Genomic DNA, 60,948 nt, shown 5'->3' on the forward strand with positions numbered 1-60,948 from the left:
TAAGGGATACTACTGAACTATATAGCAGATATTTTCCCTTCTATTTTACAATTAAGGATTAAACAGTGCACAACAAACAAATGTAGGGGTGCACTAACAGTTAGGTTACCATCAGTAAATATAGAAGAAATAGAAAAAAAACAGTGCTCACAACGAACCATATAGTACTAATATAGTGTTGAAACAGTGCACTATATTTAAACAGTCCCTATAATAGAACTCACTGTTTATGATTGTTGATGTTATACTATCCTTGATGTTATAGTGCTAAGAAATATAGTGCTTATCCTAATACAGCACTCGGACTAGCTATTTCGCTCATCTCATAGTCTAAACAGTACTACTGACCCTTAATATCATTGAGCATAAAGTTAGGGTAGTAGAAAAAAAAACAGTGCTACACAGTAGAGAATAGAAGGAAAAAGAAGAAGACCACGATGACGACGAAGAAAAAGAAGAAGAAGACGACAACACAGTAGAGAATAGAAGAAGAAGACGACGAAGAAGACGACAAAGAAGAAGACACACAGTAGAGAATAGAAGAAAAAGAAGAAGAAGACGACGACGAAGAAGAAAAAGAAAAAGAAGAAGAAGACACAGTAGAGAATAGAAGAAGAAGAAGAAGACAAAGAAAAAGAAAAGATTAGGGTTACCTGTCTTTAGAGAGATATGCTGCAAGGTCCGGCGTCGGCATCGATCGACATCGATGTCGTGGAGTGCGAGAAGTTGTGTAGTAGCGGCAATGGAATGAGGAAGATGAAGCAACGCTAAAACAAAAGGAATTAAGAAACCTAAAATAACACTTGGTAATTAATATAATGAATAAGGATAAAATTGGAATAAAAGTTTTTTTAATCCCTCTTACCCTTCCTTACACCCCAAATTGGGGTGTAAGCAAATCTTCTATTTCATAGGTAAGGAAGGTTAACGTTTACCCTTCCTTACCTTTCCTCCCCTTCCCTCACCCCCTCCCAAACAAGGTTAAAAAATTTTCTACCCTTTATTTACCCTTCCCTCCCCTTCCCTCACCTGCTCCCAAACAGGGCGTAAAAAACCTAGGAACCATATAAATATTGTTGGTGCAACCTTAGGTCAAGGTTGACCTGGTTGACCCGACTCGAGTTGTATTTTGATGTTTGACGAGAATAGAAAAGTTGTATCTTGATGTTTGATAAGAATACAAACTTGGGAGATTGTGGGTGCAACCTTCGGTCAAGGTTGACCTGGTTGACCCGACTTGAGTTGACTTGATTCGGTAAAGTCCAAGTATGGAGACTTGGCACGGAAAAGTCCAAGCAGGGAGCTTGGCACGGGGGAAAAGTCCAAGTATGGAGACTTGGCACGGAAAAGTCCAAGCAGGGAGCTTGGCACGGGAAAAGTCCAAGTATGGAGACTTGGCACGGAAAAGTCCAAGCAGGGAGCTTGGCACGGGAGAAGTCCAAGTATGGAAGCTTGGCATGGGAAGTCAGAGAGGGCTCGGCAGCTCGTTCTCCGGACTAAGTCAGAGAGGGCTCGGCAGCTCGTTCTCCGGACTAGGTCAGAGAGGGCTCGGGAGCTCGTTCTCTGGACTAGACGAAGTCGGAGAGGGCTCGGCAGCTCGTTCTCCGGACTAGGTCAGAGAGGGCTCGGGAGCTCGTTCTCTGGACCAGACAGAGTTGGAGAGGGTTCGGTAGCTCGTTCTCCGGACTAGGTCAGAGAGGGCTCGGGAGCTCGTTCTCTGGACCGGATGAAATCGGAGAGGGCTCGGTAGCTCGTTCTCCGGACTAGGTCAGAGAGGGCTCGGGAGCTCGTTCTCTGGACCAGACGAAGTCGGAGAGGGCTCGGTAGCTCGTTCTCCGGACTAGGTCAGAGAGGGCTCGGTAGCTCGTTCTCTGGAGCAGATGAAGTCGGAGAGGGCTCGGTAGCTCGTTCTCTGGACCGGACGTGGAAGTCGGAGAGGGCTCGGTAGCTCGTTCTCCGGACTAGGTCAGAGAGGGCTCGGTAGCTCGTTCTCTGGACCGGACATGGAAGTCGGAGAGGGCTCGGTAGCTCGTTTCTCCAGATTAGGTCAGAGAGGGCTCGGTAGCTCGTTCTCTAGACCGGGAAGGCTTTAGGATTTAGAGCTGGGAAGCTCTAAGGCATTGGATCGGTCTGGTGACCGATCCAGTGATACTCTGGTTATCTGATCGGTCCATAGACCGATCAGAAAACGATCAGGAAGCTACTGATTGTTGCCTGATCGGTCCACAGACCGATCAGGCTTTAAAGCCAACCCTCACAGAGATGGCTGACAGGTCTGGGGACCGATCAGCCTAGGGCCTGATCGGTCCACAGACCGATCAGATGGGTCCCAGACCGATCAGGGTGGAGCCTGATCAGTCCAGGCCTAGCCGTTGCGACACAACGGCTAGATTTCTGTGTTGCTCTTTGTCTTATTCACAGGTGCAGCAGGTGCAGGATATATATCGAGGTCGAGGGCCTCTACAGGAACAGTGCTTGCTCTTCCTCCTTACTACGATTTGAGCTTTGCTGAGCTCCTCTTTGCTGAAGCTTCGTGTGAGCTTCCCTCGACTGGTTGATCAGCTGCTATTGGCATCATCCGTGAAGTTGCTGCTTCATCAACGGACTCCAGTCGACGAGAAGAAGGCAAGCAAACTTGGTAGAGTGTATTTACATTCATATTATCCATTGTTTCTTGCTTTATTTCTTGTACTCCTTTATTGCTGTTGCAAAAGAGATTGTGGCGAGGTTTCTCCACCCAGAAGGAGTTCATATTAGCCGGTTATCCGGGGTCTCATCCACCGACGGATTGATAGGCTTCGTCCACCTTACGGACACGCCGAGGAGTAGGAGTATCATCTCCGAACCTCATTACATCATCGTGTTTGAGGTTTGATCTTCTCCACTTTCATTTCTACATTGTATTTCCGCTGCGCTAACCTAAATTGTAGGAAGAAATGATAATTTGAGGTCGTCTATTCACACACCCCCTCTCTAGCCGCTATCCGAAGGTCCTAACAAATATAATAACAAAAAACATCATCAAATTTATTTATTTCTATTATTTTTTATATATAATGAAAATTATACATATAAAGCAACTGACCAAATTTATAAAACTCCATCAAGGTTGGCTCACTTAGTAAGTGCATGTGATAATAACTGTAGTAATCAGGGGTTGAAACTTGACAAAGGATTTTATGATCTTTGCAGGCCCCTTTTTTTTATTTCGCTACCTCCTAATATTTTCTAAGACTCCATGATAAACTATATAAGGGAGATTTTTCCTTGATATAAAATACTTGAGTGAACCTATAGATTGAATAATAATTAGTCCAAATTAATTATTTTATATATCAAATTGTTAGATTATATATATTTATTTGTTTATAGTTTATAGGATAATTTAGTCTTTTTTTCCTTTTTATATTTAGAGTTTAGAGTTTTTTAACTAAACTATATAAAGACCTTATACTTTGTATTTTCAATCATCAATTTTGGATTCAATAATATGTTTAGTTTTTTATTTTGCTTAATTTCTACATGATATCAGAGCAAAGTTCTCTTTCTCTGACCTAATTTTTTCTGCCGCTCCTATTATTGCTTACTGTTGTCGCTGTCGTTTCCTCCTGCTGCTACCGATTTCGACGCTGACGCCCTATCCTACCGATTTTGATGCTAACGACCTGCCCTGCCGATTTCAGCGTTGACGCTCTTTTCTACCAATTTCGGCCCTGACGTTATTTTCTGCCATTTCAGCGCCGACATCCTATGCTATTGATTTCGGCGCCGACACTCTTTTCTGTCAATTTCGGTGCTGACGCCCTATGTTACCGATTTTGGTATTGACAACTTTTTCTACTGATTTCGACACTAACTCCCTGTGCTGCCAATTTCTATGTTTGACATCATTTTCTACCTCAAATTCTCTGTGAAATTATGGGTCATCCTGACACTAGTTTTTATGGATCGTACAGATGTGTATTCTTATAGTTTGATTATTCTGAGCATTATTTATTCTGTCATCGTGCCTGGTTGTGCAGATGCTTCATGGAAATCTGATCCGTATATGTTAGAGCAGTTTCAACAGTTCCCTATTTCACAGCCCTCTGCCATGTCAGCTTCCTCTCATATATGTTTGTCATCGTCTAGTATTTCAGATATATCTTCATCCTTAAGGATTTTGGACTCTGGTGTCTCTCACATATGTCATCTAATTTATCATCTTTTATTTCTTTTCCTCCTCATTCATCTATATCTATTGTGACTGCTGATGGTACTCTTATGTCATTACTAGATGTCGGTTCAATTGTTACATCTTATTTATCTCTTACTGATGTTTATTATATTCTGAGTCTTACTTTAAATCTTGTCTCTGTTAGTCAATTATGTCAGTCTGGATACCTAGTCTCTTTTTCTTCATTCAATTGTTATGTTCAGGACCCACAATCTCAGAGACTGATTGGGACAGGTCGTAGGCATGAAGGACTCTATGTTTTAGATCAACTCAAAGTACCAGAAGTTGTAGCTTCGAGTGTGGATTTATCATCTTTTCATCTAAATCGTTCATCTTCTGATTTTTATTTGTGGCACTCTCATTTAGGTCATATTTCAGCATCTCGTTTGTAGTTTTCAGCTTCTACAGGAGTATTAGGACCTTTAAAAAATTCTGATATTTCTGATTGTAGTGGTTGTAAACTGGCCAAATTTTCTACGTTACCATTTTCTAAAAGTCTTTCTTTTTCTTCTGCTCTATTTGATCTTATTCATTCTGATATGTGGGGACTCTCTCCTATTCCTACAAAAAGGGGGTCAAGGTATTATGTTTCGTTTATTGATGATTGTGTTAGAGTGTATACTAAAAGTCTAGATTTTTGTATAAACATTTAAGAATCATATTGGTCAAATGCCTATATTTATATGCTAAGTGTAGTTGTTCGATTAATTTATATTGTAGATAACATGGTGTGTGGTGTCACACACAGAAGATCATGTTATCAATTCCTTATAAATTATAAACAGTAGCTCACGACTGAAATGGAAAGGAACAAACCATTGGAATAGTCGTAGTGTAATTAAATATTAGTTTATCTTGACTGATAAATTACACTAGTACACTCTATGAGCAGGACATTTAAGGTAAGTTCTTTTTATACTGACTTAATAAAAGAACAAGACCTTAGTTATTATGGAAGTGTGTGCTTTTAATCCTAATATAATAACAAGCACATATATTTAATAATTATTTCTTTGACTTATCAAAGGGTGAGATTTAGCTCGATAAATCAATAGGCCCGATAAGTTGGGAAATGATATTACTTATAGTGTGTGTTGTTGATTATAGAAGGAAATTGTGTCCTAGTAATCTAGGTTGATAATGTCCCCAAGGGAAGCTCATAAAGATTGTCATGTTAAACTTTGCAGGTGGGCTTAGTCCTACATGACAATAAGGTTGAGTGGTACTACTCTTAGATTGAGATATTAATTAAGTGAGTTGTCAGTGACTCATTTAATTAGTGGGCATTCGACATCTTAAACACAGGGAGACTAACACACTCATAATAAGAAGGAGCTCAATATGTAATTTGGGATTGGTGCAGTAGTTCAATAATAATTCTTTAGTGGAATGAATTATTATTGATGAAATTAAATTGGGTGTTCGGGGCAAACACGGGAAGCTTAATTTCATCGGGAGACCAAAACCAATTCCTTCTCTCGGTCCCTATCGTAGCCTCTTGTATATAGAGAATTATACCCACCACATATCCACTTCTCACCCACCTTATACCCATCCTAATGGGGTCGGTCAAGCAAGCTTGGGTCGGCCAAAGCAATTAGGATGAGTAAGATGGTGTGGGCAACCCTAGCTTGAACCCAAGCTTGGTGTGGCCGACCACATCATATTAAAAGGATTTTTTATTTATTTTAAATCTTTCCATATGTGGAAGCAATGATTTAAAAGAAGAGTTTAAAAAATTAAATATTTCCTTTTATAGTTTTCTACAAAAGATTAAGAGAAAGATTAGATATCTTTCCTTATTTGTAGATTCAAAGGAGATTTTAATTTTAGAGAAAACTTTCCTTTTTGGAAATCATTCACATGTTTTAATAAGAGAAATTTTAATTTATAAAATTTCCTTTTATAACCAACCATGAAGGGAAAAATTGTTTGAGAAATTTTTATTAAAATTTTCGGAAATAAATTAGGAAGTTTTAATTCTTGTGTTGTTAAAACTTTCCTTGTTTGGAACTCTAAGGTGACCGGCCATATGATTTAAGAAAAGGAATTTGATTTTAATTAATTAAAATTTTCTTTTCATGGCAAAGAAATTAAGGAAGGTTTTATTTAAATTTTCCTTATTTGCTAAGACCAAGGATTATAAAAGAGATGGTAGGGGTGCCTTCATGGCTAACAACTCTATTCTATTCTCCTCCTCTCTTCCTTGGTGGTGTGGTCGGCCCTTCTAGTTCTCCCTTCTCCTTTTTCTTTCTTCTCCTTGGTCGAAACTCTTCATCCTTTGGAGCTTAGAAGGTGGCCGGATATTGCTTGGAGAAGAAGGAGAGAAAGGAGGCTTTATTTCTTGCATCCCTTGGAACTTGGTGGTGGTGGTCGAACCTCTACATCCTTGGAGGAGTTTTGGTGGCCGAAACTTGGTGAGGAAGAAGAAGGGCTTGGGTGGTTCTCATCTCGGTAGATCCTTGCCCACACAACGTCCGAGATAAGAAGAGGAATACGGTAGAAGATCAAGAGGTCGTTGCATACAAAGAAAGGTATAACTAGTAATTATTTTCTGCATCATACTAGTTTTTCTTTGTATGAATTCCAAACACAAGAGGTATATGATTCTAGATTTTCGGATTAGATATTCGAAGTTGTGTTTCTTTTATTTTATTTTTTCGATCTTGTGATTCGATTGTTCTTTTTGGTTAAACCTAATGTTATTTTAGGAAATTAAATATTGAATTTCGTTAAGAGGCTTTATCGAGGCAGTGGTGGATGTTCCCATACCCAAGAAGGTCATGTGTCTCGCCATGTTTGACCTGGGAGCCAATTTCCAAAATTGATATTTAATTGAATTTATAACATGGATGGATTTGGATCAATAATGTTAAGTTCCGTTTGCGATCCAAGTCTAAATCATTAAGAACAGATAAGTTAAATTTGGAATCAATAATGTTAAGTTCCATTTGCGATTCCGAATTTAATTTCTAAAGAATACAATAGGTTGTTAGGAAAGGTTCGACACTTGTACAAAATTTTTGTACAGTGAAACCGGTACGATCTTTCTAGGACCAACCAACAGATTGTACTCGTTATACTTGGATCTATCTTATGAAACACAGGTCTGATTATCTTACCATTTTCAACAACTTCAAAACTCTTGTAAAAACTCAACATTCTAATGTCATAAAGTGTTTTCGTTGTGATTTGGGGGGTGAATACACTTCGAATCATTTTTCACAATTACTTGCTTCTGATGGTACTATTCATCAAACCTCTTATACAGATACTCCTGAACAGAATGGTGTGGCTGAATGAAAACATAAGCATCTTGTTGAAACAACCTATTCATTTTTATTATCTGCCAGTGTTCCTAGTACCTCTTTGGGGGAAGCAATCCTTACCGCTTCTCACGTGATTAATAGAATTCCAACCTCACATAATTTAGGCTTGTCACCTTTTGAAAAATTGTATGAGCATGCTCCTCTCTATTCCTCTTTGCGTGTTTTTAGTTGTACTTACTTTGTCCTTCGTCCACATGTCGAGCGTAATAAATTAGCCCCTCAATCTACTCTTTGTGTCTTTTGGGGTTATGGTGTTACTCAAAAAGGATATCGTTGCTTTGATCCCATTAATCAAAAATTATATGTCGCTCGTCATGTTGTGTTTCTTGAGCATATTCCATTCTTTTCTATTCCAGCTAGTTCGCATAATATGACAAAGTCAGATCTACTTTGTATTAATCCTTTCAATACCGACACTGAGAAAGTTTCACCCACAGCTCAGTAGCTCAACTGAATCTGGTACTTTGGTTCCTGAGATATCCATTCCATATACTCCTCCTTCTGCCACTACCCAATCATCTTCTGAGGTTGCAGATGATCCTTTTCTCCACCTTAGTCAATCCACTTGTGTTCGTAAGTTTACTAAACTGTCAGATTTTGCTTACTCTTGTTATTCTCATTCTTTTGCTTCATTTGTTGCATCTATGCATTGTCCTTCTAAGTATGTATCTTATAGAGAAGCTATTTGTAACTCACTTTGGCAAAATGCTATGGCTAAGGAACTAACTGCTTTGCATCAGACTCATACATGGGATTTAATTCCGTTGCCACCAGGAAAACACACTATTGATTCTCGTAGGATATATAAGCTCAAAACTAAATATGATGGATCTATCGAGCGATACAAAGCTCGTCTTGTTGCTAAAGGTTATTCGCAGGAGTATGACATGGATTATGAGAAAACATTTACTCCTGTTGTAAAAATGACGACTGTTCGTACTCTGATTGTTGTTGCGTTTGTTCATCGATGGAGAATATCTCAGATGGATGTCAAGAATGCATTTCTAAATGGTGATTTTCATGAAGAAGTTTATTGACACCTCCTACTAGTATTTCACACCAACCTGGTGAAGTTTATAGGCTTCGTAAAGCGCTTTATAGTCTCAAACAAGCACCTCGTGCTTGGTTTGAGAAATTCTCTACAGTGATTACTTCGCTTGGTTTTCATCTTAGTAATCATGATTCAGCATTGTTTGTTAGATGTACAAGTGCAGGCCGTATTCTTTTATCAGTATATGTTGATAACATAATTATTGCTAGTGATGGTTCTGATAAAATTGTTTCCCTGAAGTCTGAGTTGGCTCATCCTTTTGCTATAAAAGACTTGGATATACTACGTTACTTTCTGGGCATTGAAGTTGCTTACTCTCTGAAAGGTTATCTTTTATCCCAGTCAAAGTATATATCTGATTTGTTTGAACGTGCTCGTCTTATTGATAATATAGTCGTTGATACTCCTATTGAGACTAATGCTCGATATTCTCCATCTGATGGCTCACCTTTGTTGGATCCTAGTTTGTACAGAATTATTGTTGGAAGCTTAGTTTATCTCACTCGTCCAAATATTGCGTATGTTGTTCATATGGTTAGTCAATTTGTAGCTGCACCAACTACAGTTCATTGGATTGCTGTTCTTCGTATTCTTAAGTATCTTCCGGACACTTAATTTCAAAACATTTTATTTTCTTCTACTTCATCTCTTGAACTACGTGCATACTCTGATGTAGATTGGGCTGGTGATCCTACGGATCGTAAATCTACCATTGGCTTTTACGTTTTTCTTGGTGATTCCCTCATTTCTTGGAAGAGTAAGAAGCATGATGTTATTTCTAGATCTTCCAAAGAAGCTGAGTATCATGTCATAGCCTCAACTACTTGTGAGATAGTTTAGCTGCATTGGTTGCTTGTGGATATGGGTATTTCTCTTCATCAAACCTACTCCGTTATATTGTGATAATCATAGTGCTATTCAAATTACACGTAATTTAGTTTTTCATGAGCGGACGAAACATATTGAAATTGATTGTCACGTTACTCGTCACCATCTTCAGATTGACACCATCACATTGCCTTTTATTCCTTCAAAGTTACAGATAGTTGATATGTTTACCAAGTCACATTTTGCTTCATGCTTTCATTTCTTATCTGACACTCTCAATGCTTCTAGCTGTAACATCGTGAGTTTGAGGGGGGATGTTAGATTATATTTATTTATTTATTTATACCTTATAGGGCAATTTGTTCTTTTTTCCTTTTATATTTAGAGTTTAGGGTTTCTTAACTAAACTATATAAAGACCTTATACTCTGTATTTTCAATCATCAATTTTGGATTCAATAATATGACTAATACCCTTCCAGGCGCCCCGACCATGACTATAAATACAGCCTTGGCCCCAGAAGCTAAGAACAATAAGCATTCTTGCAACAACACTTGTACACATCTCAGTTTTTGTTTAGCTTCTTATTTTCTATGCTTTCACTGCTGTAAAGAGGTTTCTCCGCCTAAAAGTGAAACTAGTGCTACTCTATTCCTTGGATTAACAACCTCCCCGATTGTAACCAAGTAAAATCTCTGAGTCTCTGCTTTTCAGTTTATTTATTATTTAATGCAAGTGTTCTTTAATTAAGTTATTTATTCGAGAAAGGTTCTTTTATTTTAATTTGTGCAGGGGTTGTGCAGGGGCTATTCAATCCCCCTTCTAGCCGGCCGCCAACGGTCCTACATGAACGACCTATAATCCACTCATAACAAAATACATTGTATGTATGCACCTATACATACATAGATAGAGTGAACGACCCACAATCTACCTAAAAGATTTGTATCATATATAGGGTTGAAGACCCGCAATCCACCCAATATGAAATACAGTGTGTGTGTACATGCAATACACCCATCAAGGATGTGTCATATAAGTAGAGGTGAACGATATGCAATTCACCTAATACAAACACATCATGTATAAATGTAAAAAATAAAAGTGAGCGATTCGCAACCCACCCAAGAGGGATGCATTGTATATGAGAGTGAACAACCTATAATCCACTCATAATAAAATACATTATATGCATGCACCTATACATACATATAGAGTGAACGACCCGCAATCTACTTGAAAGATTTGTATCATATATAGGGTTGAAGACCCGCAATCCACCCAATATGAAATACATTGTGTGTGTGATTGATCTAACCAAAAAGTGTTTTACATAAAAATAGAGTGAAAACAATCCACCTAGTGAGGTGTCTCACATAGACACATAAAAATAGAGTGAACGACCCACCGCAATTCACCAATTTGGATGGAGCCTATAAACGACAGAAAGACTCTGAAGCCTCTTTTTAAATCGCAGAGAAAATACTCTATATTATAGAGAGTTATTTTATTACTAATCTGACATAAATAATCTTATAACTTTAGAATCAAAGTTCTATTGCACAGGGTTTACACTCGTTTCTTTATAAATTTAATTGAGAAATTGCATACTTCCTTACGAGAGACTAGCCAAAGTTTTCTCTCGTATTAATTAGTTTTCGGGGACTATTTCGGTAAAATCATTTACACTATTTACTCACTTAAAATTCTCATGAGGGTTTAAGTTCTCTTTAAGGGAATCTCCTAAGCTTCCCCATGTTATTTCTAAAATTTAAGATATTATTTGAAATCTCATTCATAAGTTTTAATAGAGCACAATAATTAGAACATGAAAAGGGCAAGCAAAAATAAATGACAAGATCAAGCAAATAGAGCTAAACAGAAGCATGCAATCTATTATTATTGTTATTTTTCTAACAAGACATAATGAAAATTTAAAGAATTTAACTCTAATATTCCCTAATAGAGGCCTAACTTAACACTCAATGAAATTATTATTTGTTTTCTATCATCAAACACCAGACAAATTTATAGAAACAATTAAGCATATAAAATATAACTTTAATCTACTTCATAATTAAGCAGTCTAAATCATTTTCCTTTTTCTTTTCGGTATATTTAACCGTGCACAAGAAAAATAAGTAGGAAGAAACTCCGCCTAGGTCAATAGGGGAGCCTGATCGGCTCGTTGTGGAGTGGCGGCGGCATGACGGCGGGAGCAAGAGCGGCAGTCAAGGAGCAGAGGTGGCCATAGTGACAGCAAGGACAGCGGCGACGTGGGAAAGGACGACGGCGTGAGGGAAGTTTTAAGGTGCGTTTGGTTTTAAATTATCATGAAACATATCATCTTAATTATTTGATTATCAAATAATCATATAATCAAAGTTAGAAAATAAAACATAACAAAATATTGTTTGGTTTAATTTAGATAATATAAAAAAATTTATTTGTTTGAAGATTTTAATAAATAATCTAATTTAATATTTTATTATATTATCCTAGTTATAAAATCAATTATATTTAACCCTACGTTTTTTTATTTTTTCTTTTTTTTTCTTTATTTATATATATATATTATTTTTTTTATTTTGTTTGTTTTTTTGATGTTTTTTATTTTTTTAAGTTTTTTTTACTTTTTTTATTTTTAATTTTTTTTACGTTTTTTTGTTTTTTACATTTTTTTATTTTTTTAAGGTTTTTTATTTTTTTCATATTTTTTTATGTTTTTTTAACATTTTTTTATTATTTTTTACTTTTAAATTTTTAAAAAAATTACGTTTTTTATGTTTTTTTTATTTTTTTCTCATTTTTTCTATTTTTTTTAATGGTTTTCTATTTTTAAGTTTTTTACTATTTTTTATGGTTTTTTATTTTTAAATTTTTTTTATTTTAAATTTTATTTTTTATATTTTCTTATTTTTCTTTATGCTTTTCTTTTTTGTCACATTTTTCTTTTATCCGAAGGTATTTTGGGTAAAAAAAAATTATTAATCCCGGAATCAAGAAAAACCTCATTTTTTCGAAGTTTTTCGATTTCGGGTTGTATGTCCCTTTTGCTGATATATCAAGCATGAAACATTATTTGGGAATCATCAATTACCTAAATCAAATAGGGTTTTGTTGATAATTTTAAATGGATAACTAAAATTATCCAGAATAATCCCAATCAAATGCATCCTTAGGATTACTTTTTTAATTAAAACGAAGGTTAGTTTTGGAGGGAAAAAGAAAGATAGCAAAAAGAGATGTCACGGGGGACAAACAGAGCACGGATCCTTGGTCCACAAATTGCGGACCAGAGGATGGTCCACTTTTTTACACCGTTGATTTGGATGGACCCTACCTATTTAAAAGTGGGATTCATCCAAATCAAGAGTTCCCATGCAGTGGATCATCCCCTGGTCCGTAATTTACGGATCAGAAGATCCCAACTGGGACAAACAAATGTATGTTTTAATCTCACTTTTTCGAAAAAAGTATATAAAGTTTCAACAATTACAACTACATCCCATTTTTAGATTTTTTTTTCCTTTTGTAGATATAACACACCATTCTCAAAATGCTTAATTGTGAATCCATTTAGATGGATGATTGTTGCTAAGGTTTTTTTTGGTTTGAGGTGCGCGCACCAAGGAAAAGGGAGTTTATAATGAACATTTGAGTGGATGAATTGGCCGACCATATATATATATATATATATACGAAAATATTATCCTGCGATACACATTCGTATGGATCGGTGCGGTGGATCGATCCACTGATCGATTCATCCTCGCTGGATCGATCAGTGGATTGATCTAGCAGGCGCGAGAAAACAAAGCAGATCAGAATCACCGTCGATTCTGGTCGTGATCCGGTCGGAATATGATCGCGGCCGGATTCCAGCTGAATCACGACTAGAATTGGCAGCGCTGCATCTGCTAGCGTCGCGACCGATTTTGGCCACGAAACGGCCGGATTCCAGCCGCCATCTGGCCGGAATCCGATCGGAATCCGGTCGCGATCGGATTCCGGCCGGATCGCGGCTAGAATCGACAACGATTCTAGCCCGGTTCATCTTCTCGCGCCTGTTGGATCGATCCACTAATCGATCCAGCGGGGGATGAATCGATCAGTGAATCGATTTAGCCCCGCTAGATCGATCAATAGATCGATCCAGTACTAATTTTGATGAGCGTCACACCAAATCACACGGAGCGTGCCACAAAATAACAGGCAAGTTAGCATCAAAGAAACAATATCTAACAATCCCTAATAGACCTTAGGTGAGGGTGTAGTTAAGGCGTCAAACAACCGCGGAATTAGTCAATGTGTCCCGATAATAAAATGTGGGCTTATTGTAATGTGTTACCCATATTAAATGAGAGGATCGATAATAAAATAACAAACTTCTTTTACTAACGTATCGATCCTCTCTATGAGTGGTTGATTTCAAATCTTGTATCATACATACAACAGGTGATGTTGTAGAAGAAGAGGGTCGGTCAGGTAGTATTTACAAGCACAATGCAATGCAAAAACAATGACAAAGAAGTTGGTGCATCGCCTAGAATCTCCTTCTAATTGTTATGGATTTGCTAGTCTTCGTTTGTAGAAATAACATTTTATTATTTTGTCAACCCAATAGATAGACAAGGACTTCACTCATGGTCCTCTTGTTATCATATTTCTTTAGTTGGTTAGTTAGTTAGTTAGGCTAAAATTAATATTTATGCATGAATTCAATTAAAAATTTCTTTTAAAAATAGTTTGCAATGAAATTTGAATATATAAATAGTTGATACAGATTGATTTATTTATAAATATTCATTAATATACTATTAATAACTATATATACGAATTGGATAAGGGAGTGAGGTGGTTGACGCCAAGCGTCCGTCGCCTATTTGGGTCCTTTCGCGATAAGAAGATTACGCTTCGCTGTCCGTCCGCTTCGACGCCATGAGCGAAACCTAGCGCGTGGTGTCGCAGTGAAGCATCAGTTCGAAGAATGGCGGCAGTTTCCTTCCTCTCCGCCCCGACTTTGCTCCGCTTCCGTCCTCGCTCTCTTCCAGTATGCTTGCGACTCTCTTGCTTTGCATTCTCTTTCCGCTTTGATGTGCATTTGTGTGGATTGCACTAAGTTAATTTGTTGTTTTTTTGCCCTATTACCTGATAGAAGCAAAGAGGGGTTTGCTGCTATCTCAAAGCCGATGACTTTGCCCTTGCCGACGCAGGCGAAAGATGCCTGCCGACTAGAAGGGATGTTCTTAAATGCTTGGGTGCTGCAGTTGGCATGGTATGTCTATCACTTTCAGCTGCATTTGGATCCCATCTGCTTGTTATTCATGTATCTCATCTGCTTGGAGCATAATAAAAGATTGTTTAGGTAGTGTCTATGTAGCTATATGTTCCTTCAATGTCCAAGAATAGGGGCGGAGCTAGGATCTGAGTTCAGTGTTGCAAACAATATAATATATATAGTTAATAAGGGCGGCCAGGTGCAAGAAGCCCCGCCAATACGGGGTCATAGGAAAGAGTCTATTGTACACTATCTTTCCCTGCTTTGCAAGAGGTTGTTTTCGAGACTTGAATCTGCGACCTCTAGGTCACATGACAACAACTTTATCATTGCGCCAGGCGGCTCGAGAGGCTACCACATCGCTGCCTTGCATTTTTTTAGTTGAATAAAAAAAAAAAGTATAGAATTACCTTAGAGCAGAATTCCTTGCTTGCTACAAGAGGGAAGGTGATGAACGAGAAGTTTAGGTTTAATGTAAAAAATTAAATCATAAGATTAATATGTTTAATTAATTAATATTTAAATATAATGACATTAATAAAAAAACTTATTTGTGAAACATAAAAAATGATACAGAAAATGTTAATGTCGTGTTTAAATTTACAAATAACCAACATAAGAAAGGGATGGAGGAACTAGTGGTTCTCGCTCGAGGGTGGTGTCCTCACTCCCAGATCCGACCTGGGTCCCTTTGGACTGAGGCTTCTGCCTCATCAGTAGCGTTGTCGCCATCGCCGCCGCCGCTTCTGGGGGGTGTTGGAAGGCCCAAAACCCGGTTCGCATCGTTCGTCTTATGGTGAGCAAAAGATGTTTGATCGATGACAATGGATCTCAGATTTCGCTACAAAATTTTTCACATAATAGCAGTAAGCTTTTCTTCCATATATTATTTTTCATCGTTCAATTTATTTTGATCTTAATGTTTTTATCGTTTGAATTTGATCTCAAAGCGGTTTTTGACCACATGAATTTTTGTTGATTAAATTGATAATCAATGATCTAACAATTTAAGTTCGTTATTGTGCTCAATCGACTTGACTTAATTGGTGTGTTTCTCAAAAGCCACCAATTTAGTTATTTATTATCAATTGAATTGGTGGTTTTTTTACCATAGCTTATGGCGTCAACTGATTAAATATCAAAAATTAAACACATGGAAATGTTAAGATGATGTCTAGAGAAATTGTAATTTTCTAAGTGGTGGGCATAAAATTGATGAGAAAATAGGTTTTGGGGCACATGGGCGGAGCTTTATCTGGGCCCATGCTAGCTCCACCCATGTTCGAGAATGTAAGAGAATCTAGGCGTGTAAACAAGAATAATCTTTATCCCTTGTGAATTCCCCTGACCTTCCTCTTTGTTGAAGAAAATGAAGAAATGATGTTTTTTTATTATATTCCATTCCAGAAACTTGTTTCTACATTGTAAACAAGAATAACCTCTATTCCTTGCAAATTCCACGCAATGTACTTGCTATTAGTAGAAGATTGAATATTGCAAAAAGAAATAATAATATTTTTTATTCATGTCCCACATTCTGATTTAATATTGCTAGAGCTGGTTCTTCCCTTGTGAAATCAGACACATTCTTGGGCTATGATTATGCTTTTGCATTACTTGTTCCTGTTATGCAAAAACCTGTTGATGCATTGAAAGAAAGATCAATGACCCTATGCTAATTGTGCCAAATAGGAATTGGTTGCAACCTCAGGGCCATTCGCCGAAGTTTCCTATGCTGCTGATTTGATTCAACGTCGGCAGCGTTCTGAGTTCCAATGTAAGCTTCACTTTTTGAAGTAAGCACATTTTCTCAGGATTAAGTTTCCTTTTATTTTGGTTGCAGCAAGTATCAAAGATACTCTCTCTAAGGCTATAAAGGTAGCTGTAACATAAGCTTTGTCAAGCCTCATATCAATGATGGGCTAAATTTTGTATCTGGTATATCCTGAGATGTTTACTTTTTTTTGCATCATTTAAAGGAACATTCAGATCTTATTCCATCCATACTTATTCTCGCACTGAATGATGCCATGACATATGACAAGGTAACACCTCTATTACTCATCCAAGATAGGAGGATACTTTTCCTTTCATTTCATGTAATACAGTTAAGCTGTGCAGTCAGCTGAGTTTGAAAGTAAATTTCTAGGCTACAAAATCTGGAGGCCCCAATGGATCAATTCGCTTAAGGTATGTGTCTGATTACACACAAAAAAGTCTCATTTCTATAGATTTTCTGTATCTTCTACTCTCAGATTTGGTTGCATAACCAGATTCTTCCATTAATCCTTTTTCCTTCTCATTAGCCCTGAAATAGGGAGACCTGAAAATAGCGGGCTTTCTGCTTCATTGGATCTCCTAGTTGATGCCAAGAAAGAGATAGACTCATATTCCAAAGGTGGTCCAATTTCATTTGCAGACCTTATCCAGTATGCTGGTGAGCTAATTGTTAGTGTAGAAGCAATATATTGAAAAGATACTAATTCTTACATAGAATGTCCAAGATCTTCTGCTTCGAAGACAGTATATTAAAGTTTATCATCTTAATCTACAATGTGCAGTTTTTATGATATATCCTTTATGTAAAATAGCAGGCTTTAGGAGTTAGGACTACTTTTTTCATTTCTTAACTACAATGCTTCCATATTAAGGATTGATAACTTAGAACCTGTGTTGATAATATTTAGAGCGAAGTGATATGGTCATAGTTTAGTGACCTCAGTCACTTGTATGTTTGTATTATAATTTCCATTGAATTTGCAGCATTTATAATGGACTTTTATTTGACTTTAATGAACTCTATAAACACAGCCCAATCAGCTATAAAGAAAACCTTTATTGATTCTGCAATCAAGAAATGTGGAGGGAAGGAAGACAAAGGAATATTTCTTTATTCGGTATATGGCTCTAATGGTCAGGTTGGTTCCTTAAATGAGAAATTTATTTATTTTTCCAAAAAGAGTTAATACTATTTTCTTATCCTCCCCTAGAAATGCTAATAAGTTCTTCATGATCAAATGACAACACCTCAAGAAACTTACTTGATTTAGAACATGGGTTGATTCATTTGTAACCAATATCTCAAGTAACCTACTTGACTAAGAGCGTGGGTTGATTCATCTAGTGTAAACATCTTTTTTCTTTGGTATCTAAAGACATTTTTGAATTTTATATCATTTCATTTATTTTATTTTGTTATTGTAATAATGGATAGAATAATCAATTGCTGAGGTCCCCATGATTCTCATAAGTTGATGTCTTTTTACGATGTCATGCCTTTTGATTTTGGGTGCAAAACCTCCACCTATAGATTGGAAGGCGATGTGAGAATTATGAATTGAAATATTCTTGAAATCTCTCGTCTTCTTTCTGTAATATTCTTTTTTTGGTTCTCTATTCTCCTCTTCTTTGCTCTTTTCTTCTTCCTCCGTTTTCCTCTATTTTTTCACCCCCTTCTATCTTCCTGTATCAAATTCATTCTCTCCTATTCTCCTCATTATCGCATATCCTTTTCTAATAAAATAGCATGCACCTATGAACTGATACATGATAAAGAAAGAGGGCAGTGAATTGTTTATCAGTAAAATTTATCATTGTTTATGAAATATATGGATGACAAGTAACAACTTCCATCCAATTTTTAAGAATGATTCAAGAAAAAACTGTGTTACAGTGCACCAGTTGAGCACGCATTAGCAAAATCAGTGAAGATATCCATCAATTTGTTTTAAATAGCAGCTGGATCTGCCAGATATTAGATATTATTATGATTCTTATGACTGGATAATGCCCCAATTCATGATTGGTATGTTTATCCTTTCTATTATGATCCACTATGTCTTCTGTGGGCAAAATCCTCTAGACTTTTAGTCTCGTGTATTGGTATTAACAACTGTTGGTAAGAACCCCCTTCAGTTCACTATTGAATTTCAACCTCAAGTGCTAAGCACCATTGTGCTGGAGGAACAAATGCTAAGTTGCAATCTATCTCCTTAATTCCATTTACTCCAATATAGAGGATGCTAATTTTGTTGTAGTTTTTAACGTCACGCTGGTGTCAAATCATTACACAATCTTTTTTATTTTTTAAAGAGATGCAGCATCTTTTTATGTGGGAGTCATTGTTAAATATACTGTGTCCCTACTGCCGGTAAATCTTACAGATATTTCATCAGCAAGCTGATCATGCTGCAGAGTTTTTAATTTTTAATTCAATTTTCAGTTTACCTTTCCATGGGAATTGACTGATGCCTCCACAGTTTCTGAAAGAAAATTGAGGTCATCTTTGGTACATTCAATAAGAATTGAATCATTTAATACAGAGAAAGTAGAGATGTGAGTGGAGAACCTGTATTAGATGAACTGTGTTGAAATTCTCTATTTGATGAGCTGTGTTAAAACATTCTGAAGATGAAATGATGCACCTTTCCCATTTGTTCAGTGGGGCTTGTTTGACAGACAATTTGGGCGAAAAGATGCTGAGGCTCCTGATCCAGAAGGAAGAATCCCTCAATGGAACAAGGCTTCCGTTCAGGAAATGAAAGAAAAGTTCATTGCCATTGGCTTTGGTCCTCGCCAGGTACTTTCCTTACAAAATTTAGCCGCCATTTGCAACTTATTTAGATGTTCAAAATTTCAATTCCAGACCAACATCTGATAAAAAAACTGATATCATTTAATAAGATTTGTCAGGACATCTAGTTTCTATTTATGCCCTGCTAACTCTTCGACAAAAGTCCCTATCGTATCAATGTGGCAAAAGGCGATTCACTCACCCCAGCGCCCCCACCAACCTATCCTTGGGCCATCCCTGAGCCAAGGCATGGGGGAAGACATGCTCGGACGCGCCGAGTTTCGACCCCATGACCTAATGTAGCAACACCCCATACCTTAACCACCGCACCGTCCCAAGGGGACAACTCCTGCCATATCAAGACCCAACAAGAACTGCTCATCTAGGATTTTCAACATGCAAATCATTCTCCTAATATGATTCTGTGAGATAAGAACATCCTTTTTAGTATAAATGATAGCACATTTGCAAAATTCTTTTGAGCGTCCAACATACTTTCTTTCCTCTAGAATCTAGGATTAACTCTAGTAATCGACATCTGAATTCTTTGGATCTCTCCATCAGTATATATATCCCTCAATTTATTTTTATACTTTTTGATAATATATTTCTTAAGAATTAGTTCACAATTTTGCAGCTTGCAGTGATGTCTGCATTTCTCGGTCCTGACCAGCTGGCAACAGAGAGCTTTTTGTCAACTGATCCTGATGTCCGACCATGGGTTGAGAAGTATCAACGAAGCCGAGAAACTGTATCTCAAACCGATTATGAGGTGATTATAATTACGAATACTAAACTTCAGCAATACTTGTTTTTATTAGCCTTCGTCATTTTACTGTTCCTACTACAACTGGCTATTCTTAGTCTTAGGGTTATTTTCTTTTTGTTTATTGTAGAAATTTCATGTCGAACAAAAAATTGATTGTGTTCTTCAAATGAAACCCAGTTCAATGTGATTGATCTATATCACCTACCCAGCCTATTGGTTCCAGATGTGACAGACCCATCGAACCCAACAGTCATCCCCCTACACAAACTGATCTGCTTAACTCGCTTGGCATGCCCCTCCCAACTGCTTTCGATCAGCTTGCATCTGCAATCCAAGCAACTTGACTAGTTTGTTAGTTTGGCTCATTTAGCTTAACTAGTCCGTCTTGGATCCTTCATCTATCATGGCTCAACAGGATTGCCTGACCATCTCTGCTTGATTGGTTCGTTCAGCTCAACTAACCCAATCACTTTGCTCTGCTTGAGCGATGCACTCTGCCTGAGTGGTGTGCTCGATTATTTGTCTGGCCCAACTGATGAGTCTGCTTGTTCCACGTTCATAATATATATTTTGGAGGGTTGACTTGGGTAAGAAAAGCATATTTGAAAAAACAAAGAAGAAGAAGCAAACTTTTATGTCACATAGATCCTCCTACGTCATTAAATTTGATCCCTTCTTTACCAACACTGATAGGTTTCTTTAGTAGGTGCACATATTTTCAAAAATTCATTACCACTGTTGTGATCTAATGGTGGTTGTTCATTTCAGGTTGATCTTATAACAACACTCACAAAACTGAGCACTCTAGGCCAGCAAATAGATTATGAAGCATACACATACCCTCCGAAGAAGATCGAGTTGAGCAAATTAAAATTGTGAAGAAACTCTTCGGTGCTTGCCTCTGTGATTAGTGGGTATTTACGCATAAAGCTTGGAGCACTCCTATAGGCAGCGCAATTCTTGGCAATGGAAGTTTTGTTGTTCTCAAATTGTAAAGCCTAGTTATTATATAAATATAGTCCCTTGTTCTAGGGAAAACATTAGTGATGGCAATTTCTCTACAAACCAACAATGATATTAAGTTTGTTCTGTTTCAGACTTGTTTAGATGTGTTTTTTTAACTCGAGTACGAGTTTTTACCTTTTGGTCTCATGAGATCTTCACAATCGTGCATGGTTTGGTAAGTCTCATTTGGTACCTCAAACCGGACGAATATTGTAGAAATCAACTTTTAATGTGCATAAATTATACTCAAAATCTACTTGGTAAATGATTTCGAGGAAAAATTATCTACCTAAATTATAAAAAGAAACAAAAATGTGCATAATTTGGATCATTAAACATTTCTAAACCCATTATGATATGAAAAGTAATATGTTGCAACATAACATTTCAGTTTAGTTCTATACATTAATACAAAAAAATGACGCTGAATGAACTGTTAGTAGCTTAGATTTAAGCATTTAAGATTAACAAGTACTTCTAACTTGTAATAGATCATGCAACAATGTAAAAAAAATACAAACAAAAGATTGTGAGATAAACCAGAATCGTTGAGAATTCACATGTGGGATTTTGTCTCGTTTGTAAACATGCGCCCACCATTGTCTTTTAACCTATGCTCCCTAAAAATTCCATGGGAGAAATTCGAGTAATACAAGTCACCCAGATGGGAAAATTCCCAACAGGATGGAACACAAATATTACAACTGCACGAATAATGTACAAAAATGTTTGAACACGTAAAAAAAAAATAGATATTTATTGTTTTTGCAGGGTGACATGGAGGAAGCCTTCTGTCTGCTTCTGCCGAAAATCGCACAAAATGCATTGCTAGGATTCTAACTTCATTTGGCTTATAGAAGAAACACGCATTCTCGGTTCCTTTTCTAAGGTCTACTGTTGGCCTAGTCGTTCCTGCATGAGCAAAGTTGGAACAGTGATCAGACAGAATCAGGATCGGTGTTGTTAAAACTGGGGTAGGTGAACAAGTGGCACTTTCAGTTCCAGTTTTTCCAGTTAGCTAGGCATAATCTGGTTCAACCAGGATATGGTTTTGCTTCAGGTTCAAGATTAAAAAATTGAACCAGCCAGTCTGATCAAATTTTGAAAACAGGAAATAGAACAGAATAGGACAACCATTAGCAGTTCTAGGTTTGAAGACCGTTCAAATTGTAGAAATGGGAATATATTGAACAATTAATGAAAGGTGGAGCATTCATAAGTATGTAACCATGACAGCTGCATCTTAACTAAGAAAATGAAGCTTTTAACTGTTTTGTAATAAAATACTTGAGCAAAGAAGACAAGATCATCTCATAGTTTACTAGTAAAAGAAAATGAATTGAGATAAAGTTGGACATGGATGAAACCTGAAGCATTTGCATTAACTTTGGATGCTGCTCCAAAAGCTGGCAAAGCTTGTCCCGGTCACTCAGCAAGGACTAGCAAACCAAAAAAAACTCAGATGCAGGAGCAAAAAATACAAGACCATGGAAAATTTAACTTAGTATCAGACAGACACCTGGATGGCTTCGGGAGAAGAAAAATATTGCTGCAAAGTCATCCCTGAATCTTTTTGTTGAAACTGGGAATTATCAGCTTGGAGATTTTGAGCCGGTTGTTGAACTTGCTCAAGCATTGACTGCGTGGGTTGCAAGAGAGATTCCTGCTGTTGTGTTTGATAATAAAGTTGTACTCGTGGAACCTGAATTTGCTGGGGAACCTGCAATTGATTAACCTGAACTTGAACAGGATTTTGCTGAAGCTGTATGGCTTGATCAGATTGGGTTTGCAATAGTTGATTGGGCAGTGCAAGTTGTTGAGCAGGGCGTGGCATTTGTGGTTGAGGTGGTGGTGGCCGGGGTAGTACAGACTGCAAAGCAAACTGAGAGCCAGTAAAATGTTGTGAAAGGCTTGATGTGTTTTGGATATTCTGCATAGACGATGAACTGAAAAATGTCCCAGATACAGAAGCAGGCCGGTTTATAAATAAAGGAGGTGAAAACATAGGTAACGAATAAGATGTGAAGCTATTTCCAGATACGGACAAAGCTCCATAATTTGTGCTATTCAGGTTATTGGAAGCTATATGAGTCTGGGCTCCGGAATTGGTTATTGGATTGCTAACTTGAGCCTGGGAACCAGAAAATATTTTAGATGAATGATTAACTGAAGCAGAGAATGGTGGTGGCACAGGAGGGAGAGGCGGCACTGATTGTACTGAGGTAGTAGAAGTAAAGCTGTCAGAACGAAATCTACTGCTAGAGGTCATATTCCAATGTAACTTGGAATCAACACCAGGCTGAGCATTTGCAAATGAACTACTGCTAGTTGATGGTGCATTATCTGATTGAGGCTGCAAAACAAAAATAGAAAGCTCATTTTCCCAAATAATCAAAAAGGTAACCTCTGAGTTATAAAAAGTTCATCATTATTACAGATGTGGTCATATTATAAAATTTGCTGATACCTACATCAAAAAATCGTGGAGGGTATCCTGAAGGGATTGGAGGTTGCATATCCCTTCCACTGTTTGAGAAAGGCAATGTGTGGCTTCCAGCAGGCTCTAAAATGTGAGTTGATGCAGCAGCAGGAGGGGGCATTGGGGGCAAAGGAGGCTGGTTCATTAGAAGTCTTGATTTGTCATGTGATACAGAAGATATGGAACCGTCAGTACCTCTCTGTGGGCTGTTACTATGATGAAGTGTTGAGGATGACAAAGGTGCAGCAGGGGATAGATTCTGTGTGTGGTGTGAAAATCCCATAGTCTTTGACAGATGGTGAATAGAAATTCTTGACCCATCATTAGGAGACACATATTTTGATTCCTCAGATTGCTCACAAGAAGAATTTTCACCAGCCATGCCAGTAAAGTTCTCTGAAGAAGCATGCACTTCTTGAGACGCTGGAACTTCAGACATTGAAGCTAATTTCCCTAAAGGATTACCAGCACGTAAGCTTCCATCTCTACTTGATGAAGGTGGTTCTACAGAAAGCCGAGTTGTCTCGTCTGCATCACCTTCAATATCTGCAGCAACCAAACTTGGCGAACTTTCTCCAATGACAACAGGGGGACACAAACTTTCGTCTGGTTGAGGGAATGGTAATTGTTCGTCAGATTCTGATTCCTCATCAAACACAATATTGATCCCTTGAAGATCATCGTCTAGATCTGTCTTCATTGGCTGTGGTTTATCTGGCTTACCAGAATAGCTGGAATTGGCATGCATCAAGTGCTTGAACTGTGAGCTATCACCGACTGCTGTGTTCATAGGGTTTTGGCGCTCCTTTTGTCTTGCCATAAATTCATCCACATGTATCGACGGAGGTCTTCCACTAATGGAAATCCCACGAACAGAACTTCCTGCATTTGGTCCATTACTTGCACCGTCAATGTTTCTCTCCCTAGCAACATAATCATCAACATGCATGGAAGGCGGTCTACTGGTGTTAGGCTTCCTATGGCGAAATGTGTCTCGCCGCGTAGGTGCTGAAGAAGCACTAGCAATACTCATTCCTCGAGACAATGCACTAGATCCAACCGCTTCAGGCCCAAGGCTCTCACGTGCACGTTTGTTTGGTCCATCTGCCAAAGCCAATTTTCTTCTAGAAGAGAGGGCCGGTGTCAACTGTCTATCAAGAGAAGAATCAACACAGTCCCACATGAATTTCTCTGCAAATTCTCCGGTAGAAAATTCATTACTAATTTCTTTAACATCTTGGTTCAACATCCAAATGTTTGACAATGGTAATTCATCAGACCTTGACATTTCTGTCAAATATGGCATCATAAGTGATGGAATAAGTAAAGATTGAACAATAACACAAGGGTTATAAGAATCTTCACCTGAAACAGAGCCAAAAGAACTGGAAGGGCCTTGCAATAACGATAACATCGACTTTAAGGAATCCTTGACCTGCAAGTTAAAGTGTGCAAATAATAGACAAAAAGCCATTATACCCTACTATTGGGGTTGCCTACATAAATATAATCCCTCGTTGTAACTTATGCTATATGTACTAAATTTTAATTGTATAACCTAATATTTCAGGGGAAAAAAATAGAAATTATACTAATCATACCTGACAGAGTGTTGCCTTTCCTACCAATAGAGCTATATCCTCATCATCAATAATTTTCTGCTCCAAATTTTCAATTGTATCACACACATTTTTCAACTTCTCATCTTCAGTATGATTGACATCAGATGAAAGCCCAAAAAGGCATTTTAAAATCGAGATTCCGTCCAACCTAAGGCAATATAACCAAAATGACACACCATAACATCATACATACCTTACATGGAAATTTGGATGCCATAAGGAAGAATAAACAATATGGAAATACAAATGAAGACACTTAAAGGCTAAAGGGAACCAATAATGGATAAGTTGAGTGTTAAACATCTCAGACAATTATATTATAGATGTATAACTTAAGGTGCTTATGATTTTAACTTTATTCTATTATTGTGACTAATGCTTATGCTAGAAATTCACAAAGATTTCCAAGGGCCATGATTGAAGGAACATCTGATGGAACTCTTTTGTATATAATGTTTAATGATTTTTGTACTCTTCTATTGTGTTTAATATTTGAATTTCTTAATTATCTAGAATTTGATAAGGTATCACCAGTCATGTTTAAAATTGTTATAGATTTTTGTATGGATTGAGCAATAATATAACAATGAAACTATGAAATTTTAGTCTGTAATCTTGGATTTGATCAAGAATGTTCTATTAAACCCTTCAAATTCTGGTATCCGCTATTTTTTCACAGAAATTTACTGTGATAAGCTTTTGTTAATGTTTTCCACTGTTGTTCTTAATGCTGTTTGAATATTTTAAATTTTCTGCTATGGTGTTTTAGTTAGAAAAACTCCGCCTCCGCCTATGACCAACCAGTCATGGCCGGTCCCAAGTCCGAATAAAGGAATGGTTGCGCTAGGTTGTCAGGTAGCATTAAAACTATGGTTGTTTAATGAATGTATCAATTAAACTGTTTGCTAATACTATGCTGTTCTCCGGAAGAAACGCATTGCAGGATCCGACTTTAACGTCTCGACAAGGACCGCTATATCTCCCAAACTAGAGGGTAGCGCTAAATATACAAGAGTTTGCATTGCAGGGTCCGACTGTAATGTATCAGCAAGGACCACTACATCTCCATGAGAACTTGGGTGTAATGTTAAATAGGCAAGAGTTCTCACACCATAGGTTGAATAAGAACAAATATGATAGGAAAACTAATAATATAAGATTTGGAACATAGAAAACCTGACTGGTAAATCAATGGAGGTAGTAGATACGATGATTAAGAAAAGAATTAGTATTTTATGTGTACAAGAGACAAAATGAGTAGGCGAGAAGACAAAGATGATAGAGAACTCGAGTTTTAAGTTATGGTACACTGGAAAGAGAAAAGCAAGAAATGAAGTGGGTATTGTTATAGATAGTTCGCAAAAGGATGAAGTTGTAGAAATAATTAGAAAAGGGGATCGAATTATAGCCCTTAAGATAATAATGGCGAAATAAACTATGAACATAATTAGCATATATGCACTGCAAGCAAGTAGGATTCTGTGAAGCTATCAAATCAAAATTTTGGGACGACTTATATGAAGTATTACAAAACATTCCATCAAATGAAATAATTTTAATAGGAGGGGATCTAAATGGGCATGTCAGAATGAAAAATGAGGAATATAAGAGGGTACATGGGAGTTATAGGTTTGAAACGAGAAATGAAGAGAAAACTATATTAGATTTTGTGATATAATATAACCTTATATATTAGCTAATGCATTTTTGAAGAAAAGGGAAGAACACTTAATTACATTCAAAAATGAGAATAATAAATCACAAATTAACTTCCCAACATAGGTCAGTAATATTGAATATACGCCTCAAGCATAATATCAATAGAAAGAAAATATATACGACTCCTAGAATTAAGTGGTGGAAGTTAAAGGATGGGAAATAAAATATATTTAAGGAAAAGGCATGAGTACAAGTATTAGGTGAAATATATGGTGACTCTAATATGACATGGGATAAGATGGTATCAAAATTAAAAATAGTAGCTAAAAGTGTACTTGATGAGTCAAAGAGACATGCACCACTAAATAAAGAATCTTGTGGTAAAATGAGAAAGTATAAGATAAAGTGAAGGAAAAAACAAACAACTTATAAAAAATTATTTATTCGTAACAACGAGGAAAATTTTAAAAATATATACAATAGCTAAAAAACAAATACTAAGAAAGTAGTGAATGAGCAAAGAATAAAACTTTTGAACGATTATATCAAAAATTAAATACAAAAGAAGGGGAAAGAGACATTTATATAATAGCTAAAGTAAGAGAAAGGAAGACAAGAGATCTTATCTAAATAAAATATATTAAAGATGAATGTAATAGGATAATAGTAAGCGATGGAGAAATAAAAGGACGATGGAAGAGATATTTTATCAATTTTTTAATAAAGATTTAGCTGACCAATTTAACTTAGGTATTTTAAATAGGTAAAATAAGTATAGAAATTTAAATTTTTATCGTAGAATTCAAATTTCAGAAGTAGAACAAGCTATAAATGGGATGCACAATGGAAAAGTCGTTTGATCAAATGATATTCCGATAGAGGTATGGCAGTACTTAGGGAAACAAGGTATTAAATGACTTACAAAATTATTTAATATGATATTGAATTAGAGGGTAAGTACTCTAGTTCCTTTATATAAAAATAAGGGAGACATATAAAATTATACAAATTATAGAAATATTAAACTAATGAGTAATACCATAAAACTTTGAGAAAAAATAATAAAAAAATTAAGGAGACCACGATGACTGAAAATCAATTTGGGTTCATGGCTGGAAGGTCGACAATAAAACATATACATCTTCTTAGATAACTAATTGAAAAATATCGAGAGCAAAAACAAAATCTACATATGGTATTCATTGACTTAGAAAAACTTATGATAGAGACCCAAGAGAAATTATACGCAGAATGTTAGAAAAGAGAGATGTTAGCGTAACATATATTGAACTAATTAAGGATATGCACGAGAATATAACGACCAGAGTAAAAACTTCATGCAAAATAACTGAAGCATTTCCAATAAAGATAAAGTTACATCAAGGATCAGCCTTAGTCCCTATCTTTTTATCCTAATTATGGACGGACTCACTACACACATTCAAGACACGGTAACGTGATACATGTTGTTTGCAAATGATATTGTTTTGGTATATAAACAAATGAAAGAGTAAATGCTAAACTAAAATTTGGACGGAAAACACTAGAAGGGAAAGGTTTTAGACTTAGTAGAATAAAGACCGAATATATGAAATTTAAGTTTAGCAATATTAAATGTAACGAGACAATTGTTAAGATAGGAGATAATGAGTTATCCAGAAATGAGAGTTTTAAATATTTAGTATCATTTTTGCAAAACGATGGAGGGATTGAGAAAGATGCCTTACATAGAATACAAGCAGGATAATTGAAATGGAGGAAAGCATCGAGTATTTTATGTAACCGTAAAATACCTCTAAAACTTAAAGGAAAGTTCTATAAAATCATAGTTAGACATACTATGTTATATGGAGCTGAATGTTGGGTTATAACTAGAACACATGAGCAGAAGATGAGAATCGCAGAGATGAGAATGCTAAAGTGGATGTGTGGACATACGAGGATGAGTAGAATAAAAAATGAGAACATTAGAGAGAAAGTTACATCTGTTGAGGGAAAACGAGAGGCACGTTTAAGATGGTGCAGGCATATACTTAGACAATCAATAAATGCTCCTCCAGTTAAGCGATGTGAAACAATAACAAACACGCATATCAAACGAGGAAAAAGTACAAAAAAGACTTGGTTAGTAACAAAAAAAAATAAGATAAAATTTATTTAAGTATAAATGATGATATAGTAGGAGATAAAGTTCAATGGCATAAAACGATCCATATAGTCAACCCCATCTAGTGGGATAAGGTTTGGCTATTAATAGTTGTGTTTTAGTTACAAACAATCTAAACAAATGGCATAAGTGCAACCGTTAGAATTGAATCGACATCTGTTGGGGGAATGGTGGAAGGGATTGAGTTATTGATGTGAGATGGATCCAGAAAAAAAGGGTGCCAGAATTTAGGACAAAGTGGTTGAAAGATATGAAATAAATTGCTTGCAGCTTAGTTTACTTCTAGTGACTGAATTTGTGCTTGTTATGTGCAAATTCAAGTATTTAATTCTTGTCCATGGGATCTTGGTGCTAGCATCGGTTAATAATGCAGTAAATTGTTATGCCAAGTGTCTTCATCACTTTGAGCCGGGACATTTGAATGTCTACTAAGAAACCTCAGAAGCTCAAAGCATAGTTACCATATTTTCTTTAACATGGACGATAGTTGATGGTAAATATGAGGCCTAACAAGTGCAAAATTAATTTGAAACAACTCAAAGCAACAGATAGGATGGCAACATACTAAAAAAATTTATTATCACAAACTGCATTCATTTCCTTGTCATCAAAACAGCAAGTTATTAAAGGACAACTGAAGATCATAGATGTTACAGCACCTCCTTTCAAATGACACTTCTACCTTCTATCTTCTTTTTATTTTTTTTAATTTTACTTTTTAAATTAATTTTATTTATTATTTATTTCATCAATACTTATATATTTTTAAATTTTATTTAATTTTTATTTAGTTTTATTTTTTTAACTAATTTTATTTATTATTTTTTCCATAGTTATATTTTTTTCAATTTTATTTAATTTTTATTTAATTTTATTTTTTTAATCAATTTTGTTTATTATTATTTTCATCCATATTTTATTTTTCAATTTTATTTAATTTTTATTTAATTTTATTTTTTTAATCAATTTTATTTATTATTTTTTTCATCAATCAATACTGGTATTTTTTTCAATTTTATTAATTTTTATTTAATTTTATTTATTATTTTTTATCAATTTTATTTATTTTTTTATTTTATTTAATTTTTAACATATGTCATAATCTCTCCCTTCTTTTAAATTACCTTCCTAATTCGACACTTAAACTATCTTCATCCAACTCTTGACACACATCAGCACCTTCTCTCCCTTTAAATCATCCCTTCCTTCAACTCTTGATACATTTAAATTACCTATCCTCGAACCATTGACACATGTCAAAACACCCTCCTCCCTTTAAATTATCCCTCTTCAACGCTTGACATATGTCAGAACCTCCCCTCCCTTTAAATTACTCACCCTCTAATCCTTGACACATGTCAGAACCTCTCATCCCATTAAATTACCCCCCTTCCAACCCTTGACACATATCAAAATCTCTCATCCCTTTAAATTACCCCCTTCCAACCCTTGACACATGCCAGAACTTCTCTCTCTTTAAATTACCCGCCCTTCAATCCTTGACATATGTCAAAACACCCCTCTCCCTTTAAATTATCCCTCCAACCCTTAACACATGTCAGAGCCCCCCCTCCCCTTAAATTACCCATCCTTCAATTCTTGACACATGTCAGAACCTCCCCTCCCCTTAAATTACCCATCCTTCAACTCTTGACACATGTCAGAACCTCCCCCTTTAAATCCTCCTCTCACACTTCATTTTTAGTCACTCTTCAGTCACACCTCCCTCCACTGCTATCTCCCTCTCAACCTCTCCTTCTCTTTTCTTGAAACATAGTTATCTTCTTAGCCATTACTTTTCGTAATTCATAGAAGAAAATTATGGATGACTATTTGAGTTTATTTTCAGATAGTTGGTCAATTAAAAATAATGTTCCTAGTGGAAAGAGTATCTCTAACAATAGTCGCGATTATACAGTCGAATTTACCATAGATCAGGTTAGTTATTATCGTTGTTTTATGCATATTCGTTATTTATTTTATAAGTAGAGAAATTATGTTAAAATTGGATAATGTCATACTTATACATCTTTGTTATAATTTTTTATATAGATATTTAAAAGTAGAGAAGATATGATAAATTGGGAAAAAGAAAGTTGGCCTGAAGAATGGTATTGTAGTGGTTATTAAAAATTCTGCTAATTTAAAAGTGGCAAACTGCCAAAATGTCATCTTATGTGTGAAAGAGGTGGAAAATACAAACCGCCATGATATCTAGTTGATGAGCAATCGTTAAAAAAAATACTAAGACTAAAAAATGTGAATGTCCATTTGAGCCAGGAGGTATACTAATACCTCCTGATGATGTGATGTGGAGTTTAAGGGCTGTCTATGGTTTTCATAATCATAAATTAGCAGAATATATTAATGGTCATAAATACCCGTGTAAGTTAAAACCAATAGAGAAAGAATTTATGCTCAACATGGCTAACAGCACACCTCATGAAATTCTTAGTATTTTGAAGGAAAGAGACTCATCAAACACTACGGGGATCAAAAACATTTACAATACCATTTTCACAAATAAATCCGCTAAACAAGGCGGCCTAAATTCTATTCAGTATGTCTTGGAGCAATTAATCAAGAAAGAATACCTCCATAATTACCGTACAAATCCAAACACCAACGAAATCACAAATATTCTTTGGGTTCATCCAAAAAGTCTAGAGTTGTCTGTCAAGTTTTCGTCTGTGTTGATCATTGATGCCACATACAAGACCAATGAGTATCAAATACCATCATTGAAGGTTGTGGGCATCGCATCCACAATGCAAACTTATCACTTATGTTCGCATATCTTACTAATGAGTTGATATATGTATGCACCTCGGAAGCAATTCAAATCAAAAGTATAGTCACTTTATAGCTTTATTATTTCAATTTTGTTCATTATAGTACTTTTCAATTCTTTTCAGTATTAAAACACAATGCATTTTTTTCTTACAGGACAGAGTCTGCACATGCGAGACTGAAGTTATATTTGGGAGATACTATGTCATCCTTACAAACATCTTTTGAAAAAATACATAAGATGTTGAGAATTCAGTTCAGAGATATTAAGAAGTCGTTCGAGAGATCTCTCAACATTTCACGCCATCAACATTTACATGATGACATTTTCAGTCAAATAAGGTGTCGGATTTCATTAGAGACAATGGAGTTAATTTCTGATCAGCTAAAATGTGTTGAGAAAGCATCTCACCAGCTAGCCGAGATGCAACTGTTCTATCAAAATTGTATACGGATTGTCATGCGAGCACGATCTTGCACATTACCGTTACTTTTTCATTCCAATTCCGCTACAGAGTATAAACGCGATTGTTTATGCACGTACATCAGGACATCTCACGTTGTTGAGATATTAGATGGGATGGATCCACATATGCGAAAGCATATGATAGACAATTTTTTCGATATGATAGATTCATCTCAAAGTACAGCTCAAGTCCCTTCGTACAACACAGAACATAGAGATCGACCTACGGATTGAGATGAGCAAAGTGGGCGTCGCATACCTTCTTTTGCAAATGCATCCACTTCAGAATCTAGGATCTAGGGTCTCTCAAACTTAGGGAGAGGAAGACGTGGAAGGGGGTCAAAGGTTCACAATACTCAAACGACCCATGATCACTCTCCAGTTCTACCCATCCATGATACTTATATTGAGAAATTACCTATACCTCTACAGCATTATATTTCTTACACTGTTGATGTTAAACCTGATGGTCATTGTGGATTTAGGGCAATAGCTGCACTAATTGGGTATGGTGAAGAAGATTGATTTCAAGTACGATTTGAACTTCTAGAAGAGATTCAACAAAATAAGGATCTATATGATCAATTTTATTCAGATCGAAATTTGGTAGTCAATCTATTATTCTCATTGAATTGGTTCAAGCCATCGGCACTAGAAATGTATTGGATGGACTCTATGTCATTGTATCAAGGTGCTATCTTGTACTACATACATTTGGTGAGAATGTTGGGAGTTTTTTTACTCACTTTCCATTAAGAACTCCAGTTCCAAACTAAGAGCGTCGAGAAATAGCTATTGCCCATGTTGGCAATCACTTCGTGCAAGTTTTCTTACACCCTCATTACCCTGTACCACCCATTCCAACGTGATGATGGTGACATTCATCGAACGAATCTAACTGATGAGTCACTCGTTATAGGACACGTGTTCATTTATGGTACGAAGTAATAGGTACACCACCACCAAACGCGTCAGGAGCAGAATTTAGAGGCAATATTGATTACAATTTCTATTTTTATATATTTTTGTTTTTTTTTATTATTACATGTACTCTTTATTTGAAAAAAATGTTTGTTCCTAAGTTATGATATTAATTGTTAGTATTTTTTTGTTAGTTTCAAATATATAATTTTTATTTTGATCCATATTGTTATACTTTTTTTAATCTTTACAAATAATAACTGTTAAAATCTACAACTAAAAAATAAATAAAAGATTATAAACATATAATTAAAAAAAATATTCAAAAAAAATAAAACTGTTAAAAAAATAAAATTAATAAAAAAAATAATCTAGTTAAAAACAAAACAAAACCAATAATAAAAAAAAACAAAACTAAAAAAAATCCCATAGAAGCCTTTAAAAAAAAGCACTCTCATATAGAAAGGGTATAAGCGTAAAAGGCTAGAAACAAAGAGCAACTTTAGGGTGGAGCGGGGGAGGAGAATGTGTCAGGGGAGGTGCGAAAAGCACCTCTCGATGTTTACCCACTTCAGTCAGTGCATAAAGAAAACCTATTTGAGTTTTTTCTTGTTCCTTTTCAAGAAAAATTGGCTGAAAATTGGTAATCTGCACAATACATGTGAGCACATGACGATTTTGACAAAGGTTGAGCCACAGCTACCAAATCAAGGCAGTGATCCCAACGATATATTTGAGTTACTAAACCATTAAATTATTAAGAAGCAATGGCCATCGGTCATTTTAGATAATAACAAAAGTAGAGAAGTATAAAATTAGGGACGTGCCACTTGATTAGATCCAACCAACACCTCTGCCACTATGAAATTGCAGTACAACAGCAATAAAAAATTTCACAGAAAAAAGTCCATCTTAAATTCTGATATTTATATGTGATAGCCACTGCCATCACAGTGCCAGGCAACTTTATTGTGCACCTAGTCAGATCAATCCATAGAATCATTGGTTCAACTAGTCACGCCAAATTACTAGGTTAGACCAATTGATCTGAATCAAGACAACAGTGTTGAAAAGAGATAATGGGAAATAAAGGATTAAAATAATAGAGATGATAAGGATTACATAAAATGAGGAATAAAATCATAAACTTTCAAATTAAGTACAATGTAATTATTTGGCTTAATTTAGGGTTTTTTTTTCCTAAGGTAGAGATCATAGAGTTGTATATATATTTGTATCATCTTTCAATGAGAAATACATAGATTTCTTCATAATTCTTTTATACTTCCATTGATTTCATGGTATCAGAGCAAGGTCCCAATCACATCAAGAATTCGACCATAGATTCGTCAAATTCTCTTGGAACCATCGTCGCAACTTTGGGTGTGAATCATTTTCTACATATTGGTCAAATTTCAAAGAATGGTTTCAAGCCGTGCTTTTGGTGATTCGAGGAAAAAGAAAAATGGGTTATATAACTCGTGAAACACCAATCCCATCTAGTGATGCAACGTACAATGCATGGAAAATCGAAAATTCCATTGTTATGACTTGGTTAATCAATTCAATGGAGCCTCAAATTGGAAGAACTTATCTATTCTATAATAATGCTCAAGAAATATGGAAGGTAGTCCAAGAGATGTACTCAGATCTTCAAAACACATCCTAATATTTTGAAATCTGATCAAATATGCATAACATGCAGCAAGGATCAATGTCAATGACTAAGTATTACAACCGTCTGATTGATCTATCACAAAAAAATGGATCTTTTTTACACAATTCCATGGAAGTGTGTTGAAGATGGAGTGTAGTATAACAAATCCCTTGAAAAATATCAGATATTCGACTTTTTTCAAGGCCTCAACAAAGACTTGGATGAACGCATTCTAGGAGTCAAACCTCTTCCTTCACTCCATGAAATATTTTCTCAAATTCGACGAGAAGAAAGCAAGAAGAAAGTTATGATGAAGCCTTCCACTCTTAACGTCGTAGAAGAGCAACCACAAGGATCCGCCCTTGGCAGCCACTCAACCACAATTTCATAAACAGAGAGAAAATAAACTATGATGTGAGCATTGTGGGAAGTCAAATCACACCAAAGGAACTTGTTGGCATAAAAAAATCCCCAGGTCAAGGGATAGGAAAACCATCAGCTCACAAAAAAGACGGTAAAGTCCCTATTACTCATGAAGACTCCTCTCGCACCTTTTACTCATGAACAAATGGAGATTTTGAAGTCCCTACTCCACAAAAACCAAAATCCTGAAATTTTGGACTCCACTTCTAAGGCTTCAACCACCCAACAAGGTAATATCTCATCAACCTTATTATCACAAGGGAATGATAAAGATAAATGGATTGTTGACAATGGTGCATCTGATCACATGACATGGCAATGTATAGTTTTTTCAAATTACAAAACATGCACCAATGAAGTAAAAGTTTTAGTAGCAAATGGAAATACAATTACAGTGGCAGGAATTGGAGATGTTCTTGTTCCAGGACTTCAATTGAAATATGTCTTGCATGTTCCAAATTCAAAATGCAGTTTCTTATCTATTAGCAAAATAATTAAGGAACAAAACAGTAAAGTAACATTTCTTTATAATCATTGTGTATTTAAATATTCGTCTTCGGGGAAGATGATTGACAATGTTGAAGAACTTAGATTGAGAATTACATCAATTAGATGTTTTAAATGCATTTCTAAATGGGACTCTAAATGAAGAAGTCTATATGAAGATACCCCTGGGTTCGAGAACAAGGAAACATAAGGAGTTTGCAAGTTGAAGAAGTCCCTATACGTATTAAAGCAATATCCTAGGGTGTGATTCACTCGATTCAGCACTGTCATGAAAAGCTTGGGTATACACAGAGTCAAGCAGATCAGTCTCTATTCATTAGACAGTCAAGGGATGGAAAGAAATCTATTTTGATTGTGTATGTTGATGATATGGTGATCACGGGTGATGACAATGATGAGGTTGCAAACCTGAAAGGGCTGCTACAATCTGAATTCAAGGTAAAAGACCTTGGAAGACTTCAATATTTCCTTGGAATGGAAATAGTTAGAAACAAAACTGGGACTTTCATTTTACAAAGGAAATATACCATCATCTACTAAAGGAAATAGGAAAACATAGCTGTCGTCCAGCAAGTACTCTAATGGAAAAAAATTGAAGGCAACAAAATACAAAAGATGATGCTCCACTTAATAAAGAGAGGTATCAACGTCTTGTCGGAAAACTAATCTATTTATCACTTACTAAGCCTGATATTGCCTATAGTGTTAGCATAGTTAGTCAATTTATGCACGCCCCCACTGTGAGACATCAAATTGCAGTGGACTAGATTCTTTGATATTTAAAAGGGACTCCAGGGGAAGGTATACTTCTCAAGAAAAGTGATAATGGAATAGTTGAAGGATTTCCCGATGCTGATTAGGCTAGTTCACTTGAAGATAATATTGGACTAAAGTTTGGGAGAATGTTGTTACATGGCGGAGCAAGAAACAAACAGTTGTTTCAAGTAGTGTAGAAGCAGAATATTGACTCATCGCACAAGGGATGTGTGAATTAATTTGGATTGAACGACTATAGTCAAACCAATATGTTCAATTTGAAGACCACATGAAGTTGTATAGTGATGGTAAATCAATTAATGCAGTGGTTCACAATCCTATTCAACATGATCGGACTAAGCATGTTCATATCGACAGAAACTTTATAAAATATGAGATTGAACATGGGAAGATCCATCTTTACTATGTACCTTCAAAATCATAAGATGTTGACCTTCTTACTAAACCATTACTAAAGAAAATGTCGGAAGAAAATGTGTCGAAGTTGTGAATGATCAATATCGATTCACCAATTTGAGGAGTGTTGGAAAGAGATCATGGAAAATAAGGAATCAAAATAATATCAGAAAAAAATGATAAGGATTACGTAAAATAAGGAATAAAATCATAATCTTTCAAATTAGGTATGATATAATTATTTGGCTTAATTATAGGGATTTTTTCCTAAGGTAGAAATCATAGAGTTGTATATATATTTGTATCATCTTTCAATGAGAAATATACAGATTTCTTCATAATTATTTTCTACTTCCATTGATTTCAAACAGAAGCATGGATTAACCCAACATATAAAGGTCGAAACCCAATTGCGGCGCACCGGGATTTTCTTCCAATGGGATGACAACACTAAGAATGTGGCCGCTTGGATAGGCATCTGCGAGCGCTTCCCAATTTACCTTGGTAGCCGATGGAAAACTTTCTGATAACCTCCAGGATTAGTCAGTTCGAAGAGCGAGATACCTAGATTCAAAAAAAAATACAGCTCATCCCCATCCTCAAAGTCTTCTTACTTCTTTCCTCTTATTTAGAGCCATCAGCATGACACGAAGGCTATATTGTTTCTACAGCAGATATTTTAAACCTTGTATAGAATTGCTTAGTATTGCAACAGAAGGCCTAGTCCTAATTGGCAGAATTGGTCAACACCGATATGGATAGTTTGATTTGAGTATCAGGCTAATGGCAATGGTCAATCTGATTTTTTTCTCAGGAATGACGTCTCACAAAGAAAAGAAAGATTTAGAAGTTTAAGAAAAAACTAGAGATACAAAGAGAATAACTATAAAGTATAAATTACTTAAATTACATTATAAATTCAAGGATATCTAATAAAATTTGCTCAAATTGAGAGTGAAAATGAATGAAATTGAGTAAAAAATTGTTAAATTAGCGGTCACTTTAAACCAATGGCATACATGGATAGGAAAAAAAACATCATAAAACAAAGAAATTCACACTGTGGCAAGAACAAACTTACTTGTCATCTTGTGCGGTTAGATGTAATGCAGACAGAGACAATGAACAAAGTATATCAACCACAACAGCCTCAGAACCCTCCTTGGCATCTAATGACTGGGCAAGTTTTATCAAGCAAGAAAGGAAAGGAGAAGATCTCCAATCGTTCGCAACATACATATTTCCATCACTAGTCCCCTCATCACGTTTTTGTTTATCAAAAACTACAGACGCAAGAGCACTTCTTCCCTGACAGCATGAAACTATTGCCATAAAAGTGAGAAGACATGATAGCAACTCCCTTCCTACAGGTAAAACCTGGTAATGCAAAAGGTTAGATGGTCATTGTTCTTAAAGAAATTAAAACATTTCCATTGAAATCCAATAAAACTATAAAAGGATACAAGTTGAGCTACAAAAAACTTGATAATGGCAATCTGATATGGCAAACACATCATTAGTTATATTATTTAGATGAGTTACTAGAATCTGTTGAAAAATATTTTACCTATGTTTGGTGCACATTAAGGAAAACAGTTTCCCTTCACAAGGTCAAAACAATCAAGAAGTTTGCCCAAGCAGGCCTGCTCAATCAAATTGACCAGAATGCATCGGCTTGTGTACAAGTAGTTTCAGTTTTGTATTAACTATTACAGTTGCCTCTAATTATTTCTATAATTATTTCAATCGCATGTCTTGTTTCACTCGAGTGAAACCATACAACCCATGATCATAGCGCTTTGACAGGCTACCTCTTGCAATTCTAGAAACAAATACAGGATGTTAGAAGATGCTTTGGTAGGCACTTAGAGTAAGGTTAAGCTTTAAAACTATAACTTGGAGTCAGCTTGCTCATAAAGATGATCTTCAAGAGTAATTAATCCTGCATCAGATTTTGTTAACTAATTTGGTAAAAAGTTACACATAGAAAGAGATTTGGTCCAGCAGGCAGACTGCAAGACAGCTATAACAGCACCCCCATCAGAAATTAACACCTAGCTTAAAACTCTCATATTTACTCAAACCAAGCATAAAACTGCAAGGTCCTTAGCTTACTTTTCATGATCTTAGAAAGTTAGGAATCAAATCTCATAGTTTAACTTTCATATTTAAATACTTTATGAATAGTTGATAGTTGTTCAAGAGTACCAACTAGTCCACAAATAATTGAGAATAATTGAAGTTGCTTGTATCAAGTTTTAAACTTGGTGGGCGACACAGTTGCAGTGATCCATCAAAATGAAACTATTTTGGTATCGTTCATTCGTTCTAAAGTGCCAACATATGGTGCATGTGGGAAATTGAAGGTGAAGAGAGAAAGAGATGAAGAAGAAGAGAAGTTACCTAAGCACTAATCCTCAAGTGGATAGTACGATTTCAACACCATAGCACCATGTTGTTCTAACACTCTGCACACTTCAGATATGCTGAAGCATAACAAGACTATTGAAATTATAAAAAGGCAGCCCGGTGCACGAAGCTCCCGCAGTGCGGGATCCTGGGGAAGGATCCATTGTACGCGGTCTTACCCTACTTTTTGCAAAAGACTGTTTCCAGGATTCGAACGCGTGACCTTTTAGTCACATGGCAACAACTTTACCGTTGCGCCAAGGCTCCCCTTCAAATGGATTAGATTTAATTTTGTTAAAGCTTACTACGACATATTCAAATGGATTTACTCCAATAAATTCTTCACTTAAATTTTCTAGTATTAATAAGAGTATATGATATATCAATTAGTAATTGAATCAAAATTGACTTTACTCATTTTACTTCAAGGCATTGAGATGAATTTATACAAAGTTTACTCTAATCTTCCACTTGTTACTTGTAAAATGAAGCTACAACAATTAGATAATCAACTGTGTTAAGCTTAAAAAAATAGCAAATATTCTTTATATCCATCTTGATGCATACCAAGGCATATATAATGCTAGCATACATGATATCAATACAAGTGGTAATTTTGCTAATTTATTGGAAGAGTACATTTTGACTGACTCCCGATACAATACAAGATTCGAACCACGGTTTGTATGATGGTCAATGCAATAGCAATCTTACATAAGAAAATGGCATAAATGAATGCAGGGTAAGTGTGGAATGAGTCAAGTGATCTTGCAAAATAAAAATTGATGAGGTTAACACTACCATAAAAAACACTCCCAACAGTTTGTAACAAAATTAAGAACAAAATTTCAAACTTACCTGTAATAGTACAAGGATTTGATGTACAATAAAGAAACTTTCTTCATTGATGATGCTATCTACTTCCCTATAAATTCAAAGAATACTATTATATATACTCACAAGATGAATATATGACATGATATCAGAATAGGAAAAAAGGGAGAAACCAAATATAATAATTTACTGACCTCTCTAGTGATGGACTTTGTTTTACAGGGGATTGTGAAGTGAACACCAATGACAGAGACTTTAATACAGGAAAGCTCCAAGTAAGCATAGAAATGTTTTTAGAGGGAACTCTACTATCAAGAGATAGCTTTCCCTCCGTTTTAAATATATTACAGCATCTTAGAAGAACTTTTCCCATTATTCTTAATGCCTGCATCTTAAGTAATAACAACTGGAAAAGACAAACTAACTGAATCAGTACTTTCTGGTTGAAAAAAAAAAGCACAGTGAAATATAACCTAAGTCACCTTGGCGTGGGGATGTTCCAACAAACTAGAAATGAAATGCAGTAACTGATACACCTGAAAAATAAATAAAATTATGATGATATGTTTAAGTTCTCTTTAGAAAGTAAATTATAATGATATTGTTACATAACCTTAAAAGTATCCATTTCTGATGAGGAGGTTTCATCAATATGAGAATCCAGCCAAGAAAATATTGGGCGCAGCAGGACAACTGCACATTCTTCTTTTTGGCAAGCAATGCGAATAATGAAAACCCGGAGCATATCTTGTATAACAAGTAGAGCCTACAGAAAGCAGCAATTAAGCTATGTGATGTGAACCAATTTAAAGTATAAGAGAAATTCAAAAATCTGCAGCATCTGAAGTCAATACATACAGAAAATGCAAAATGCAACACAATTTGGCCAACTCTGTCAAGTTGGGGTGTCAACCGAATGAGTAAAACTGATGTGTGTTCCGGATGCAAATGCCAGTTGATGTCTTTTTCTGCTTGAGGGCCTAATAATGTCCCAATACTCAAGGTTCGAAGTGCGCTTAGCGGAGGCATTTCATTTTTCCACAACCAGATGTCTTCATCTGGAAATAGATCACCCTTCACATGGAAATGAAACACAAATGGTAATATCAAGACATTAAAATCTTTTGAACGTTAAATGAAGAATTATAAGTCATTAAAAGATGCAAACCAGAAGGCAAAAGATACTGCAAGCATCTTTTGGACCCAAAGCAAGTGATGAAGTTGCCTGAACACTCTCGAGAATGCAGTGAAAAAGGCCAGGTGTCCAACCAAAGACTGGCCAGCATGCAAGTGACGATGTAAGCAGATGACAAACAGCACTAAAACCAACAGTGGAGCTTGGATAGGGGAATGACAAATCTGCGGCACATGCTGCTAATTTCAGACTGCAAAATAAAAGTTCATCTTTAGATGTGCAGAGCAAGTGATCATTCTAAGGAAAAAAGAATACTTTACCTTACTTCTCGGTGTAACTGCAAAAGGGCATTCATTAATTTTTTGTTGCGATATTGGTCTTTAGCGTCCTAAAATGAGAAATGTCATGTAAGAAAAGATAATTTTCTATAAAAAATTTTGAAAGTATGCAGCCAAGGGAAATGCTGTAAATTCTCATCGACAGAAGGATTCTTATTGAATATGTTTAATTTAAACCGACACAGAAACCAGTCATACATCATATTGTGGCATAGAAACATGAATCATAAATCAGCAAAAAATAGCAATATCATCTTGTTAGTATTATCATAACATAAATAGCTTGATGATAACTATGATAACAATGAATAAAAGTCAAGACTTGTAAAGAGACAAGAAATAGTTCTTATGAGGATATGCCCACTAAAAACTAGCTGCTTAGCAGATAAAATAAATAAACCAGTAAATAAAAAGTATGCAAAGAAAATATTATGAGAACCACCTAAGTCATAACAAATTTATGTAGACACGCCTTCAATTAAGTGTGCATAATCAACAAGCAAAAAGATGAACAAAATCAAACAAGCACCTACATCATAAAGTGGTTTGAGATGTAAAAAAAAGTAGTGGGCAAAGGAATGTGTGTAGGTATAACAAGCATCTACATTAAGGATGCAAAATCAACAAGAAGAATTAGTTTGAGATGAACAAAAACAATCCAAAAAGAATACCATGAAATAAAAGTGGTTTCCCGAGGAATTAATTTTTTTTCTAAGAATAAGAATTGTCTGTTGCTGCATGTTGAGGGTAATCAAAGTACTTACTTGTAATTTCTTAAGAAGATTTATCAGCAAGAGAAGCGAAGGAATCATCAGATCAATGAGACTCTGATCATGACTTCTATCCAGGAGTATATCAGTGGTTGTATTGTATTCTGCGCCATCATCGACAAGATAATCTGAAGTTGGAGTAGATCACAAAACTTAGACAAACATTGAATATACTGAAGTTGGCAGTATCTGAAGAAAGCAATTAGATACATTTTCAAATCAAATGGTTCAAACAATAAACTATATATTGATCATCATGAAAAAATTTTTGTTAAACTACCTAGTGAACCTTGTTTCACTTTCTTGCAAAGTTTATGCCCAGTACTAATTTCAAAATGTTCTGCTGTTGAGTTTACCAGGTCAAATAGGAAGCTATGATTCATTTAATAGTTCCTAATAAATCCAAAAACATCCAGTTTTGTATAGAACCAAAACAAAGCTGAGAATCTTTTAGAACCTCATGGCTCCATACCCTATTTGTAACTCAACAGAAAATATAAAAGCTTCCTGGAAGAGGTTCTTCAATGTATATCTTGTTTAATCGACAATATGAAATGAATGAAACATATATATTAATCAACGATTTACATCAAGATACCATCAGTTTAAATCATTGACTGGACAAATATAGTCTAGGGTCAAACAATGGCAAACCATGGTACAGATCTACAATGCTGATCATTTCACTGCTGGAGAAAATATCTCAACCAACATCACCAAAGCTTAAGCGTCTGTTGCTCCATTGCTGGAGGAAGAAGAAAACCACCTCAAATCAAAAGAAGACTCATGTCATTGTCACAAGAGGAAGAAGCTGCCCGCCTTGATTCTTTGGCACTTCATCATTGGAGGAAGTTCACTTCATCAATGGGAGAAGGCCACTTCAGTGTGTTCTAGACAAGCAGAATCATGCAAAGACTATAATGCAAAATTCCAATGACTCAATCACTTCTGTGTTCTGGTTGATCAATGGCACAAATGTTCCACCCATATTGACCAACACAGTGGTTTTTTAAACCGTGCTCTTTGCTAAGCAAACAAATCACTAGCATGATGACCTATTAATAACAAAATGAATCTCATGCACTATAGGTGGCCTTTATGCCAAAGCAACTTAGTTAAATGTTATCCATTTGCAATAGACAAGCCCATTATGCTTAACCAAAGCACCACTTGCTTAAGCAAAAATTGGGTTGTCAAGAGCAAAAAAGACGCACCAAAAGATAAACTATTCATTCAAAGAATTGGTGGACCTTTCCTTTGGATAATTAGAATGGAGGAAACTGCGCTAACAACAAAGGAGTCCAATATTATAAAAACATTAAAGACCTCACCATAACTATTTGACAATCGTTCAACCATTGATTTGCAATTGACTAGCACCACATATACAAGAGTCACTGCTCCTTCTTCAAAAAGAGAAGCTGCTACAACCTTCAGAAAAGAAAATAATCAGATGAAATAAAAAATCATATCCGGAAAAGAGGATATGGTAATGCTGGGGAAAGAACATACTGGATCATCTGATATAAATGCCAGTATTCGAAAAGTTGTTGTCAGTTGAACTATAGAACTATTACACAGGGTAACTCCATCAAAGTACTTATCCGAGACAAGTTTCCCAAGAAGATTATCAACAATCTGAGCATCTGAGTTGTTTGTCAAGTCACCAATAACATTTTCGACATCAATTGTGTCAGATACTAGTATACTAGACGAACTAAGATGAGCATCTCCACCAGAAGCCAAAACAGCAGCATATCGTAGAAGGCCAATAGCCCCATTTTTATGATAAACAACACCAGCATCTATCCACTCTAGCAACCTTGTGGGTGCATCTTTTCTGTTGGTCCCATGAGAAGAAAAGTGTAAAGCCTTATGAAGTTCCACAGCATGTCCAATCCAAGAACTGAGGGATGATGCAGAAGAGTCTGTCACGATGATTTCAAATATTTCTGCAGCTGAATGGAAGATGGCTAGACTCAAAGGGGAAGTTTCTGAATTCAGTAAAATAATAGATTTAGTAAAACCAGAAAGTTTCTAGGCAGGCAATTAGAAGAAATCAACATAAAAGTACTATCAATACCATTTCTTTTAACAGTTGGCTCTAATTCTGTGTATGATCGCAGTGTGTCCAACAAAACTGATACCACCTGCAACATCAAACTGATTACCATCAGAAGGTAAAAGATCATTTTGAGAACAACATGATCATAAAATACCTCAGGAAAGTGACACAGAACTAACAACGCTTGCCGACCAGAGTCAGACCTGTATTTTAACTCTGATTCAAAAAAGATATAAAGTTTATACACAAAGCACTAGTCTATGATGTAGAACCTGGAAATGGCACAAAGCTCCCATAGAATCCACAGAAGTTCATCAGAATGTGGATCTGTTGCAAGCAACAGATCAATAGCAATTCCCTAAAAAAATAAAAATAACAGCCAATGAGAGCAGAGGAAAAACAGTAGGATCCCCAACAGTAATCATCGCTAATCCCCAGTAGAAGATCCATTTTGAGAAAAGTAGAAACAAGGGGGGAAAACAGACTTGGAGCAAAAAAAAATTGGTCAAGTTCCGATTACATAAAATAAAGTTCATTCATGGATAATGTCCAGTAGCTCATATGAAAAAGCATTGTAATCATAAATAACGTTTCAAAGTGTTATTTTAAAAATTATACCTTAGTACAATAAAAAGATGATTCCGTTACCACCTAAGAAATAAAATTTTGAGTTAAAAATAAAGACCAATTTACACAAGAATTAACCATTGTAAACCAACTTTGATGGGAACCCACTATGACATGATTGACCCTTGATATGACTATCAAAGAAGAAAAACATAGGATTACATTAAGGAACCAGGACTCTGTATCCTGATCACTCAGGAAAAATTCATAAAAGTCTGTTTCTCTCAAGCCTATTAGACTGTTGACTTTTCTTGAGATATTGCATCTGAAATATTTTTGATGGGGCATGCATGTACCAAACTAGAGATTGTGTCAATAAAATCAGTTTAGTTAACCATACTAACCACTTTGAGATGAAGCTCAGTGATCATGGCAACTTCCTGTGGATGACAAATGAATCCCTTTGATAGAAAAACTGCTGCCTGTCTAAGAGTCATGCACTCTTTTTTTGTTGTCTCTTCAACATCTTGAAGAGAAAGAACCAAAAGTTCAGTTGCTTCACGATGAGCAAGTAAGAAGCAAAGACCTGAAAACCAATTAAGTTAAATTAACGACATTAGGGTCAATGCCATATTAAAATAAGCCCCATAAACACCTATTGGGGGTCGGCTAATAATGACCATTGCTGTGACAAATGAAACCAAAATGAAAAAGGAATAAGAAGAGAGAACCTGAACGATGAAAGAGAAAATTAAGAAGAGCATATTCAACTGAAGTTGTAATCTCCATAAAAACATCTGCTTGCTTGTCATTTGATGAGCGCAAAACAGGAGATGATAAGAGGGCTGCTGAGAGTGGGAAGAAACCCCTTTCCTATTGCCGTAATGTAAAAGCAATCATAAGCCTCAGTAAATATTTGTTAATAATCTGCTTTTCTAAAACTCAAATGAGCATTCCAAAGATAGCAGATAATAATCAAAAAAGAAACACACAACAAGAAATATCATTAACTTCCATGGCCTTCTGAAGTTTACACAAAAAAAAAATACCTCAAGAAGTGATAGCAAGCACAAGTCAACATCCCATCTTGCAAAAGTATATTTAGAAGTTGTTATGCCGTCAATAGTAGCTTTGTACGACAAGAAGCCTTCTGGTAGCCCCAAAATAGATAATTTTTGTGCAAAGGTGGCAGGTGATGGATCTTCAATAGGCTCATATAGGTTTATCAATTTCTGAGTGATAATAATTATCAGCAATTAGCTAATGCTTAATTGAAGTAGCTAAATCTACAACATAATAATACTTGTCAGCAAAATCAAATTTGAGACACTGGTCACTGGAACAGTACTTATAGTTTCATGCAAGTATAACAACAAGCAATGTAATGTTTCAAATACAATACAGGTCTAAGGCCATGCCATCACAGTGCTTGTAGGTTGTAGCTTCTGCTATGGCATGGCCCTGGCTTGTACTGCAGCATGCCACCGGTGTCCTAAATATGATCAGCTCGTGTATACTAAAGATCTAATCAGTAGAGAAAAACAAACCGCGATTTGCTTAAGATGAGAACTGGCAGCGACAAGTAATTCAATCCCCTCAGCCACCATCACATGATCACGAGATGGATTATCCAATAGAGACAATACTACAGACTGGAACATCAAGAAAAACAACAATTATAGTTTCTTGGACGGCAGTTAGTGGGAAACTAGCACCAAAAAAGCTATATACTAACCTCATATCTGGCTGCAACTTCATAGACCCGCAAACGGTGCAATATATATGATGCAAGAGAAGCAACATCATGCCGTTGCTTCCCCAACAATAGCCTTAGCAAAATTGAATAACCATTGCTGTTACCATCTGGGTAACTCTCATTTCCACGCGGCCACCAGCCTAAAAATCCTTCGCATCCTATGCCATGCCGAGTAGCACATTCAACAACACCTAGCAACATTAATACGACGGCCGGAGAATTTTGCATCTTGCAGTCTAATAAATGAACAATTGTTTCCATGCCACCGCTATTTACAAAATGAAAGCATCCCTTTCTCCAACAGCAAAAGAGAAGAGCCAATCCCAATAGTAGAATCATTTGTTTGTTCTGAAAATAAAAACACTAATAACAGTGAAAAAGAAACTTTCTTTCCAACAAGAACTTTTAAAATTCAGATATCAATGAAGCAAAAGATTTACCTGAGAGACTAATTGCAACTCAGCATTTAAAGTGCTCTTAAAGGTGTCAAATTTGTTAAACATGCCAATTAGCAAATCAGAGATAAGTGCTTCAGCTGTCTCCGAACCAGCTATATCATCTGGTGACCAATTGTCTGTAAATACACCCTTGAATCTACCAAGCTCAAGAAGTTCTTTACTAGCCTGAGGAACAGCATCATTTAATTTCTCTGAATCTCTCTTGTAGTCAGTGATTCCTAATTCCATATTTTGGTCCCAGTAAAAGGTGCTGGTGCTACTCATGTTCCTAACACAGGACAGGACAGCTGATACAACATTACCTACAATCTCAGAAAGCTGATTTTCCACATCAGGAACTTCACTAAGCTTGACAGCTAACAGCAAAAACTGCTTCAAATGAGGAGAAACTTTGAATTTAGTAAAAGGTAAACTCATGAATTTTAAGGACGCAGTGGGCTCTACAAACAACAACTTGTTTGAATGCAATGCTGGTGGAAGATCTTCAAGTTTTCCTTCTGATGGGGAACAAACAACATTTGCAAGTGAATTGTCCATATCAAATCCAATATTAAATTGTCCAAGATCTTCAGCAGTATTTCCATAAACAATAAGAGTAAGACTTCGGTAACTTCCCCTGACAACCAAATGATTTGTAACTATGGCCTGCATCATCAGGTGTAACAACAATAAGCACAGTGGATAATCACATTAAAAATTGAACTTTTAACAATGACTTCAAGATACACACACACACCATCACAAAGCTAACAAATATATGCAGTATATTTCAAAATTGCAAAATGGACAAACATGAAAATAAACTTCTACCAGCATTGATATGTACTGGCTTGATCCTAAGTAGATAGCTTTCAAAACAATACTAAGACTAGATTAAAAGCAGTGCTTAAATATTTCAATCCCATGACGGTCACGAGGATCCATCAGGCTATTAAAATATCGGTGTTTTATCATCGGAGAGTACGATAACAAATTCAAAACAATTAAAAGAAAAAAAACACAGTTGTAAATTGTAAGTAGTGTTGGCACCATAACATACCAAAGCACCAGTTTTATGTCCACTGTGGACCACAAAAATTGGTTGGTCTGTCTACTGGTCCATGCTCGGACTGGTAATTACTAACATATGCCAGCACAGGCTGAAGTTTTTGTGCCCATGTCAGAGGTTACCAGTATAGATAAAACACAGGTCAAAACAAACAAGAAGATATCTTTCAGAAAATTTGTTAGTCGTAAGCCAATTGGCTTAACTACAGAATAGTTAAAGTACTACCTGAGAGTGTTGTTACCTAGAGTCTAGTATGAGTATATGACATGACATCGACATGGATGTGGATTCAAGTGTCTGACTCAACTATTTATAAAACTTCAACACGTGATCAATAAGGATGTTGACTGCCCAATCAAAGTATCATGTGTCAAGAGTACAGAATGGGTAAATGAAGAGCCCAGGCATAAGTAGAGACGGCAACAAAGATACTTGCCAACCATCCTTGTGAAGGGGAATCAAGCCAGTCTTCTGTGGAAATAGAGAATTTAAACCAAGCCATACATACTCGGACAATTGATATCCTCCGTAAGTTAGCCTGTTCCATGCAAAATCCGCCCACTGTTCACCAACTTCCAGAAAATTAGAACAGAAGTGATAAGTTCACCAACCCTCAACAACCATAATCCAAAGTTCTCCAGCGACTAGCTTCCTTCGCAGCAGCCAAACCATCTGCTCCCAATCTCCTTTTCATGGTATCTCTAATGATCAAAATGATACTTGATCTTCTAGTCATCCCTAACCTCTATTTAAGAAAATCTTCCATCGAGACGATTAAATGCTCCATCAAGTAACACCAGGCATTATTCAGACTTGAACATCATCTCATAAGTCATACCATTGTACTAACAACAGATCACTAGATGATCTTTCTCTATTTCATCTTAGAACTGTCGTCTAAAATGTCATATATCAACAAACCATCTCTTTTCAAGGTATTAAAAAGGGCTATGAATAGGTTGAAAATTTTAAAACAAGAAAAAAGGGGAGGAAGGAGCAAGAAAGGCAATATAACTTCTTCTCTGTTTCTCATAGAACTGTCATCTACAATCTCTTACATCGCATAAACAAGTAACCCCAAATATTTGCAAGGTATTAAAGATGTGTTTAGATAACTAAGAAGCAATAGTAACCAGGCTATGAAACAAGATTACTAAGAAGCAGTACAATAATCATGCTTGGCTCAAATTGTTTAAATAACTAATCAAACCTAATTACAGTTAAGCTAACCTCAGCTCATTTACAAACCTAGCCTTATCCATGGATAATTAATGGCATGCCATGTCATTGCAACCTACTTAATTAAGGTTCTGAAAAGAAAGAATAGTTGGAAAAGAGACATAGTCTACTTAACTTCTACCACGCAACAGTCACAGGAGATTTCATTTTCCATTGATGGTAAATTGGTAATGTCTATTTTTCTTGCCAAATAATTTAAATTTCTTTAACTGAAATAGTTTGGAGAAATACCAAGGAGAATGAGAGCACAACTGTAACATAACTGGAGATACTAAAATTATGCATGAGTTCTTTGATTCCAAGTACAATATACTTCAAAGAATAATTCTCATGAAAATGAAAATGAAAAAAAAAAACATTTTTATAATGATCAACTAAGTAGACGCAATCCTTTGCTAAAATTTTTGAAGGAATTATTAGCAATTTCCAAATGGAATATAGACAGCCATCCAAGACTTTAAAATCACATTGAAGCTAGTTGTTACAAAACATGATTATGAACAATCAATATAAATTTAGAAATACAAACTGGTAACCAAAGAAAAGCTCTTTCCATACTAATATGCTTGTCATTGCATTTAAAAGTAGCAATTCATCCTTGTTAAAAAAATATTGCAGACACAAGGATTCAGTGGAACAATAGCACAAACTTGAAATTAGATGAAGAGATAATAAAATACCTCAACTTCCAAAACATTGGATGAAGAGTGTGAATAAAGAAAAGGCTGGCAAAGGCGCCTAAATCTCGATTCACCTTCACAATGAACAAAAATCTCTAGTGCAAAGGAAGGGGGTGAAGTGGCCCTGCATGAGAAATTTCAAAAGATTTCACATGGTAGAGCTTCATACTTGCTTAACTAAATTAAAATACGTGACCCTATGCAAGATTAACAAATTGGTGGCATGAAATTTAAATGAGATTGGTCAGTTTGCAAAGAGATAGACTGATTCACAAGACCCAATATCCAGAGAAAATTTTTGATTTTGTTCAAAGAGTGTATTTTCGTCAGGAAGCTTTTGCCACTGATAGCTTTGGCTAAAAATCCAGTCCAACTTGATTGATCAAAATTGCAAACACACATTTTGGATCAATGGCTAGAATTATACTACAATAAATCTGAAGTGCAAACTGAAGAGGAAAAAACTGGGAGTTGTTAGCAATTTAGCAATTTCTAACTGCAGATAGAATCATGCTGAAATAAAAACAATTCATAAAACTTGAATTATTACAAGTATCTTTATTTTCCCACTTTCTTCTATCTAGAACAAATTCAATTTTAAAAATCTAAGTGAATCTACAAGAATAAGGCACACAGATGAAATCAATTGAACCATAATACTTGTCTTAATGTAATATTCACTGGTATGTATAGAAGAACTAGTTAATTTTACCCAATAAGAGATACATTTGGTGCAGAAGGGGATGCATTCTGCTCAACAAACTCACAAGCAGTAATGACAACAGGTTCTGCAAAAATGACCTGCATGGAAAGAACTTAAAATCAGCAACATGGAGCTTATCCTGCCAGCAAGTGTCATGTAAGAAAATGTTGTTAGTAAAATCAAGATCTTTTAAACTATTTTTAATTATGTTAAATAAGATTGTATTTGGTTATACTCTGCATTTCACGCAATCAACTATGGTTGATTCAACTTGCCTAGCCATAGAAATTTTTCATATTTGAACATGTCATGCCATCTTAACCTATGTTTTCTCTGGTATTACATCTAATGGAGCCACAGCAAGATTGAGAAAAAAAATGAAGGAACTTGAAGGTAGGAGTGAGTGGATCACTAGCCCATAGAGTTGCCTGCACCCTTACTTGTGGAAAAAGAAGTCAACGCGACAAATCTCCATCACTGAAGAAGAAGCTGTCGTAATGAAGCTGAATCCACAAATCCCTCAAGCAAGTAGTCATATCCAAGAGGAAGGAAGGTTGCTAAGGAATGTGGCCAATCTGGTGACTCGATCCATTTCACATGCCCGTTGGCAGACAACACAATCATAAAAACCAGCACAAAAGGAAACTTTAATCCATGCTCCTTTTAGAGTCATAGTATCAGTGAAAGTAACTTGTGTTAGATACAATGTTGTATTGTTTCGTAATTCATATTTTGTATAAAGTGAACATGATATTATTGGATTTATTCTTTGTAAGGTAAACAAGTCGTCCTACATATCAACACAAATCCGTACCATGCCAATATTCATTTTAAGTAGTTTTTGACTTTTTAAAACCATTTTTGGATGGATAGCTAGATCCTTGGAATGAATAATAATACAAAGCACAACCTAGAGAAATCAATTGCTATATCCCATCTCTGGTTCTTTCTCTTATTGTCCAGTGTTCTAAATGGTGACTAATGCGGCCGCCTAGGCGGGAGGTGGGCACCAACCGCACCGCCTCAAGCAAAGGCAATGCTTTAGATTGTAACTCACCTGCTTCCGCCATTGCTGGCCCGGAACCACCACTGATATTGTCGTTTCGCTATCGCGACGCATTTGGAGTCCGTATGTTTTGCGCAAGCTTAACGAAGGGCACGGAAGCGTCGTGCAAGCCCAAACGTGTCGCCCGAGCCCAACAATGGGCCTGGACACGTCGCTGACAACACACGGTCCGGTGACACGTCAAACTCGTTGCCCGGCCGAAACAGAGTACACTGTTTAATTAAACTTAGGTTAATAATTTTAATCAACTTTTAGCTATGGGATAATTTAAATAAACTTAATTAAAGCCTAATAAAAATATCCCATTAAAGGAGGAGGGCTACGTTAGGTATGGCAAATATTCAATAAATAAATCCATTAAACTATTGTGCTAATGCTAAGTAGTTCCCCGAAAGGAACGCGTTGCAGGGTCCGATTGTAATGTCTCGACAAGGACCGTACATCTCCATGAAAACTTGAATGTAGTGTTAAATAGGTAAGAGTTCTCACACCATAGGTTGAATAAGAACAAATATGATAGGAAAACTAATAATCTAAGATTTGGAACATGGAACATAGGAACCCTCACTGGTAAATCAACGGAGGTACTAGATACGATGATTAAGAGAAGAGTGTGTACAAGAGGCAAAATGGAAGGTGAGAAGACAAAAATGATAGAGAACTCGGGTTTTAAGTTATGGTATACTGGAAAGAGTAAAGCAAGAAATGGAGTGGTATTGTTATAGATAGTTCATAAAAGGATGAAGTTGTAGAAATAGTTAGAAAAGGGGATCGAATTATAGCCCTTAAGATAATAATGGCAAAACAAACTATGAACATAATTAGCATATATGCACTGCAAGTAGGATTCTGTGAAGCTATCAAATCAAAATTTTAGGACGACTTATATGAAGTATTACAAAACATTCCATCAAATGAAATGATTTTAATAGGAGGGGATCTAAATGGGCATGTCAAAATGAAAAATGAGGAATATGAGAGGGTGCATGAGAGTTATAGGTTTAAAACGAGAAATGATGAGAAAACTATATTAGATTTTGCGATAGAATATAACCTTATATATTAGCTAATGCATTTTTGAAGAAAAGGGAAGAACACTTAATTACATTCAAAAGTGAGAATAATAAATCACAAATTGACTTTCTTATAGTTAAGAAGAATGATAAAAAAATTTGTAAAGATCAAAGTCATTCCTAGGGAAAGCTTAACTACCAAACATAGGTTAGTAGTATTGGATATACGTCTCAAACATAATATTAATAGAGAGAAAATATATACAACTCCTGAAATTAAGTGGTGGAAGTTAAAGGATGGGAAGCAAAATATATTTAAGGAGAAGATAGAAGTACAAGCATTAAGTTAAATATACAATGACTCTAATACAGCATGGGATAAGATGGTATCAAAGTTGAAAATAGTAGCTAAAAGTGTACTCGGTAAGTCAAAGGGACATGCGCCACTAAGGAATCTTGGTGGTGGAATGAGTAAGTTCAAGAGAAAATGAAGGAAAAATGAATAGCTTTTAAGAAATTATATATTTGTAAGAACGAGGAAAACTTTAAAAAATATACAATAGCCCAGAAATAAACTAAGAAAGTAGTGAGTGAAGCAAAGAATGAAACTTTTGAACGATTATATTAAAATTGGATACAAAATAAGGGTAAAGAAACATTTATAGAATAGCTAAAGTGAGAGAAAGGAAAATAAGAGATCTTATCCAAATAAAATGTATTAAAGATGAATGTAATAGGGTATTAGTAAACAATGGAGAAATAAAAGAGCGATGGAAGAGGTATTTTAAGTAGGTCAAATAAGCATAGAAATTCCAATTTTAATCGTAGAATTCAAAGTTCAGAAGTAGAACAAACTTTAAATGGGATGCACAATGGAAAAGTCGTTGGACCAGATGATATTCCGATAGAGGTATGGTAGTGCCTAAGAAAACAAGATATTGAATGACTTACAAAATTATTTAACATGATATTGAAAGCGAAAAAAAATACCTGATTAATGGAGGATAAATACTCTAGTTCCCTTATAAAAGAACAAGAGAGACATGCAAAATTGTGCAAACTATAGGGGTATTAAACTAATGAGTCATACCATGAAGATTTGGGAAAAAGCAATAGAAAAAAGATTAAGGAGACCAAAAAATCAATTTGAGTTCATGTCTGGAAGGTCGACAATAGAAGCTATACACCACCTAGGCAATACCGTCTAGGCACTGCCTAGGTGATAGGCGAGACCCACCATCGTCTACCGCCATTTACAACACTGATTGTCCTTTTGTTTTTCAATCTTGCCACAGAAGTCAATGAGATAAAAACAGTCAACAAGAAGGAAATGGGCAGCAAAAGAAAAACAAATACGCCCAAGTAGACAATTTGGCAATGTGACTGATGGCCAAGTATCACATGTCAAACAAACGATTAAATGGATGCAATGCATGCAGGGTTTAATGGCTTATTAACAGTAGAAATTAGAGGAAAGAATATAAGAAGGAAATCCAGAAGGGTATGACTTGCAGAAATAGTATCAAATTACACCACAATTCAGAATTATTTTAGAAAAGTAGATCATCATATAAAATGAGCCAGTCTAAAAATTCATTCATTTTTAAATGTATGCATAAACTTAAGTATAACAATGATCAATAAACTTTCAAAAAATATGAAATAATTTTCAACAAAAAACTGTTATAGACTAAACTTAAGTCCAACTTCTCCTTAATAAATAATTCATTGATATAAAATCTGGAACAATCCAACCAAGATTATTATCATGTAAATCATGAAATTCCGGCAGTACAAAAAGAATGCAAATATTAAAGGTTAAAAAAAACATAGGCAGGTAAAAGGAACAGTAGATGATGGTTTAGAAATCAGAAAGGCATAACAAGATGAAAAAAACAAGTGAGATGGTATAACAGATCTAAAACAAGTCACTAACCTCATCAACATATTCATCGAGTTGAGAATGAACGAATGATTGAGCAAACAAGATGCATGGTTCAGAACGACCCATATCTTGTGCCTGGAAAAAGAAAATCATCAACTATTCTGTCAGCTATTGACCCCTGCAATCCATCATAGCAAATTGCAGATCCTAAAAAATGCCACTTAGTTTGAGCAGATCAAGACCTTTTTCATGTGATCGATGTTATTGCCAAAGGTTCCAAGAAAGGAAGCTGATGAAACCCATTCACCGCATCTATATGAACCAGAAACCCAAATTGTCAAGTATGGTTACAGTATTTTCAAAGCATAATTACGGACTTATCTAAGTTCCATTGTCAATCTAATGTCCTTCCACAAATTTAAAAATTCTTTCATTATATGTTAATCTTTCACGATTAAGTAGTATTTGTTTTTTCTGCACCTAATGCTAGAAAACCAAACTTTGTTCACAACGCATGTATGCATAATTGCAAATCAAACTTGTTTATGCCAGCAACATAAGATACAGACAAATCAGTTAATGATACCAGTACCAAACAAAATGTTATTCATTTAAAACCATGTTTTTATAATGCACAAGAATTTACAACTTGTGAATGTATGCCAACTGACAAACTCTTGGAACACCAAAGCGAACATACAAATTGAGAGAACGAGATTTTAAATGTTAGGTATTTCCTTTATTTGGTTATTGAAATGCAGAAAACTAACAAACAGAGGATGTACGTTACCCTAGTAATATACAAGCGCCAATTATCAAAACAAGAAAAAACTTATCTTAGTTGCAAATGAGAAGCCCATGACCCTCATACTTTGTATCGAACTTGCATGAGTATGGATTCACTCAATTTTCCACATAATATGAATTCATCAAGCTTGTAAGATGAGAAGCAATATTGTTAATGAACCCAACGATCAAAACCAACGTCTAACCCTATATAAGTCTATGCGGAGAAAAATAGACGAGAATAAATTCGCGACCCTCGTACTTAGTAGCGAACTTGTCTGAGTATGGCATTCACTCAAATTTTCCATAAAACACGAAGTCACCCAAGATTTCGTGACGATAAGCGAAATGGTTGATGAACCCAACAAGAAAAATTAAAACCTAACCTTCCTGGTAATCGTAAAGAAAACTAGATAAGTCTGAATCCAACGTTGACAGTGTGAGAAGGGAGTTGTGAAGGGACGTAATTAAAGATTATAAATGTTGGGGGAAGGGAAAAAAAGCAGGGTGGAGAGACAGGAGAAGCGGAGGAGGGAGAGAAGACGGGAGAATGGGAGACCCATACCTTATTAGTGCTTGGAGGTAGAAATCACTCGACGACAAGGGCTTCCGAAGGCTACTGGCAGCGTCGGAGGCGGTGGACGGCGACTAGGGCAAGCGGAGGCACAAGGTCGGGAAATCGAAGGGCGAAGGGGAGAGGGCGTGGCGCGGTGGTTCAGAAAGAATAAAATTGATTATTTCTTGGTAATTGCCTTTAAAGGTTTTTTCTTTAGAAATTTTAAGAAACGCCCTTTATTTTGATTAGCAAAAAATACTGATCCGGTGACGAGGAGGGGCCCGCTCAGTAGAGGGATCAATGGCATGGTGAAAGTCAAAGTCAAGATGGTCAACACCCCGATAATCATCTTCCGATCGGGCAACCCCCTTTCCCGACCGGGAGGAAGAATCGTCGAACCTACATGAAGCAGATGTTAGCATAGCTCGATCATGTACCGAGCTTCCGACGCTCAAACAGACAAGGTATGTGTCGAGCGGCAAGCCCACTCGGACTCATATCGGCAAAACAATGACGACTGAGCATACTACATTCACACACAGCTTCTCCGTTCTACATAGCAGAGGAGTTCAGATAGTGAGATGTTGGTCGAGCGGTCATTCTGCTCTACCCGAGGACAAGATCGTCCGGGCGATCGATAGCTGGCCGAGTGGCCATTCCGCTAGGCCCGAGGACAAGATCGTCCGGACGACCAATAGCTGGTCGAGCGGCTCTTCCGCTCAACCTGTAACAGACAAAAGGAGGATCAGAGGATATCCTTCTGGGACCTATGCCGCCGACAGACGGCATGCTTGGCGATATGGTCAAGCTGAAGATCTTATGACGGAAGCTTCCATTGTCTTGTCAGAGATATGCTCGGGTCGTTAGGGTATGGTATTAGGGACATTTTTCTGGCACGTCTCTTCAAGATATGCTTTGAGAAGCGTGCACGTCTCGAGAACCGTGTACGCGCTCCCCGAAAGTCCTATATAAAGACCCTCCAAGATTCGACGGGAGGTATGCATAATCTCTACTGTAGCTACAGTTACTCTACCATTTTGCTTCCTCATTTTTTCTATATCGTCGGTGTTTGACTTGAGCGTCGGAGGGTCATCGCCGAAGAATCCCTTCCCGGCTCGGCACTGACGTTGCTGTGGTTGTAGGTTTCACTGACGAGAAGTCCACTAACGGTCAACAAGAGTATCACATCTACAGCATTCATCGCCTTGACTCTAGGATATGATCAAATACCTTTAACCTCTTATCAAGTAGTATTTTGCTATCCTATATTTAAAAAATATCACTTAACCCCCTTACCAAAGTCAAATATGAAAAAATTTGTAAAAGATAATTATGTACCTATCTTTTTTATATTTTTTTGATAATTTTAAAAGGAAAAAAATATATTGCATTGGCGTGGAATATAATTACATATATTTTTTAGAGTTGGTTTTTTAATTATTAATTAATTGAATCAATGGTGTACACAGGGAGAAAAATATACATAAATGGAAAAAAAAAATATAGAAGCATCTAGTGATGGTGGCCTTCATCACTCGCTTGGATTTTTTGGTTGATGTCAATGTTGTTGGTGCGGTTAGCACTAACGGTTAAACTCAGATTTTGATAAATGACAAAGTAGGTTAAGTTAGGTTTGTTGTAATCTAACACTTTGACTAAGTGTGCAGGAGAAGTCCATATAGGTCGACGGGCTGATCGGATATCTGGTACGAGGCCCAGCTAGGTCGACGGGCCGACCGGATAGCTGGCACGAAACCTAGCTAGGTCGATGGGTCGACCGGATAGTGTTGGAACCCCGTGGTTGTTTAGATGTGTGATCAATCAAGTTAGATTAGGTCCTATTTGTTATTTGTTACAAATTTTTTCATATTTGACTTTGGTAAGGGGGTTAAGTGATATTTTTTAAATATAGGATAGCAAAATACTACTTGATAAGAGGTTAAAGGTATTTGATCATATCCTAGAGTCGAGGCGATGAATGTTGTAGATGTGATACTCTTGTTGACCGTTAGTGGGCTTCTCGTCAGTGAAACCTACAACCACAGCAACGTCAGTGCCGAGCCGGGAAGGGATTCTTCGGCGATAACCCTCCGACGCTCAAGTCAAACACCGACGATATAGAAAAAATGAGGAAGCAAAATGGTAGAGTAACTGTAGCTACAGTAGAGATTATGCATACCTCCCGTCGAATCTTGGAGGGTCTTTATATAGGACTTTCGGGGAGCGCGTACACGGTTCTCGAGACATGCACGCTTCTCAAAGCATATCCTGAAGAGACGTGCCAGAAAAGTGTCCCTAATACCATACCCTAACGACCCGAGCATATCTCTGACAAGACAATGGAAGCTTCCGTCATAAGATCTTCAGCTTGACCATATCGCCAAGCATGCCGTCTGTCGGCGGCATAGGTCCCAGAAGGATATCCTCTGATCCTCCTTTTGTCTGTTACAGGTTGAGCGGAAGAGCCGCTCGACCAGCTATTGGTCGTCCGGACGATCTTGTCCTCGGGCCTAGCGGAATGGCCACTCGGCCAGCTATCGATCGCCCGGACGATCTTGTCCTCGGGCAGAGCAGAATGACCGCTCGACCAACATCTCACTATCTGAACTCCTCTGCTATGTAGAACGGAGAAGCTGTGTGTGAATGTAGTATGCTCAGTCGTCATTGTTTTGCCGATATGAGTCCGAGTGGGCTTGCCGCTCGACACATACCTTGTCTGTTTGAGCGTCGGAAGCTCGGTACATGATCGAGCAATACTAACATCTGCTTCATGTAGGTTCGACGATTCTTCCTCCCGGTCGGGAAAGGGGGTTGCCCGATCGGAAGATGATTATCGGGGTGTTGACCATCTTGACTTTGACTTTCACCGTGCCATTGATCCCTCTACTGAGCGGGCCCCTCCTCGTCACCGGATCAGTATTTTTTGCTAATCAAAATAAAGGGCGTTTCTTAAAATTTCTAAAGAAAAAGCCTTTAAAGGCAATTACCAAGAAATAATCAATTTTATTCTTTCTGAACCACCGCGCCACGCCCTCTCCCCTTCGCCCTTCGATTTCCCGACCTTGTGCCTCCGCTTGCCCTAGTCGCCGTCCACCGCCTCCGACGCTGCCAGTAGCCTTCGGAAGCCCTTGTCGTCGAGTGATTTCTACCTCCAAGCACTAATAAGGTATGGGTCTCCCATTCTCCCGTCTTCTCTCCCTCCTCCGCTTCTCCTGTCTCTCCACCCTGCTTTTTTTCCCTTCCCCCAACATTTATAATCTTTAATTACGTCCCTTCACAACTCCCTTCTCACACTGTCAACGTTGGATTCAGACTTATCTAGTTTTCTTTACGATTACCAGGAAGGTTAGGTTTTAATTTTTCTTGTTGGGTTCATCAACCATTTCGCTTATCGTCACGAAATCTTGGGTGACTTCGTGTTTTATGGAAAATTTGAGTGAATGCCATACTCAGACAAGTTCGCTACTAAGTACGAGGGTCGCGAATTTATTCTCGTCTATTTTTCTCCGCATAGACTTATATAGGGTTAGACGTTGGTTTTGATCGTTGGGTTCATTAACAATATTGCTTCTCATCTTACAAGCTTGATGAATTCATATTATGTGGAAAATTGAGTGAATCCATACTCATGCAAGTTCGATACAAAGTATGAGGGTCATGGGCTTCTCATTTGCAACTAAGATAAGTTTTTTCTTGTTTTGATAATTGGTGCTTGTATATTACTAGGGTAACGTACATCCTCTGTTTGTTAGTTTTCTGCATTTCAATAACCAAATAAAGGAAATACCTAACATTTAAAATCTCGTTCTCTCAATTTGTATGTTCGCTTTGGTGTTCCAAGAGTTTGTCAGTTGGCATACATTCACAAGTTGTAAATTCTTGTGCATTATAAAAACATGGTTTTAAATGAATAACATTTTGAAAAACTAACTACATCTGTGATGGGGTCCCTACTGCTCGTACTCCAGCTACCACTCACACAAGTGGTCGAGTGCGGCACGACAGGACAAGCGACATCAACTCCAGCTACCACTCTCTCGAGTGGGCGAGGATGCGGCATGCATGAAATGACATGATGCAAACAATGCAATAGTCATCATATATATATAAGCAGAAACATGTATGCTACATGAAGCCAGCATGCTCAATATCGTACATAAATAAGCAACAGTTCAAACATACAAACATAGTATCTAGTATCTGCTACGGATCATGGACAACAAGAAGAGACTGTTTGGATATAGAAACGAATTTCTCAAAGATTTCGTGGAAGTATCAAGCACAGAAAAGTAAGAGTGGAGTCAAGGTAAACAATCCTTATCCAAAATAATTCATGCACTAAGGTCAAAGTACTAAAAGAAAACAAAGCAAGAAGTACCCGCCTTTATATGTAGATCGTGTCAACCGTCTTCAATCAACATCCTGCAAATCGCGTAATGTACAATTTAGCTAATTTCATAAACGACACTAGCTAAACCGAAACCCAACTTAAACCACCATAAATTCCAACTTTCTAAAACCTATTTTCGAAATCCCAGCAACACAAAAGAGACTTTCTATCTTAAGAATCAACTCAGCATTTCTAGAACAGGCCCAAAATTTCCAGCAATGCAAGGAAAACAAATCCATCACCCAATCAAATTCAAATCAGCATACCCAAATCTATTACGAAATTTCAGCAACACGAGGAAAATGTCACAACTTATCCAATCAAAAGTTATCTA

The 60,948-nt window shown here is 36.3% G+C and overlaps 2 protein-coding genes across 2 annotated transcripts; one reads left to right on the plus strand and one right to left on the minus strand.

Moving 5' to 3' along the window:
- The first annotated feature begins 14,292 nt into the window (after window positions 1-14,292).
- LOC122041368 (thylakoid lumenal 29 kDa protein, chloroplastic-like) lies at window positions 14,293-21,143 on the plus strand. Its single transcript, XM_042601012.1, has 11 exons — window positions 14,293-14,477; window positions 14,583-14,702; window positions 16,398-16,482; window positions 16,549-16,583; window positions 16,685-16,750; window positions 16,855-16,895; window positions 17,012-17,142; window positions 17,517-17,623; window positions 19,147-19,284; window positions 19,916-20,050; window positions 20,816-21,143. The coding sequence occupies exons 1-11, from the start codon at window positions 14,415-14,417 to the stop codon at window positions 20,924-20,926; spliced, it is 1,032 nt and encodes a 343-aa protein (XP_042456946.1). The 5' UTR covers window positions 14,293-14,414; the 3' UTR covers window positions 20,927-21,143.
- Window positions 21,144-21,557: 414 nt separating this feature from the next.
- Window positions 21,558-60,646, minus strand: LOC122041370 (protein virilizer homolog). The gene is made up of 31 exons (XM_042601014.1): window positions 60,607-60,646; window positions 55,125-55,194; window positions 54,934-55,017; window positions 50,928-51,016; window positions 50,216-50,339; window positions 47,231-47,893; window positions 46,770-47,138; window positions 46,582-46,686; window positions 46,084-46,266; window positions 45,766-45,907; window positions 45,439-45,620; window positions 44,740-44,825; window positions 44,622-44,670; window positions 44,486-44,552; window positions 43,915-44,396; window positions 43,734-43,833; window positions 42,397-42,530; window positions 41,615-41,682; window positions 41,328-41,544; window positions 41,018-41,233; window positions 40,773-40,925; window positions 40,642-40,695; window positions 40,354-40,565; window positions 40,184-40,250; window positions 37,998-38,293; window positions 25,133-25,301; window positions 24,897-24,966; window positions 23,524-24,821; window positions 22,572-23,405; window positions 22,420-22,491; window positions 21,558-21,964 (listed from the first exon to the last, which is right to left on the minus strand). Exons 2-31 carry the CDS (start codon window positions 55,131-55,133, stop codon window positions 21,944-21,946), a joined length of 6,615 nt encoding a protein of 2,204 aa, XP_042456948.1. The 5' UTR covers window positions 55,134-55,194; window positions 60,607-60,646; the 3' UTR covers window positions 21,558-21,943.
- Between the last annotated feature and the right edge of the window lie 302 nt (window positions 60,647-60,948).

The sequence above is a fragment of the Zingiber officinale genome, chromosome 2A (genome assembly GCF_018446385.1).
Source record: "Zingiber officinale cultivar Zhangliang chromosome 2A, Zo_v1.1, whole genome shotgun sequence".
In the NCBI taxonomy this organism is placed as follows: domain Eukaryota; kingdom Viridiplantae; phylum Streptophyta; class Magnoliopsida; order Zingiberales; family Zingiberaceae; genus Zingiber; species Zingiber officinale.

Bases quoted from the DNA above. Each gene is read 5' to 3' on its own strand.
- LOC122041370 (XM_042601014.1), bottom strand. The intron at 44,826-45,438 runs GTTAGTATGGTT...TTATTTTTTTAG, and splicing joins CTGAGCTTCATCTCAAAGTG to GGAATTGCTATTGATCTGTT. The intron at 41,683-42,396 runs GTAAGTACTTTG...TTCTCATTTTAG, and splicing joins ATCTTCTTAAGAAATTACAA to GACGCTAAAGACCAATATCG.
- LOC122041368 (XM_042601012.1), top strand. From the start codon at position 14,415: ATGGCGGCAGTTTCCTTCCTCTCCGCCCCGACTTTGCTCCGCTTCCGT. The intron at 14,478-14,582 runs GTATGCTTGCGA...ATTACCTGATAG, and splicing joins TCCGTCCTCGCTCTCTTCCA to AAGCAAAGAGGGGTTTGCTG. The intron at 19,285-19,915 runs GTACTTTCCTTA...ACAATTTTGCAG, and splicing joins TTGGCTTTGGTCCTCGCCAG to CTTGCAGTGATGTCTGCATT.